At 43.6% G+C, this 71,523-nt stretch overlaps 1 protein-coding gene across 6 annotated transcripts; it reads left to right on the top strand.

Moving 5' to 3' along the window:
* Positions 1-7,209: 7,209 nt before the first annotated feature.
* On the top strand, positions 7,210-56,944 carry Gpatch2l (G-patch domain containing 2 like). Of its 6 annotated transcripts, none has more exons than XM_059279079.1 (10): positions 7,210-7,320; positions 9,210-9,881; positions 22,634-22,698; positions 26,177-26,353; positions 27,176-27,255; positions 30,802-30,869; positions 32,462-32,501; positions 34,592-34,677; positions 47,116-47,210; positions 54,895-56,944. In XM_059279079.1, exons 2-10 carry the CDS (start codon positions 9,220-9,222, stop codon positions 55,044-55,046), a joined length of 1,425 nt encoding a protein of 474 aa, XP_059135062.1. In that variant the 5' UTR covers positions 7,210-7,320; positions 9,210-9,219; the 3' UTR covers positions 55,047-56,944. The 6 variants fall into 6 exon arrangements, with proteins under 6 accessions (XP_059135062.1, XP_059135058.1, XP_059135064.1 ...); XM_059279075.1 differs by lacking the exon at positions 32,462-32,501 and adding an exon at positions 32,553-32,607; XM_059279078.1 differs by lacking the exon at positions 32,462-32,501 and adding an exon at positions 32,553-32,607 and having other exon boundaries at positions 7,244-7,298.
* The last annotated feature ends 14,579 nt before the right edge of the window (positions 56,945-71,523 follow it).

Consider the following 71,523-nt stretch of genomic DNA (forward strand, 5'->3'; position numbering starts at 1 on the left):
CCCTGTAGGGTGAAATAAAGTTCAGGTTCCCAAACTCTAGGGGAGCAGAACTTTCCAATGGCTGACCCCCCTTCTTCCTAAACCATAGAAATAGTCGTTATGCATCTTTAGTTCTTTAGAAACATTATGGCCGTCCCTAACAACAGAAGGAACAAATGAATCTGACTGGTCGGACTAAAAGGCTTGTATCGCATGTCAGTTGACAATGATGGAACACACAAGGGACGTTCCTAATCTTTGATTTCTGATTGGTTAAAATTGTAACTGTACCCTACCAACAAATGTTTGTGAATTTTGTGTTTATAAACCCCACTTCTGCCCCTGCTCAGGGCTGTCAGGAGAAACAAGGCTCCCGAGTCCTTGTCCTGCAGCCCTGATTGATCAGTGACCCGCTTATGTGGTGAATTTTTAAAATCTTTGGAACTCATACGTGTTGCCTCTCTCCTTCCTTGTGGCACATAACGGGCTAGGTGTGACAATGATAGTCCAGGATCTGAACTCTTCTTCAGAGCCTCTAGAGAGGAGCATAGTTTATCAGATGCCTTGAGTTTAGCCCAGTAGGGCCTGCATCCAATTTCATAAAGAACTATAAGGACATAAACTGGTGCTTTAAGCCACTCAATGCGTGGCGACTCATTACAGTGGCCACAGGAAATGGAAAGCCACTGATATCAAATGGTTATTGAGAGGTATGGTGTGAACAATTTTCTACTTGAGGAGATGTGAGCAAATGTCTATTTACTTCAGATAGGGCCCAGATGACAGACCAAAGACATGATTCCACCCAAGTCTAGCTTAGTGACCCAGTACATATTGTGGCTATTTATGGAAGTCCAGGCAAAGGGCTACTTACAGGAACATGGATGCCTCCAAGGCAGCTTCTTTGTCCAGAAAAGCCTACACCTGCATGGACAAATCTGTTTTCCTAAAGCTCGCTGAAGATCTTGCAGGCCGGTGGGAGAGTCTCCTCTCTCTAATGGTTACATCATTGCTTACACACTCTTCGGGAGGGGCCTTGTGACTCTTCTGACACGTGTACAGTTTGTGCCTTTCTTTGGCCTTCTGCGTTTCCTCTACTTCCTGAGTCTTAAGGAGCCCCCTTCCTTTTTCAGGGAGGGAATGTTTCAAGCAGCTCCACAACAAGAGGGCTGAAGAAAAGAATAACTTCGAAACCTTCACACGAGGCCTGCCTATTAGACGCCTTTAGTAAATACTGCCTATTGGACACCTTTAGTAAATACTGCTTGAACAAACCCACAAAACCCAACAGAGTTGAAGAGAGGCAGACAAAGTGAGTGATGTGGCATAGGAGGCCATGGAGAAGCTCTGGACCACAACACAGACCTCTCTTGACATGCTCTAAGGCAATTCTGTGTCTGTCACCACTGACACCAAGAACTGATCAACGGCCCCTGTTTCTGAGTCCCTGCCGCCAGGGAGGTTTCTTGAACAGAGAGGATACCAGAGTTCTGGGGGCAAGGGAGGAGGCTGCATGGCTGGGAGGAATCACCTGTTTTCCATCTCAACACTCACACTCTTGCCCTCTTTGGTTGCCGGTAACAAGAGTTAACGACAACAAACTTCTGGAAATGTTCCAGGGTGTCTGGGATTAGTTTAGAGAAGATCTGAGCTGGAAACGGGGGAAATGAAAAAGAATGGTAGAGAGGAGAGGATGAAGAATTCAGTCATCCAGTGTTTACTGAGCCAGCTGTGATTGTGACCCACTGGGAAAGCAGTGAGACAGTCTCTCCTCCCTTCTCTCGTCCCTTCCCCAGTCCTCTCTTCTCCCTACTTCTGTTCCTCCTTCTCTCCCCCCTCGGTCTCCCCTCTCTCTAGAGACAGCGTCTCCTGTATCCGAGGCTTGCCTCTGTGTGGCCAGGGATGACTGTGAACTTCCACTCCTCCTGTGTGCTAGGCGATAGCAAATGAGCTGCTCCTTAGCTCTTTTATCCTGACTCCCTGCTCATGGCTTCCATCTTTTCACAAAGATGGAGTTTTCATTAACAATTTATTTTAGGACGGTGGCAAGTCCTTCTAATTTTCTGGTCCAGCATTTAGTAAACAAGTACTTATTTGATTTTTGAATCTATCAAGCACCTGCCACGTGCACAGCTCTGAGCTACACCAGTATGATGAATGGGGCTGGGCCTCAGGGAGGTGGAGTAGGCTTTGTTTTGTTTACACAGCCACATCTCCAGGGCTTAGCCAGGGGCCAGGGAAGCTGAAGGTGCTCGGTAAATATTTGCTTGCGGAGTGATTTAGTTGGGGGAGGCTCACTTGCTCATCATTGCCTCTAATTCAAGGTTGAATGAAGAGAGTGCTCTAATAAAGATCCTGCTAAGTGCTGAGAGCCGGGGCAGAAGAGTGGACAAGCAAGGAGAACTCTTCATGGAGGTGACTTTGGCTTTGAGCCTTTAAATCACCCCCAAGTCCCCAGGGTGTTCTGGAAGCAGCAAGTGGTTGGCTGTGCTCAAGCGTGACCCGGGAGGCAGTAGACCGTGGATGAAGTGATGCGATCCAAATTGTGTTTTAGGAAGTTCACTGGGGTGCAAGCAAACGATGGCTTTTCTGGAGGGGTGACAAGTGCTAGCACCAGCAAGGTGGTTGTTGTGTCGCTCCGCTGAGTGAACCTGTCAATGGCAAAGAGCAAACAAACAAAAAGGATGGCTGGGATGTGAGGACCCGGTGAGGGTGGCAACCCGAGGCTGAGCTTTCACTGAGTAACAGGCTAGCTAGAACCGGAGAAGGAAGAAGCAAGAACTGGAAATACTTGGAAGCTTGGGGCCTTGGTGGCAGTGACATTTCTCCAAACGGGGACAGATTTGATAGGAACAATGGAAGAAATGAAGTTATAGTTTGACATCTTAAATTATAGGTGCTGGTAGAGGGTGTACACCGGTCCTCTATCAGAGAGCAGACCCTGAATTTAAGACATTGGGAGCTTTCAGTGTAGATGGAGGGAACTGACAGTACAGGAACAGATGAGACCCCTGGGAGACGACTTTCACTTGAGCAGAACAGAGGTCTGATGGCTGTGCATACCTGGTGAATATTTCCCTATCTTCTGCCCTGCGAGAGTCACAAATTCATCAAGTTCAAAACAGAATGAACCGTTTTCCTGCCGGTCCATTTCTCTTTTTGACTTCTCTTGCTAGCCCCGAGGTACTTGTAACTTGCTCTGAGAATACAGGAGCGACCACTACACTGGTTTTTGATGTGAAGACTGAGGGTCTGAACTCACACTTGTACAGCAAGCACCTTAACCACCCAGCCGTTTCTCCAGCTCCTGTTCTTCTTTACACAGTTTACCAGCAGATAATTCCAGAAATCCACAAAAAGAGGTTGGAGATACAGATATTTTTACAAAACTTTTTTTTTTTTTTGAGACAGGGTCTCACCATATAGCCTTGGCTAGCCTACATAGGAACACTCTATGTAGACCAGGTTGGCCTTAAACTCACAGAGATCAACCTGTCTCTGCCTAATGAATACTGGGATTAAAAGTGTGTGCATACCTGATATAATATCATATAGAAATATATACGATCATAAATCAGTAACTTTTTTTTTTTTTTTTTTGAGACTGGGTCTTTTTATGTAGTCCTGACAATCCTGGAACTCTCTATGTAGACCAGGCTGGCCTCAAATTCACAGAGATCCACCTGCCTCTGCCTCCCTAGTGCTGGGATTAAAGGCATAAATCACCATGCCCAGCTTAAATCAGTATCCTTTCAAGTCATCAAATAATCTACCGCAACATCAATTTTTATTTATATTGCTGGCATGGAACTCAGGACCTTGTCCATGCTAAGCACATGCTTTACCACTGAGGACAACCCATTGTCATGACTTCAATTCTGAGAGGCTGCAAGGAATTCTGTTTCATAGATATACCAGAATTTCCTTAACTAATCCCTGTCATATACTTTATTTCTAGCCAGTAGCATTGCCCTTCTTCTTCAATGAATACCGCAGAAATGAATTTACATATTTAGCATTTCTTAAAAGTCCACTTTAATTTTTCCTTAGAATAAGTCTTAGAAGAATTTCCGAGCCAAAATTCATGTACATTTTTTTTTAAAAAAACCCTTTTAATTTTGGAATAATTTTAGGTTTATGGAAAATTATGAAGATTCTACAGTTTCTATACAAACCACACACAACCTGTTTCCTTTGTTTACATCGCATATAATACATTTTTTACACAGGCCTTGCTATGCTGGCTGGAACTTGCTATGTAGTTCAGACTGGCCCCACATTGGCAATTCTTCCTTGGCCCTCCAAGTACTGGCATCATAGGTATGTTCCACCGTATCCAGTGTTTTAGGGTTTCTGTTGCTGTGAAGAAACACCATGACCAAAAGCAATGTCGGGAGGAAAGGGTTTATTTGGCTTACACTTCCACAGCACTGTTCATTACTAAGGGAAGCAGGACAGGAACTCAAACAGGGCAGGAACCTGGACACAGGATGCAGAAGCCATGGAGGGGGTGCTGCTGCTTACTGGCCTACTCATCAGGGCAGCCTGCTTTCTTATAGAACCCAGGGCCACCAGCCCAGGGATGGCCCCACCTACAGTGGGCTGGGCCCTTCCCCATCAATCACTAATTAAGAAAATAACCTACAGGCCTGCCCATAGCTCGGTCTTATAGAGGCATTTTCTTAATTGAGGTTCCCTCTTCTCAGATGACTTTAGCTTGTGTCAAGCTGACATAAAGGCATCCAGAACACCCAGGTAATTAACCAACTTTTACTACATTATTAGTATTAACTAAAATCTATCCTTTGTCCAGATTTACTTTTCATCTAGTTCTCCTTTTTTTCTATTCCAGTATCCCTCCAGTATATAACATGGCATTCAGTTGTCATGTTTCACTTTGGGCTCCTCTAAGCTTTGACAGTTCCTTAGACAGTTTTCCTTATCTTTGATTTCCTTAACAGTTTGGAGGTATACTGGTGAGGCATTCTGTAGACTAGTTTTCAACCATAGTTGGTCTGATTGAAAGGACTCCGGCCAACTGGGGCACGGCTACCATGGCCTTGTCGTTCTCTCCATTCCCTCTGCCTTGCTAAAAACCCTTACATGATATTCCTGAAGCTGGCCCCCAAGGTCTCTTCCCTTATTTGGCCACTTCCTCTTCCTGAGGCTGACTACCAAGGTCCAACTATCAAAGTATTGAAGTCCAGCAATCAAAAGCCCCCTTTGGCTCGCCTAATTAACACGCCCAATTAAAATTAAATACCTCTCTCTAACATGGGGTGTCCCATTTTACCTTTATAAACTAACATTTGCCTATGGGCCACATCTGTCTCCTCTCCATCCAGAGGCAGTCGTTTGTCCCTCCGGGACAAATATCCCTGCCCTCTCTCCCTCGTTCCCTTTCCCTTCTCTATTATCCTATAGCTCCTGTCTTAGTCTCTTATTCCCTGCCCTCTGTCCCTCTGGGGCAAAAAGATCTCCTTTGTGCTGAGAACTTGATCTTGGGGGTCCTGAGCCAATACTTTTCCTTTCACTGATTTTCTTCCTCCCTGCTTTCATCCCTCTCTCCCTCTCTCCCTCCCTCCCTTCCTTTCGTGAGATTAGACTGGGGTTATGGGTCATTCACATTATACATCAAGTTCACGTGTTATCACCATAATTGTTAATGTGTGAAGCAATACAGACCCCATCTAAGGGTAGGGTCAGCATCTTATACCACCTGCTGTACTCAGTTCCAGGAAAGACCTCAGGAATGTGCCATGACAACTCAAACAGATACATGTGGTGATATTGTGTTCCCCAAAATATTATGCACCCTAATAAACTTATCTGGGGTCAGAGAACAGAACAACCATAACATTAAACATAGAGGTTAGGCAGTGGTAGCACACGCCTTTAATCCTAGCATTCCAAAGGCAGAGATCCATCTGGATCTCTGTGAGTTCAAAGCCACACTGGAAACAGCCAGGCATGGTGACAAGAGCCTTAAATCCAAGGAAGTGATGGCAGAAAGCAGAAAAGTATATAAGGGGTGAAAACCAGGAACTAGAGCCTGGTTAAGCTTTTAGGCTTTTGATCAGCAGTTCAGCTGAGATCCATTCAGATGAGGACTCAGAGGCTTCCAGTCTGAGGAAACAGGATCAGCTGAGGAATTGGCGAGGTGAGGTTAGCTGTGGCTTGTTCTGCTTCTCTGACCTTCCAGCATTCACCCCAATAATTGGCTTCAGGTTTGTTTTTATTAATAAGACCTTTTAAGGTTCATGTTACAGATAAAGGGCAGTATGCTCTTGCAGACATTCTGTCTGCAGTTTATGGCCCTTGAAGATATCTAGATAATCCTGATGAAGAGTCCAGATAATCTTGTTCATTGGGTTGTGGTTCCCTGCCAAAAGTCTAACCCAATGCTTTTCAAATGTGGCTTCGTGCTGAAAGTCTAGACCAATAGTTTAAAAAAAAAAAAACTCCACCTTGCTCCATACCCCTTCTACCCAATCCCAAATTGCCAATTCCTGGCTTGTGGTTTTTCCCTATAAAAACTCTCTACACCTGGGTTCATGGCCACCGCCACATTTTCTTCCATCTGCTGTGCAGTGGCTCAGGTTGAACCTGAATAAAAGGACCCTTATGTGCTTGCATCGGAAACCAGCTCCTTGGTGGTCTCTGGGTGTTTCCAGAAACGGGTGTTTTCATTCACTTAGTATGGGATTATTAGTATTTCTTTTTCTTCCTTTCTTTCTTTTTTTTTTTTTTTTTTTGGTTTTTTGAGACAGGGTTTCTGTGTAGCTTTGCGTCTTTCCTGGATCTTGCTCTGTAGACCAGGCTGGCCTCGAACTCACAAAGATCCGCCTGGCTCTGCCTCCCGAGTGCTGGGATTAAAGGCGTGCGCCACCACCGGCCGGCTATTAGTATTTCTTTTATGCCTTGAGTTATAATGCAGTAGGACTTGCTTTTTGCTCAAGCCATGTACACTTTTATGTCTTGAGTAACTTAATGCGAAGGCAGGTGACCCACTTCTCCTTAACATCAGCATCCTAAGGGAGAGAGGTCTTGTCTCAGGTCTAACGGGCTTCTCGCCCCATACCATCCATCCCATTCTGTCCTTCTTTGCCTCCAGCCCCACTTCCTAGTTTCCCGGCGGCCCGCCCACCTCGGAGCGGAAGTGGGCGCACCGCAGGGCGGAAGCGCAGGGCGGGGCGTGTGCCCTCTCTTATAGCCCGCCCCTCCCTTACGGTTGCGGCCCCACCTCTCCGGCCCAGACCGGAAATGAGGTCAGAGAGGGAAACCCGGGCTAGGAGCTTCGGCCCCGAAGGCGGCGCCGGGTACGAGCGGCTGCGGCAGCCGGTGAGGGGAAGGGGGTTCGTGAGGCTGGGCCCGCGCCGGGCGGCCTCCGGGCTCCGGGTTGCGGCGGGGTGGCCCAGGGCACTGCGGGGCTGCGGCGAGTGACCGAGGGTGGCGGGGGGCCTTGTTGCCCTAGACGCGCCTCCCGAGCCTGGGCGCCGAGGGTCGGGCCGCCTCGGTGGCGACGGTGCCCTCGGCTCTCGCTGTCCCTTTGGTGGGCGACAGCGAGAGCTCGGGCTTGGCATCCCGAGCAGGGGTCTCCCTAGCCCTTGAGGAGGGGTGGGCCTGGTGGAGAGTCCTCGGAAACACGGCTGGCTTTTCTCACCTTTGTGGTGGTTGGTACCGTGACCCCCCTCCCTTCCCCATCGCAGAGGGGAACCCAGTCACTAGGACGAGATTGGAGACAGTCTCTGCCCTAGACAGCTGACCCCCGGTCGCGGGTGAATCCCAGTGAGAAGTTGCCTCTTGCCTCCCCTCCTCCCGTCACTGATTGGGAGGCTCGGTCGCTGCTTTGCGGCCCACCAGCGTCCTGTGGGTGACTCGGAGCCGGGTGTCTGGGGTCTGCTGAGAGTGAGCCTGGGGGTGCGGGTGTACCAGGGTTCCCTCTCTGTCCCCTTTGAGGACACTCTGTTTAGGACACTTGTCCCACGTTAAAGTTTGTGCAGTTCTGAGTTTCAAAGCCGTAGTTCTTTATTAGATCGCGGTTCCCTCGTGGGTATCTATCTGCTTTTGTAAGGCTTTTGACACTTGGAGGAAGTTTGTTTGGGTGGTAGTTTTGGAGCTAGGCGGCCCCATTGCTCTCACAGATGTTGACACGTACGCCAGAAGACTTTTTCTGCCTTTGAATTTGTTGACATTAGGGACCCCGTGAGAACAGTTTTTTTAGAAAGCCCTTTGCAAAATGTAAACTGCATGAAGGGAACTATGGTCTGAGCTTAGCTTTAAGCTCGAATTATGGCTGAGATGTACTTTGGGCTTAACAAGAGCTGGGGAAAAAGTGCTATTTTAGTATACAAAATTGAGGTGTTGTATGGATGGTATTAGACATTTCTTTTGAAAATGAAAATTTGAAAATTGCCTCTACTACTCATGCCTTGAAAGGGTTGATTCTGGTAGCCAGAAATCTTACTCTACCCTTTATACCCATTTTAGTTTCATTTATGTTCGGCTTTTGTGCAATTGGCACTAAAGCACATAATTAGGGTGACCAGGATGAGTAATCTCAAAGTCCTATACTAAAATAATCATAATAAATCATGATAAAGGGTCATATTCTACAGTATTCTATATCTAGTAACTTCCAGGTGGCAGTCAGTATGGTAGTAACCAGATGTGGGCTTTCTTTTTTTCCTCCTTGGGTAACCACAGATTCTCTGACTATGAACACTGCAAAGTCTTCCCAGTAGGTGCCACTCAGCCTTTTGTCTCCTCCCTACCGCAAGCCGTTTTAGGAGGTATCCCAGACCACAGCCTAGCCTTCCACTGTGACTGGATCCCGTCCAGTGCTCCCTTAGCTCTACCATAGTGTTGAAGTTGTGTGATTTGCTGTTCCTCTCTGGTGAGATACTTTCTCATGATCAAGCAACCAAGGGACACATTTACTTGGAGAAAAGAGGAAGCTCTGTTTGTTTTTGCTAATGTCCCAGTTGTCATCTGGTGAGCCATTGAATATGTTGATTTCAGGTATTTAACAAGGGCCAGACACCTTATATTTGTGGCTTAAGGGTGCGTGGATGTTAGAAACAGAGTGTTAAGTGTAGCTGGATTAAAAGAGTCTATTTTCTATATCCAGGCAGGGAGCCACACTGCCATTATAAAATTGCTCTATAAAATTACTGGAAAACAGCAGGTCTTTTCAAGCTTTTCGTCTTCTTTTTTTGTGTGTGTGTCAGATGTGGCCTCATGGATGAGCTGGTACACGACTTAGCCTCAGCCTTGGAGCAGACCTCTGAGCAGAGTAAGCTTGGTGAGCTATGGGAGGAGATGGCCCTGAGCCCCAGGCAGCAGAGGCGGCAGCTTCGGAAGCGCAGAGGCCGGAAGCGCAGGTCTGACTTTTCTCACCTGGCAGAGCATGCCTGCTGCTTCAGTGAAGCCTCAGAGTCAAGTCTGGATGAGGCCACCAAGGACTGTCGAGAAGTGGCCCCGCTCACCAATTTCAGTGACTCTGATGACACAGCGGTGGCCAAACGCCACCCAGCCCTCAGTGCCATCATTAGGAGTAAGCAGCATTCGTGGCACGAATCTGACTCCTTTACAGAAAATGCACCTTGCCGACCACTCAGGCGCCGGCGGAAGGTGAAGAGAGTGACGTCAGAGGTGGCTGCCAGTCTTCAGCAGAAGCTGAAAGTGTCAGATTGGAGCTATGAGAGAGGCTGCAGGTTCAAGTCTGCCAAGAAGCAGCGTCTGTCGCGCTGGAAGGAGAACACCCCCTGGACCTCGTCAGGCCACGGGCTGTGTGAATCGGCAGAAAGTAGGACTTTCCTAAGCAAAACAGGAAGGAAGGAAAGGATGGAGTGTGAGGCCGAGGAGCAGAAGCAGGGCTCCGATGAGAACATGTCAGAATGGTGAGCTCGCCCTTCCGAAAGCGGAAGGTGTCCCTGGTGAATTGGGCCGAAGTGCAAACCCCCAGTCTTGCCCTGAGTTCCGCTCTCCTCTAAGCTAGCCACGCTAGTGTTGTCTTGTGGCTTCCCATAGTCAGCTGGTGGTTGAGCTTTGGTTTACAAAGAGTCATTCATGAGTCTAGTTCGCTTTGTGTGTAACAAATAATTTCATCCTAAAAATAACTTCAAACATGGACTTTAAATGCATAACCAAGAATTTGTCTTAAAAAATAATTTGCTGTTTTCTATACCATTCAGTTCATACAAAGCTACTGTTGTTTAGAGCCAAGGTATCAGCAAGGGTTAGTGTTGACAGTGGTGACGGAGAAGGCGTGCAGGTGCCGGGTCTAGGCAGTTTGTAAATAAGGGGAAGCTACGTGTGCTCTTTAAGAATCATGGCTTAGCCGTGGTGCACACATCTTTAATCCCAGCACTCAGGAGGCAGAGGCAGGTGGATCTCTGTGAGTCCCAGGCCAGCCTGGTCTACAAAGCATGTCCCAGGACTGTTACACAGAGAAACCCTGTCTCAAAAAACAAAAAAACAAAACAAAGAATCATGACTTTATATACTGTGGGACTATAATTCTGTTTTCTTCTAGTTATAATTTGACTATAATTAAGCGCATTTCTTTGTGTCCGTGTCCGTGTCCGTGTCCGTGTGTGTGTGTGTGTGTGTCCAAACTCAGGTCGTCAGGCTTGGCGGCAGGTGCTTTCACCTACTCCCTGAGCCATCTTAATTTGTCCTTGGGTGTTTTCCAATGGCATACGTTTTAAGTTGTATGCATATATAGTGAGTTTTGAAAATGACAGTATGAGTCCCTTTAATCTTGTATCACATGTGATAAAGTACTCCGATGGATGCATGTTTAAAATGTCAGTGTAGTTTTGATAACTCACTTCTCTCCATGTCAGATCGCCCTGAAAACATGGATACTTGGCAGCTTGCTACTTTAGTATTATTACTAGAGTTAAGATGTGACCTCTCCGTGAGGATGCCTTTGGTGTTTGGGGAAGTTTTTGTGGCACACTGCAGGATGGTCTGCCATCTTCCCCTCTTCCTGTACCCCTTCAGATGCTGTCAGTGGTGGCCACGAGGTGGGTTGAGTGCTGCAGGTTTGCTAAGTACTCTGTGTGGTAGGCACTGTACTGCGTGCCTGCTGGGTATTCTTATTTATTCCTTACATTCTACTGTATGGTAGAACCTCATTATTTGTATTTTTAGAAGAGAAAACTAAGTTTAGAGTTTGAGTAATTTGCCAGGGTCACCCAGTGTCCAAACTGAGAATCAAACCTGATTTCCAAACTCACTTTTCGCCAGGTTCGGTGGCCTGTTATGTTTTACAGCTGTAGCACAAGTAACCTTCTTTTGGACCTTGTTCTTCTGAAGTTTCCACCCTCAAAGACATAAAGCTTAGGTCTACCAAGTAAGCCTGTTTTGGTAACAGGACAAGCTATGTAGGTCTGTATGCTTCCTCTTTTTCTGAATGGTTTTTCATTTAACTTTCCAACTTTTTCTTACTAACTGTATTTTGCCAGTGTGTTCAGCTTGTTGAGGTAGGCTCAAAATTTGACTCTTGAAATTTTCTTCTAAATTTGATTCTTTCTAAGGCCTATTTATCCAAATTATATATAGTTTTTGGATTATAAAGGCACTCTTCCCCCGACTCATACTATTTTTAATCAAACAAGAATTGCTTAGCCAACTTGAAGCGTTTTATGATTCTGAAACCTTCTGTTGAGGCATTCAGGTTAGCTGTAAGATCAAGCATTTACATCTGAGACACTTACAATTGAGAATGGAGAATAAAATAACCTTTTAGAATGTTGCTTATGTCTTTTTCTTCCCCAGAATTTCTTGTTAAACTGAAGGTATTGTGTGTGCTAGAGACTGTCAGCTGTCTTCTCTAAAAAAAAGAGAGACCCTTGTGCCCTCACTTCCAACTTTTAAGATTATTGAAACAATGGACCCAAAAGAATTAAAATTTTCTCAGGAGTCCCATGCTAGAGCAGGGAGAGGCTGAAATCCTAGTACTGACCAGAGGAGGCATTTGCCTTCTGGGAAGAGATTTCACACGGTCTGGAAAGCTTATCTCACAGTTAAGTTAATGTGTATATTTCCAGGGTTATTTCATCCAAGATGGTTAACACTGTTACATGGAGACCCCAGGAGTTTCTCTCCGTGATTTTGGCCAAACTGTAAATAATTCTATTTTTATTTTATCAGTTTCTGTTTCCCACTTTCTTTTAAAATACAGGGAAACTAGGTGGCGGGATTACAGTAATAGTAATGGACATGCACTGAGAAAGTCTTTGAAAAGTTCTAATTGAATTGCTGGGCATGGTGGCACTTTCTTGTAGTCCCAGCAGTTGGGAAGTAGAGGCAGGAAGAGCAAGAGTTCCAGTTACTTAGTAAGTTTGAAACCAGCCTGGGCTGTACGATACCCTGTTTTTAAAAATAAATAAGTAGAGTCAAATTTTTAAAGGAATGCGAAATCACTCCTTGACTTGACTCCATCTATCTGTAGTTACAAATAGAAATGCCCTTGTATTTTCCTCCTTAAATGCATTCTGTGAAGAGAAGGATGCTTCTTATTCTCTGGCATCAGAATCTGTTCAAACTTTCCTCAACAGTGAAGTGAAATAAAATCTTTCAGTTTTCAAGCTGCTCTTAATTATGACTTATTTTTATTTTTATTTTTACTCATTATTACTATATTATTATTTAGGATAGAGTCTTTGCCTCAGGATGACCTTCAACTTGAAATCCTCCTGCCTCAGCTTCCTAAATGTTGGAATTACAGGCTTGTGGTTTGTTATTTGTTTTGCTTTGGTGTTGGGAATTGAACTCAAAGCTTGGTGCATGGTGGGCAGGTACTCTGAAACTGAGCCTCATACCCATCCCTACCCTTGGGTATTAAGCATATTTTATAAACAGGGCTAACATTAGACTGCAAATAGAAAATAGTTATGATTTGTATATTACTCTCTGTTGGTGAGTTGATCTTGTTAAAATTTCCCTACACGTGTTTTAAAAGAAGTCCTTTCAAGAATCCCTGTGGCTGTTCTTAATGAAGCTGCTTGGCTGTGCCATATTTTAGTCACATAGAGATCAAAGTGTGGAATTTTATTTCCTGTCTGTCATGTTGAGGATTCTCCCCATCAGCCATGGAAATTTACTAACTTTGATCCACCTTGTAAAATTACTGAGATAAGAAGCTGATTATTAACCTTAGCCTAGTCTGTGGGTAGTGTTTTAAGAAACTATGTATTAAGTGTTTTGGGTTTGGTAATGTATATGTTAATTGGCTTTATTTCTAGTTTACTTAAATTCACTTACTGCTAATAACTTAAAATTGCTAACAGTTTTAATCCTTGGTGCTGTTTCTTTCTGCTTTTCTTTCTCTGTTCTTCAGTTGTGTTCCAGCCAAGAATTGTGAGGATGTAGAAATAGGTATGACATAATAGCTTTATTTATGCAGCATAAAGGTTAAGTTATTACTGTAATGTCTTCTGTGTATTTATGGGAGTGAATACAAGTCCTGTAAAATTCCTTCCTTCCAGTCTTCATTCATATTTTCTGACTATCACTTACTCATTAGGTGATGGAGCTTAGCCTGGTTTTCTCTGCTCTTCAGCAGCACATTGTTTGTTCCTCTTGAATGTAGTTTAGTTCTTTTATGAGCAAATTGCTTGGGCAATGGCCTAAAGTCCCATCAGGAGCCTTCTTCAGGTGATGGATTAGAGGCCGGTCTCACAGGAAAGAAAATAGTCCCTTGTCTTGGAAGGCAAATGACAGAGATGGAGTGCTAGACCTGTCCCCTCCTTCCCCAGCCCAAGCTGACCTTCTGCAGCCCCTTGGTGCCTCTTGTTTTCTTATTTTTATAGAAAATCAATATCCCTTCTGACACAAACAATAGCTCAGAAGCAAGAATAAATGGGAGAAAGCTGAGATCTCTGTCCATCACCTCTCACTTTAACTGCCCCAAACTCTTTAATTATGAGTGTGCTTTGCTCCAGGTGTTTGTGACAGTGAAATTGCTAAATGAGGACCATTTTAACCAAAGATTGGGTGATCAATAACCTTCTATAGCAGTAGCTTGTTGGATCAATAGCATTCATTATTTCATGGTTAAGGTAAGTAGTCTCCTTTGCAAGTGGAGGTCATTAATCAGGGGTTACTGGGGCAGTGGAAAGAATATATGTAGTGTTAGATGTTCTGCTTTTCCCTTCTGTAAACAGAGATGCTGACCAAGTACATGCTTACCTTTTCTGCAGTTGGCAACATTCACCAAAAGGTATCGGAAGACTAGCACAGACTGCTTATATAGGCTTAACATTCACCAAAAGATATCGGAAGACTAGCACAGACTGCTTGTATAGGCTTAGTCTAGTTCTCGTAGTGCATCCTTAGAAACAGCCAGAAGATTCTTTGGGAGGCACATGTGATATGACTGTATTTGAAGGTCTGTCTTTTAGAGTCTCCCTCCCAGAAAGAGCTTTGCTAGAAAGTACACAGCTAAATAGTAAATATATAATATTAAAGAGCAGAACTCTGAAAATGAAGTGGATTATTTCACTGAGTCCCAAGTTCTAGGTTACTGCAATGATTAGGAATTCCAGCATGGCCTGATGACCATTACCATCATCACAGAGCTGAAAGAAATAAGCTGCAACACTTCTAACGACCCCTGACACATGAGATCCTGTGCTTCTTAGTCTACCTGCTATTGTGACTTTTGTGAATTTGTATTTTAAAAGGCATCTAACAAACAGCTTCAACTACCTACTAAAATGCTTATGAAAAATTAGACATTTGGGCCAGCAAGATGCCTCTATGCATGAAGCTGCTTGCCATCAAGCCTGACAATGTGAGTTCAGTCTCCAGGAACCCTGTGGTGGAAGGAAGGAACCAGTGCCCTACAACTTGTCCTCTGACTTCCACGTGTACTGTGGCTCTTGTTTCCCCCTGTGGCACTCACCCTCCATCAGTCAATCAAACAAATGTAATAAAAGCTAAAAACAGCAGGGAAAAAATGAAACATTTGCATACCCACATTACCTGAAACCAAGACTCAGAGTTGGCCTATCAGCAAGGTTTCCTCTGCTGCAGGCTGGTATACTGTGGAATGTAATCTTGTCAGTCTGCCCTGGAAAGGCAAGGCCCTATGTACATTCTCACCAGGCAGCCCAGGGTTCAGAAATGCAAAGATGGCTAGAACTTCTTAGGTGGAATGTTGCTCTGTCCTTCACTTCCAACCTATAACTCTGAATTTTCTGTTTGGGGTATACTTGGATAGGGCAGTCTGGTTCTCTCCGTGTGTTTTGTGTTTGTGTCTAAGAGACAGTCATGGGAAGTTGAGCCTTCAAGCATACAGTTTAGTATTGTATGGCCAGAAAAGAAAAAAATCCCTCTTGGTAGTGCATTTTAGAGATTGTAGCATTTCTATGCCTCAGTTTGTTATAAATTCCTGGGGTGTGGTGGGGTGAGAGTCAGGTAGTGAGGGTAGGAGATGGTCCAGTGTCTGTTGAGACCTGTGTGAGCTGAAAACCCCAGTAGCCCTGGGATTATGTCAAGGCCTCCTCATGCCTATTGGTCAGGTGTGGGTCTGAGGCATATATGTATACTTTCTGTGGACAGATAGGAACCAGTGGCCTTTGGATAACTGGAAATAATCCCCAAATTTGACGAATAAGATTACATGAAATTAAAAAGCTCCTACACAGCTAAAGAAATAATTACCAGAATAGAGCCTTCAGGATGGGATGAAATCTGCCATCTATTCATCTGATTAATATCCAGAGTCCACAGAGAACTCAGAAAATTAAACACCAAAATAAATAATCCAGTCAGTAAATGGGCATATTATTTGAGTAGACAGTTCTCAAAAGAAGTACAAAATTCTAGTAAATATGTGAAAAATGTTCATTACCCTTAGCCATCAGGCAAATGCAAATCAAAACTACATTGACATTCATTCAGTTTTACCTCAGTCAGAATGGCTGTCACAAGAATCAAACAAGAGCAAGTGCTGGCAAGGATGGGGTTGGGGCACTTAGGCAGTTTGGAATGTGAATTAGTGTAGCCACAATGGAAATCAGCATGGAGGCTCCTAAGAAAATTAATGATCTAGCTGTGGCATTCCTGGTTATATACCTGAAAGAATTCATGCCAACACAAGACAGAGATACTTGTATGCCCATGTTTGTTGTGACACTGTTCACAATAGTCAAGTTACAGTCTCAGCCTAGCTGATAAAGAAAATACTGTTTACAGAAATAATGGAATATTGTTTAGCTGTTAAGAATAGTGAAGTCATATCATTTGCAGGAAAATGGCTGTTAACGGAGGTCATGCTAAATGAAGTCAGCCAGGCTCCGAAAGACAAACATCACATGTGGTCTCTCTTGTATGGAATCTAGACATTTTACAAAAAGCCTTGAAAGCAGTGAGGCAACCATTTGGGAAGAGGAAGAGGCAGGGGCCCAGGATGGGAGGAGAAGGCCATGGGAGGGGTGAATAGGAGCTAGGGATGTGGTATGCAGTTATGAAGATACCATAATGAAATATGCTGTTTTGCACAGTGATATATGACTAAAAACATACGAGAACATGAAGTCAGAGGAATTGAATTAAATTCTGTTGCGTTTCATTTATTTAAAAGAGAACTATTACAAATAATTTGGGACATGTTCACTAAAAGAAAAAAGAAAAGACAAAAGAGGCTTTTGGACACATTCTGTAGAGTAAGGGAAAGGGGACATTGTTCTTAAACTTCAGAGGCAGAACAGCCCTTTGAAGACTGCAGTGGGAATCAGAAGAATATTTTAGGAATATTCACCAGGATACAAAAAGGTAGACCCATTTTGAAATGGGAAACAGAACTGGAAGGTGACTGCTTAGACAACCAGTATTTGGGAGGAAAATGCACAAGGACATTTAAGGTGTAATTGTAATTACAAAATGAAGGACAGAAATTGAAGTGATGATATGGAAAACTTTGGAGTCTTCCCAGAATGCAGATGGCAGAAATACTGGTAAAAGAGGCCATGAGGTCTGGAGGACAAGAGACCAGAGGTCCAATCTGTGCATACATTCTCCCAGAGAAGAAACCAGGCTACTGGAAAAGAAGGGTTTAAGACATACAACTGATGGGGAAAATTCCTAAACTGAAGAAAAAGTTAAACCTAAGTTTAAAATGGCGAGCCAATGAAAACAGTTCTCTCCCATACATGTCCTGGCAATATTTTATGTTCTGCATTGGCAGTCTGGGTGGAAAAGGTACGAAGACAGATCCTGAAAGGGTTGACAATACCATGGCATTCATTCTCAGTGATAAATGTGAGGGGCTGTATTTGCTGGCAGAATTTTGAGGAGAAAAGCATTGTTTCCTTCTTGTATATAGAAAGGATAAATTTCATGTGGAAAGGCAACAGAAAGTCTCAGAAATAGGGTTAGGCAGAGGGCTCAGTGGTTAAAAGCACTGGCCACTCTTTCAGGGGACCTAGGTTTGATTCCCAGCACCTACATGGTAGTTCACAACCACCTGTAACTCCAATGCCAGGGTGACCCACTAGTGACCTCTGCAGGTACCGGCATGTACATAGTACACATCATACATACAGGCAAAACACTCATACACATAAAAAATAAGATGTTTTTTCTAAAAGAAAGTTTCAGAAATGTAGGCCTCTTAAAAATGGGCCCTTATCCTCCTAAAGATGAATTGCTATTAATCCTGCAAATAGGTAGACAGTGCATTAAGAAGATGGGTGGGCTTCTCTGAGCTCAGCCACAAGCCTAGTGGACCCAGCAAACTACGCAGTTGTCCTAGTCCCTTTCTGGTCACATGAACTGGGCAGGCTGCTGGCCTCATTCTTGGTGCCATCTAGATGAAACTGAACACAGACTCACTACCCGGGAGAGCTGTCTCTGAGTGACCTTGTGTTCCAGTGTATGGGTCCAGGTTCATGATGACACGCAGTTGTAGAGCTTCCATCTCTACCCAGAAGTGGGGCAAAAAATAGATGAGGAGAGCCGGGCTGTCTCTGGTCAACGCACGTAGAAAGTGACACTTTTCTTTCTTCTCTTGGATTCTAAAATATGTTTAAGTTTGTGTTAACTACATTATTACTTAGTTTGAAAAATTAACCTAAAAGCTTTTTCTATATTATTATTATTTTTATAATAATCCCAAGAGCCATAAAATTCTGTTTAGTTAGTTTTAAATATATAAAAATTATATGTAAGAGATAATTTCTTAAGCTTCTTGGCTAATAAATGGGAGCAACAAACCTGCATGGTAACTTTGTAGTTCAGCTTTGTGTGTGTGTGTGTGTGTGTGTGTGTGTGTGTGTGTGTGTGTGTGTGTGTGTGTATTGTATGAATGCGCACACTCAGATATGCACACTTGGTGTGGAGGCCAGAGGAGGACATTGGTGTCTATCACTGTCCCCCGTAGTCCTTTGGTCTCTCACTGACACTGGTTTTCAGTTCGGCTGTCTGGATAGCAAGCCCCAGTGTACTCCTGTCTCTCTGTTCACCCTGTGTGCCATAGTTATGAAAATGCTGCCAAGGACTGTGGTGGTGTATGTACACTCAGTGGTGAGGCCCAGGCTTCTACCCCAGTGCAAGAGGGAGAAGATTGGAGGCGTTGCTAAATGACCCTGAGAGGGATGCAAATTGCCTCTAGTTGAGAATGACTGCTGAAGATGTTCTCTCCTGAGATTGGGTTTTCACTTCATTGGCTCAGCTTTCTATAATAAGCATGAATTTCAAATCGAGAGAACGAATAAAACCAAACAATCAATTTTTCCTATAGAAGAAAGATACCATAGTTTTAAAACTGAGACCTTGTGTTCGTTTGAAATTAAAACCTTTAATCTCCTAAAAGTACATACAATTCATTTTCAGAATTTGGAAAGAATGTTTTAGAGACAAAAGCAGTTGAGTCACTACTGAGGGTTATAATGCTGGGCCGTTAAGTGATTGACTGAGATGGTTGCTGTAGACGAGGTATGAGGGGCAGTTTATGGGGCTCATTCCTGTGATCCATGCTTATGTGGATATGAATGCTGTGCCTAATCATCTGCTCCACTGAGAGAGCCTCTAATTACAAAGAAGCTCTGGTGGGAAGGTTAGATGTGTGGGTTGGATGGATGTGTGATAAAGCAAAATACTACTTGCAGAGCAGAGTGTAAGTGATGTGTGTGTGTGCCGAGCACTTTCTTTGACTTCTAATAGAATGTTGGTGGGAGGATCAGTCTTTTAGAGGTGCCGGCTAAGGTGGCTTTCTTTACACTCTGTTACTTCGTTTGGATGTACTTCAGTTGCTTTTCCAATAATGCTGTAGTAATTAGATAATATACTTGGTGGTCCAAAATCCAGGCTCTAATTTTGTGTCTCATTTAAAAATGGTGATCCTGCTGCTCAGTGAAATATGGAAACATTTTTTAAGTGGAAAGCATTGTAAAGAAATATGAGGTCAGTTAGATGGTTCAGTAGGTGAAGGTGCTTGCTGCTAAGCCTGGTGATTAGAGTTTGATTTCTGGATCACACATTGTGAAAGGAGAAAACCCATAGGGCCAGTGAGATGGTTCAGTGGGCAGGGGTGCTTCCTGCCAAGCCTGATAACCTGAGTTGAATCTCTGGGGCCCACATGGTGGAGGACAAGAACCAACTCCTCTTGACCACCACATGAGTGTACACACACATACCCAAATAAATAAGTGAATCAGAGAACTCACCTTCTCCAAGTTGTTCTCAGACTTCTACTAAATTTCTTTTTCCCTCCTGTGAATCTTTTTGACATTTTCCAGCTGTTAAAAGGGGATGATTTTCCTAGTGTTGTAAGGTTAAACTCCAGACCTGTACTATCCCTTATTAATTGAACAATATTTGTCTTTGGAAAGCCCTCTCCTAATTCTTCATCTTCCTCTCCCATTATCGCCACCTGAGGATTTATCAAGTGCATCATTTAATTGCTGTTGAGATGATTCTTGCTAGTCTTAGTGTGGGTCCCAGCAGTGTCTGTTAAAACTCTGTGAAGCTCTGGGCTAATGGGGAGAGGGTTGTTTTCTCTTCACTTTTCTGTTAGAAACGTTTTTATTCTCCCACTTTAGGATTGGATTGGGGGGGGTTATGTGCAAAGTAATGTAGTTCTCCATTATTTTAGAGCTAGTCTAGGAGGAGTTTGTATGTGCACCATTGGTAGGTTTGGATCTCCTAAGTCCATGAGAATGGGGAGGACGGGACAATTCCAGAGCCAAAAGCAGGAGCCACAGAGGCCACTCGAGCTGCTGTCACTTTAAGAGGTTGGCACTGCATTGTCTGCCCTTTGCAGATACACCCAGCGCTGGGGAGACAGAGGCAGGGGGATCTCTTGAGTTTCAGGACAGCCAGGGCTGTGGAGAGACCCTGTCTCAACAAAACAAAACCAAAGCTGGCTACCTGTGCCTTCCCTCCCTCACCTCTTGTTTCTAATTGTTTTTGGTCTGTTTCAGACCAGGTATCTTGTATGCAGGCTGGCTGTTAAGAGGATGACTGAATTTCTGACCCTCCTACCTGTACTTCCAAGTGCTGAGACTCTGAGTGTCCATCCCTGCACCTGGTCTCTGCAGGGCTGGGGATTGAACCCAGGGTTCATGTATGCTAGGCAAGCCTTCTCCCCATTGAGCTATGTCTCTTAGGAGTTAGTTTCCAATATTTAACATTTTATAGTTGATTAAATTATTCAGGAGTCTTATAGGTCTGATTTGTTACAAATCATTATCCCAGGGCTGGAGAGATGGCTCAACAGTTAAGAGCACTTTATTTCTCTTGCAAGAGGACCAGGGTTTGGATCCCAGCACCCATACAGTGACTCACAACCATCCATGACTGCACTTCAGAGTCTCTGACACCCTCTTCTGGTCTCGGAGGATGCCAGGCACATTCATGCAGGCAAAACACTCATACACATAAAATAAAATAAATCTAATTTTTAAAAATCTCTGAGCAAGAAGTGAGTGAGAGGAGGACTGGAGGACTGGACACCCTTGGCCTAGTTCAGAAAGGGACATAGTTACCTTTCTAGCAAGGACTTTAGTCTGGCAACTTGCTTCTTAGTTCCTGTGTGCAAGCATGCTGTGCAGCTCCCACTTTTTTTCCTTCTTAGCAAATTGTACTAACTATTCTCTTTTCTTTTCTATTTGGTTTTTCGAGACAGTTTCTCTGTGTAGCCTGGCTGGCCTTGAATTCACTGACATCCGCCTGCCTCTGCCTCCTGAGTGATGGGATTAAAGACACACACACCACTGCCTCTGCCTCCTGAGTGATGGGATTAAAGACACACACACCACTGCCTCTGCCTCCTGAGTGATGGGATTAAAGACACACACACCACTGCCCAGCTCACAGTTTTTTTTTGACATGTATTTACAGCTTCACAATGCAAATTACTCTGAGGGAATACACAGAGTTAGAAAATGCCATCAGATAATACACTCATTTCCAGTAGAATAAGGATACTTTAATGGAATAAGTGTTCTGTAGACATAATGTTTTAAATCAAGAATATAAGCCGGGCGGTGGTGGCGCACACCTTTAATCCCAGCACTCGGGAGGCAGAGGCAGGAGGATTTCTCTCTGTGAGTTCGAGGCCAGCCTGTTCTCCAAAGTGAGTTCCAGGAAAGGCACAAAGCTACACAGAGAAACACTGTCTCGAAAAACCAAAAAAAAAACCCCAAAAAACAAAAAAAAGAATGTACATACCTCCCTTGGTCATAATCTTAGAGAGTCCTGATGATGGTTTCATGACATCATTGTCATTACAAACTCTTCTAGGAAACTCTTAAGATAAGTTCAGTCCAAGTTCTTTCAAGAATTTTCTCTTGAAATGCTGTTGACACAGTAGGAGAAAATGTCTATCTTTTTTTTTTTTTTTTTTTTTGATCAACAGATATTTTTTGAGCCTGCCATTTTAATTTAGAATATAAGGAGAGAATAGATTACAAATAAAAATAATCATAGAGGCATCGTGTGTTGTAGTGTTGCTGGTGACTTGAAATTAATGGAAAGAGACTTGATAGACTTTATGATAAAATACCTCTTTTAATCTTTTAACATTAAAACAATGGTAACATAGTCATCTTAGAGTAGAACTTATAATATAGAGATCCACATACTTTGTCTGTAATGAGCCACACAGCCAGTATCTGAGGACTTTGTAGGCTGTCTATTTTCTGTTGCAGCTGCTTACCTTTGCAGATAGTAAGCCCCGGGTACATATCTGCATTCCAAAAGACTTGATTGTGTACACTGAAATTTGAATTTTATGTAATGTCTACATTTTTGGAGTTTTTCTTCCAACCACTTAAAACTGTAGAAACCATTTGAAGGCCTCTGCACTCATCTGCAGAGGTAAGCTGTTGCAGCAGAGAATGGATGGTCCACAAAGTCCTCAGAGGTCATACCAAAAGAAGAGAGAAGTCGGAGAATGAGAAGTTGGTTGCTGATTCCTATGGCCTTTCATCACAGTGACTTTAAGTATGTTGAAACTAGTCTAATGTGTAAGAGTTTTAACATTCTTCTCCTATCGTTTGAGGGGAGGAGAACAAACTTCACCTGTGTCTCCCGTGTGACATTTACATATCAGATTGGAAGTTAGACGATCGGGATGCTTCCATTTGAAAATGGTTTTTGACTGGAATTGCTGAGTTCTCTTTTATTTTTTTTCCAGTGAAACTAGCAGTGTATGCAGCAGCAGCGACACAGGGCTCTTCACCAATGACGAAGGACGGCAAGGTAATCATCTTCTTCTTCTTTTTTTTTCTGGTTTCTCTGTGTAGCTTTGGTGCCTGTCCTAGATCTTGCTCTGTAGACCAGGCTCGCCTCAAACTCATAGAGATCCACCTGGCTCTGCCTCCTGAGTACTGGGATTAAAGGCGTGCGCCACCACTGCCCAGCTGGTAATCTTTTTAAAAACCTAGAAGTTTTTTTTTTTTTTTGACTCTTTATTTTTTAATTTTTAAATTATGTGTATACATGTGTGTCTGAGTGTGGGTATGTGCATGTGAGTGCAGTTACCCATGGAGCCCAGAAGAGGACACCAGATCCCCTTGGAGCTGGAGTTACAGGTTGTGAGCCATCTGATATGGGTGCTGGAAACCAAACTCTGGTCCTTTGGAAGAGCAGTACACACTCTTAACTGCTGGCCTTTTTCTCCAGCTCCCTGGCAGAGTAATCTTAATTCCAGCTTTGGGACTTTGTCTCAGTGGTTGATTCCAGTGACTGTGGAGTGACTTATTGAAGGCATATGAGAGCCACCTGGGGAATTGTGAAAATTTCAGATTTTCTGAACTGCCACAAATCAAATAGATTTGGAGTTGGTCCCTGGAATCTGTAGTTTTTACAAGCCCCTGAAGTGGTTCTTATATAGTAGCTTATAGCTTGAGAATCTTTGGTCCATGGGGTCAGAGTGTCAAGGCTGGCTTGTGAAAATTTCTTTTAATTATAACCAATAATATTCTCATACATAATTCTTTTGGGGAAGGTCGATATGTTATTATACTAAGGAATAACTTTTACCTTATTTAAGTTTAAATGCCTGAAGAGTATGACAGAGTCATGTTAATAAACCCTGTAGTGTCCTTGGTGAATATTTAATAAGTGTCTTAAAAAGTCACCAAGTATCCCACTTAAATGTGCATTTTTTTTCCTGAAGGAAACCTTACCTCTGTGTGTGTGTGTGTGTGCGTGCGCGTGTGCATGCGCTCGTGCGCACACCTGTTGCCTTTTGATTTTGTTCTTTGTACCTGTTGCCTTTTGATTGTGTTTGTTATTCGATGCTTTTAAATTTTGGTGTATGAGTGTTTTGCCTGCATGTATGTAATGTGTCCCACGTGTATGCCTGGTACCCTCATAGGTCAGAAGAAGGCATTGGATCTCTGGAACTGGAGTTATGGATGCTCATGAGTCCCTACGTGGGTGCTGGCAACTGACCCCAGGTCTCTGCCAGAGCAACAAGTCCTCCTAACTACTAAGCCATCTATCTCTCCAACCTCTGCTTTTTAAAGATCACCTATTGTGTTATGTGCTTTCCATTGAAACATTCCGCAGCTGGGGATTATTATTTTTATTTTTTAATTTTTTGTGTATGTGTGTGCACCATGAGGGTGCATAACCCTGAAGAGGTCAGAGAAGGCATCAGATCCCCTGGAACTAGGATTATAGATGGTTGTGAGCTGCCATGTAGGTGCTTGGAACCGAACCCAGGTACTGTGCAAGAACAGTAAGTGATCCTAACGCCGAGCCATCTCTCCAGCCCTTAGAATCATTTGTAACCATGGCCCCTTACACATTGCTTGGAATGCAAGAGCCCCTATTAAGTTGATAAACCCAGATAAGTGTAAGCAAGGGTGCAGTGAAGCCCCCAAACTAGACCTACTGTGTGTAGAAAAAAGGGGTTATTGGGGGTCAAACTGCCAAGGCTGTCTCTAGGAGAGGTGGCAGAGAGAGGCAAAATGGCAGGATTTTATCTGACAGTCTCACAAAAGTCTCTTACTATTTTGTTTTTTGAGACAGGGTCTCTCTGCATAGTCCTGGCTCCTGAAACTCGCTCTGTAAACCAGGCTGTCCTCACACTCACAGAGATCTGCCTGCCTCTGCCTCCTGAGTGCTGGGATTAAAGGAGTGTGGCACCATGCCCAGCTCCAAGTCCTTTTTAAAAACTTTTATTATTGGATCATGAGTGAATTGTAAGAACTATAATTCCCATTCTGCATTAATTCATTGTCAGAAAACATGATCTAAGGAGTTTACCTGTTGTAGTGCATGTCCTGAGAAATGCTTCTGCCTGAGAATGGAATAAGCATGTCATAGTGCATAGAAACTAGTCTACCCGTGTCACTGGCTGGTGAGGCCCCTGTAGAGTAGTGCTCTCAGATTGTGCTCCCCATGTAGAGTAGTGCTCTCAGATTGTGCTCCCCAGGCCTGCTCAGCTTCATGAAGAGACTTGCTAGTGTCTGTGTGTCCCCCTGATGTATCTTCTTTCCCATCTGTCATCATCTCCTCACTTCCCCACATCCTGGTTTTGACAAGCCCTTCTTGTGCTTCGGATGCTTGCTGAAGTTTGAGAACCCCTGTTCCCAAGACAGCTGTTTGCAGTGATTGTTTATAGCCAGACACCAATATTTACCAAAGAGCATCCTCTTTGGTGCTTGGTGGTAATAGCTATTATTTGCAGAGTGCAGGCTTCATTGCCCCCTTGGAGATTTCCACATTAATTTTGAGAGTCATTATTATCCTGCATGTTAGTGGCTTCATGTGTTTGGCAGGTGGGACCTAGTATATGCTGGGGGGTGGAGGACTTGTGAGCTTTAAATGCTGTTGTCATAGTTTATTCTTGCAGTTGGGAAGGGGATGAGTAGCAGACATGAAGATGCCTTTTCTTACCTGTCTTGTTGGCAGGAATACACTCTAGTAGAAACTGAACTGTTGTTAGGGTAGCTAATTGGAAGTTCAAACCAAGAGGTTGGACGAATGGGTTCATTGGGACCTTACCATTAATGAACAATGTGGCCTTGGGCAAATGTCATAGTTTCTTGAAAGAGTTATATTGCTTGTTTCTGTGGGTTTTTTTGTTTTTGTTTTGTTTTTTTTTTTTTCTTGATAGCTTGGATTTCTAGTTCAAAATGATTTTCTGTCCCATCAATGAGATACCAGCCAAAACAAAGTGTGGGCATAAATTCTTTACTGACCTATTAAGATAAAATGTAAATATGTAAAAATCCCCCAGCAATAAAAGCTAATTTTTGAATTGAGGAACTCTTACGGCTTTGAACTCTGTTTGTCTACATGGTGGATAATGGTAAGGAAGTCAGTTTGTTTTTTATGGAAAACACTTGGGCTTTGTCAGGTTCTGGGTTCAAATTCTGACTTCATTTACTTGCTTAACCCTGACTTCTGGGCATTAGTTGCTTCACTATAAGTTAGAGCTGTTGTGTGTTTTGGAAGAGATAACATATTTTCAGGTTTTTCCACATGAATTCAGGAGGGCCGTAAGGCTAGATCTTAGCTTTTACTATTTAAGTGGTGAAAACCAGTCCAACATTCACGTGGAACTAGGTCGATGCCTCAGGTTTCATCTTACTGTGACCCAAGAGGAACTGGACATGTTCTTTTGTACTTTGGTTTATTTGTAGTATCATAACTGTAGCATTAAAAACCCTCCTGGCATTTGGATTTTAACATGACAGCTCAGGACATGATCTCTTTACTCTAGGGGATGATGAGCAAAGTGATTGGTTTTATGAAGGAGAGTGCGTCCCTGGATTCACTGTCCATAACCTTCTGCCCAAGTGGACTCCTGATCACTGCACTGAAGTAGAAAGAATGGACTCCGGACTGGATAAACTCTCAGATCCCACATTCCTTTTACCTTCCCGGCCAGCTCAAAGAGGTGAGTTTGGAGAAGATGAAAAAGTCAAGGTCGTGGCTTTATGGTTCTCTTTGGGAAGACTCAACGGTTGCCCTGCTCAATCACTTGCATGCCTCCGGCCGTGCATTGCTCTCTGAACTGTGGAGTTAGCTCAGGGTCCTCCCACTCCTAATCAGTCCACATAGGCTCTTGGGACAAATCCCAGTTTGTGTCACGTTTAGGCAGCCTGGCATCAGTCACATCCCAGCAACACATCCCTTTGTGAAGTCGATGTGATTCCTCCCAAATGCTCCTTGGAGGCTTGAAAGATCGGCTCTTACAGGGAACATTCACATACAAGAAATGTGGCATTTTTAAGTGGATGGTTTTAAAATACTTCTTTAAATGTATTTGTTTTAATGATCTTATTATTGTGTACTTCGACACAAACGCATATCTGCTCCTTTGCTTTACTTGAGTTCTAAAGGGGTATAGTGGGGTGGAAAGGGCCCATAACAGGACACTTCTCTTTTAGTTAGCTCCATGTTGTGACCAAGTCATTTCACTTTTTGGAATGTCTGGGCCATTGCCCAAGATGTATGACAATGAACAGGACTGTTTCATAGTTTCTTTAGCCCTGCAAATGTAGGGCTCTCAGGGAAGTAGCTCTCAACCATTTAGCCAGTCATCTGGTACTTGTTGATGTTTGGTGCTCAGAGTGGCACATCTGTGATCATACTGCTCAGGACAAAGATATGGGCACAGTCTGGCTGATAGTTTTGTGAAGACGCTGGGGTAAGGGCTCCAGTGTGCTAGAACATCTGTGCTTAAGGGTCTTGTAACTGAGGCCTCTTCTTTCTGCAGGATACCATGCTCGTCTGAATCGATTGCCAGGAGCTACAGCTCGGTGCCTCAGGAAGGGGCGGAGAAGGCTGGCTGGGAAGGTGACAGATCTCATGGTTTCTCCGGTGCTGTGGGAAGGTGGTAGTCCCCATGGGATTTGCGTGCCCTACTGACAGTTGAAGGCATCACAGGACTCTCTGGAGTGAATGAAACCAACTGAAATGTTCTGGGAGTTAAGAAGGGTGAATGAATGTTGTGTGGGATTTGAATGGATACAAACTGAAAGAAACACTTTATCCACACAGAAGTTCTGACCAAGCATTTAATCAGCCTCTGTTGTGTGTAGGCAGCTGGTTTGGTCTCTCTCTTCTGCACTTGTGACTACCCTTATATTGTTGTATAAGTTAAAAATCTCTTTTGGCTTCTTTATAACTCCTGAATTCAGGATGTGTTTTTATCCTAACTGGACTTTTTATCCTAGTACTGATTTAAAAGGAGAAAGCTACATAACAACAAACTGAACCAAATGAGCAATGCCTTCTCTCACACGTAAAATAACACTAAGCCTGCTTCACCGTCCTCCAGGAGCTTTGCCCTGGCCCCCAGGGACAGCTACTGCTCTGCAATTCTGTCCTTGCCAGGGCCTGTGCTGGGCCCTGGGCCAGTGATTCCTCCCAGCTGTTGCCTTAGCCCACAAGGAGAACTTAGATTCAAAGAAGTAAGAAGTGTGTGGCATTCCCCGCATCCAAGTAGCAGAATAGAGACTTGAACCTATGGGAACTGTTTTTTGTTTTGTTTTTTTTTTTAACTAAATTTATTTTTATTTTTTACCTTTTGGAGATAGGGTCTCTATGAAGTCCAGACTGGCCTGGTACTTGCTTTGTGTCCCAGACTGGCCTTCAACTTGAAATTGTTCTGTCTAATTTCCTGAATCCTAGGATTATAGGCATGCACCTAGCTCTTGATTTAAATTATTCCAGCTTTGAGACTGAGAACTCGGCTAAGGAAAAGGTTCCCTAGCCAGGCAGGGAAGATGGTTTTGAGGAAGAGTTTGTCAAGCATTTAGAGTGCCTGCTACAGTGTTTGCCAAGCATGTGATGGTTGTCAGTCATGATCATCTGGCTCCTGCTTTGTATTGTAGTCTACCCAGAGAGCTATTTTCTGAAGTTTGGAGCTCGGGTTGGGGGTTGAGGGGGAGAAACAAACAAGAGATGAGGCTAATTAATGTGTGTGTGTTTCCCGCAGAAGACAGTTTGCAGGAGTCACTTCTTCAGTCTTGTGGAACCTGGGTATTAAACTCAGGTCATCAGACAGGGCAGCAAGTGCCTCACCTACTGAGCTCTCTCTCTAGCCAGAGTCTTACTTCTTACCTTTAAGTCCCATTCCAGTCTCTAACTAGAGAGGCATTTGACCATCGCAAGAATCACGCTCCATGTTCCTTTTGGCTTACTCCATCTGTAGACCCTGGACCAACACCCTTGTTGGTTTTGGAGCTAACTCTTGACAGGGAAAGCTTCTGTGTGGATAAGTTAAGGAAGGCAGAAGCTGGAGAGTGGTGGACAGTGAGGTTTTCCTTCCCCTTCTGTTGATTGTGTAGAGAATAGTCTCTCCACTGTCTGCTGCCTTCTTTAAGCTCAACAAAGAGCTTTCTGCTTCCATGGATGGGAGTTAGTTCTAGAGGAATCTAGGGTTTATTGGATGTGCAGCTAATGATCTCAAGTGAATAGGGAGAGATGTACTTTTTGAATTCGTCTTCATCACCTTAAAGGGAGATGTGTCATTTCTAGCAGAGGTCACTGCTCTGCTCCCCCTGCTCCTCTCCCCAGTCCCTCTCTTCTCTTTCTAAACTGTAATCATAAATAATGAGTTTCATTCACCGCTCCCTGCCAGCGAGCTGCTAATTACGCAAAGTACTGCTTGTAATTTACACAGTAATAAACTGTAAATTTAAATATTACGGCATTTTAAGTTAATAATTTTTCTGCTGTAACAAATAGCTCATTATTCACCCATCTTTTTCCTTGGCCTCTCTATGTTCTGTATGTCTGATCTGGAGGCATAGCCAGAGGGATGAAAAATATGAAGAATGCAATATGTGAACCTTCCACTTAGCTCCACCCCTGTTTAGAATCTGACCTCAAATTAATTTTTCTAAAGCTGGTGGTTCTGTTAAAGTGTGTTTCCTATCTTCAGGCCAGCTCGTACACATAGTTGAGTACAAATGCCAAGATACCGATGTGTTTGAGTAGCATTGACACTCAGGCCCGTGACTGTCCTCTCACCTTGGCACTTCCTCTTGGGTGTGACTCTTGTTTCTGTGCAGGTTTCTGTGGTCAACAGCATTGTCGATGTGCTCATTGGGGAGGGAGTGCCTTCTGCCACTCTCCGGTGGAGATAACTGGTTTGCCTCATGGCTGTGCTTTCCCACTGCAGTCCTGAGAGCCCTGAATTTAAGAAGCAGTTTAGTGCTTTTACCGAAATGATATTCAAGGGACATTACACAGGGATCATTTTTTTGGTTTTTGTTTGTTGTGGTGCTTTGTGGTGCTCAGGGCCTTGTGCATGCTAGGCAAGCACTCTAACACTGAACAGTATGTATCTAGCCAGACTGCTTATTTTTCTAAGTAGCACAAATTCTTTAACACATAGACGTGTATTCAGAAGGTACTCGGTGAGGGTTCAGTCACTGTTTGTCTGTGGTACTTGTTGAACCTCAGTCAAATAGTTCATGGAGCTTAGTGTACTCTGCTGCTAAAAACTGGCTCCTGTTGCTGAGTGTGGTGACATACGCCTCCAATCTCAACACTCCAGAAGCTGGAGCAGGAGTTTGAAGCTAGCTTTAGCTACACAGTGAAACCATGTCTCAATAAAAAAAAAGTGTTGAATCTTCTGAAAAAGTTTTTCTGCTTCTTTATACTCTAGTATTCTAGTATTATTTCATTATTCTATTAGTACTCCAGGAAGGATGACTGTATTAAAATTACACAAACATCTAAACAGTAGACAGTGTATACACATGTCGAAACACTCCTTGGGATTAGTTTTACATTTCACTTACGTGTTAGTTAGAAACTAAACAGGGCTGGAGGGGAAGCCCAGCTGGTGAAGTGCTTGTGGAGGACTTGAGTTTGCTCCCCAGAACCACGTAGGAGGAAACCTCAGGCTCGAGGGCACGCCTGTAATTTCAGCACTGGGGAGGAGGCGGCTCACTGACAGACAGCCTAGCCTACTTGGTAAGCTCAGGCCGGGAGATACGCTGTCTCAAAAAATATAGACAGTGCCTGAAGAATGACATCTGAGGTGGCCTCTGGCTTCCATTCGTGCACACACTTAGGCCTGCCCACACATGTGTACCTGTATGCACACTTACATAAAACTAAATTTAAAATAGAAAAAATCCCAAGTCCAAAAACCAGTATTTATAATGGCTTTTTAAAAGTTTTTTGGGTCAGCAGAGAATAGATGGGCAGTAGATGATACTTCTAAGATGGACTCATCTTAAAAAAAAATAGCTGTTGGATTTTAAGGGTGACACAACCTTGAGATTGCTTGGCTGGCATAGTTAGAGAAGAATTGAGCTTGGTGACAGTTTGCATTGTATATAATTGCTTCTGTGGTTTGATGACACTCTTGTTCTTACCTTTCAGGAGACCAGCATAAGCAGTCTAGGAACCGAGAGGATCAACCATGTCATCAGTGACTCCCTGCAGAAAGAGTAAGTGCCTGAGTGCCTGCTGGTGCCCTGGCCTGCTCCTTGGAGAAGGAGGGAGAGAAAGAAGGCTTTTCTAAAGGAACCTTTCTGTTAGACCCCAGAGCTGAAAGAGGACGTCTTAAAGAGTGGTGCTTCCTGGCAGTTAAGGTGGCTGAAGTCAGCCGGGCGTTGGTGGCGCACGCCTTTAATCCCAGCACTCGGGAGGCAGAGCCAGGCGGATTTCTGTGAGTTCGAGGCCAGCCTGGGCTACCAAGTGAGTTCCAGGAGAGGCGCAAAGCTACACAGAGAAACCTTGTCTCAAAAAACCAAAAAAAAAAAAAAAAGATGGCTGAAGTCAGGCCGGCAAGATGGCTCATGGCTGAAAGTGTTGGCCGCCTGTTGTGTGTGTGATGACCAGAGTTCAATCCCCAGAACCTACGCACAGGTGGAAAGAAAGAACCAGCTCCACAGAGTTGGCCTCTCACCTCCCAAGGGTGCTATGGCACACACAGAAATTAAAAAGAAAATTTTAAGATGGCTAAAGTCTTAGATCATGACAGTGATTTTTTTTTCCTTTCTAGAGTAATTTTTATTTTGTTGCCTGTTTGTAATTCTTCATGTTATATTACTATCCACCACCAAGATACTATATTTTAAATGCATTTTTCCCAGTTTTTTTTTTTTTTAAATCATCATTCCAAGTGGCTGATTGCCTCTGTTCTCCTTCAGCCCTCTTTAAGGAGAAATCTTTTTGTCCCTGTTACCATGGTGAATGCAGTAGGAAGCATGAATGTAGCTACACAGGGATCATCTGCCTTTCTCCTAACAGCTTCATCTCCTGAACGCTTGGCTTTGCCGTGTGCTTTGCCTTCCTACGGGTCTTCCAGGGCAAACATTTGAATATCTGCTGAATAAATACATACATGTTGGGGCTGGAGAGACGGCTCAGTGGATCAAGCATGAGGACCAGAGTCTGGATCCCCAACACCCACATAAGAGAGCAGGCAGCTGTGGCAAGCCTGCCTATAATATCTGCCCGTGAGAAGTAGATCCCAGGGTAAGCTGGCCAGCAGGGAGCTCTAGGTTCAGTGAGAGACCTTGCCTCAATAAAGGAGAGTGAGCCAGGAAGACATCAGACATTAACCTCTGGCCTGCACACACATATGTACCCATGAATTACACTCCTGCATTCACACATACACATATGCACACATATCATACAGAACTACAGATGTAAAAAAAAAGCCCCGCATTTGTGTATGCTAAAGAACCTGTATGACTCATTTCTTAATCACCATGGTCAGTGCCCAGGGGCACTCCTATACATACGTAACTCGTCTGACTTTGGAGTTGGAGTCCTTTTCTCACTGCACAGCTGAGATAAAGCTGTAGTCTTCGTTTGCTCTCCCTTGTCCAGTTTTTACTTTGCGTTGTCTGCCTTCTCCATTGAAGAGCTGCTTCATGAGACTGTTGTTCACACTTAGCTGGCGTCCTCCTTCAGCTGCGTCTCTCCCAGGTCCTTGTTTGTCTTCAGTAGCCTACCCTTTTTCTTCTTCCCTCATACTTTTCCTGTCACCTCTTTTATTGGTTTCTTTCCTATTATTCTCTCTCTTTAGTTTCTGGTTACCATCAGCTGGGAAAAGAGAGCGAAAGCAGGTAAGATAATTTTTTGGGTCATCTTTTATCATTTAATTTCCTTTTCTTTAGAAAGAATAAAGCATTGGCTTCTGATTTTCCCTACATTTCTGCTTGTGCACATGAGGTGAGTAAGATCAATCACTCTTGACTTTTGAGAGCTGTGTTCCAAGACTGCCCTGTGCTCATCTGTAAGAATGGTAGCCAGTTCCCCTCTTAGGTTCAGCTGCAGTTGTGAGCTTCTTCTTAGTAACACATTGCAAGGAAAGCCTGCTTTTATTTTCATTCCCCACCCCCCAGGATTTATTTTTTACTAATGTGTGCATGTTTATATATGTGCATGTGACCCAGGGGCCTGCAGAGGCCAGAAGGCATCAGATCTGCTGGAGCTGAAGTTATGGGCCGTTGGGAACTGCTTGACATGGGTGCTAATGAGACCCGAACTTGGGTCTTCTGGAAGAGCAGTATTTGCTCTTAACCAGTGAGCCCCTTGTTTTAGTTTTGAACTTTGATTGAAAATGTAAAGTGAGTCTCATCGCCTCTGGTTTAGCTTGCCAATCTGAACACAGGAAGCAAAAGGCCTCAGCCTTTGGGGAAGTGATCAAGGCCTTGGAGCTTTCTGCTCTTAGTCTTTTCCCTGGCTCCCCCCTAGGGGGACCTGGATATAGTCAGGCCTTGAGTGGGATCCATGATTTGAAAGTGACTCGTGGTTGTTATGTTTATAGATGTTTGAAACTTTTTCAGTTTAGAGATGAGGGTTACTTAACCTTAGTTCTGAGCTTGATGGAGACTGATGGGCAAAACTTTTCTTGCTCCTTGGTTGGCTGGTTGATTATTTTGGGGGACTACTTAGCATTTTATTATGTTACACAGCTTACATTTGCAGACTTCACTGGGAAGTTGTGTTCCACAATTAACTAGAACAGTGGAAGATAAAACCAGTGTATGTTTATGAGATGACTTTAGTTGATGTATTTTAAGTTATATATTATAACGTACATTAGGAAAATGTAATTACTATGTCAGACTGACTTTGTGGAAACAGGACAAAGCTAAGTGTAAGTAATTGGTGTAAAGAAAATTCTAGATAAACAGTAGTGCAGGTGGTGGGCAGCTAAAGAAAGGGTCATGAAGGTGGCATGCAAGAGATTTGGGGACTGTTAAGCTAGAGTGTGGATTGTATTTGCTTCAGAGCATGCAGAGGCAGGACTTCTGGCCATCATTTGCTCCACATCTGTTATGTACAAGTGGGTTCAACTAGTTTCCTAAAGTTGCAGAGCTGTGTGTACTAGCTAAGTTCCTGTTCTTTTTAAGTATGCTTGAAGTTACCGCTCAAGTTCTTTCCGTCTTAAGTCATCAAGTTACCCATTTTTCAAAGGACTGTTTTTTGAGGGAAATTTCAGAGAAGGCTAGCAAACAAAGTGAGGTGCTTTGTACCCAGCTCCCTGTTTGGTTTTATAATCTCGGTGCTAAGGATGGCGTGCTGACATGTGCGCTGCACTCTCCCCTCGCAGTCACCTTTTAGGGTCAATAGGTGAGACACGGAAATGACTTTATGACCTGAAGAGCAGTACTGGAGGTAGCCCTGCAGTAACCCTGTCATAACACAGGTGAGGTGGCCAGTGATGCACCCTGGAGAGAAGGCTGGCAGAGTTCAGAGGTGACATGACTTAAACAGAAGATGCTCACTCAGTGGTGCATTCGGTTAGGCACGTTAACTCCAGGCGCCCTCCGCTTACACTGTACTTATACTGTGTACTGGGATGGGTGTGCAGTTGTCCTTGAGAAGGTAATTTCATGCTAGTCCTCTTGGGAAAAGGATACATAGTGGATAATCACTAGGTGTAAGTTCCTGGACTACCCATTAAGAAGTACTGTGTTTGGCTATTTAAGTGATTATTGCATAAAAGTTTTGTTTGACAAGGAATAGTTTTGCTTTCTTTGTGCTGGGACATTATGGACATAAGGTTAGATATGCACAACATTATTGAATGATACCAGTGTTTATGGCAGAAGGGTTGGACATAGTCAAAGAGAGCCTGTAGGCTGCTCTTTGGAATGAGGTCTCTTTCATTTAAGCCCTACTAAAACCATCTGATTTATCCCCACAGTTTAATCCTCTCTCTCCCCTTTACTCCCTGGATGTCCTTGCTGATGCTTCTCATCGAAGGTGTTCCCCTGCACACTGCTCTGCCAGGTAATTGACTCCCGGTGGCGATTATTTTCTTTTGGAAAGTGCTGTGTTCCTTTTCATAATACTTGAGATTGTATGGTATATGTGCACAGGATCCGATTTGATCCTTACAACAACTTTCAGAGGTAAGTCGATGTTTCACAGATGTGGAAACAGGCTGAGGGTGGAGGAATTTTTCCTGTGATCACATGGCTATGTCTTCTGGCTCATATTTCACATTATTTCTGTTGCTAAAAGCCCATCTTCAAAGAACATTATTAATGTCCCTTGCCATGACCTGCAAAGCCCTGCATAATCTGATTTCTGCCAACATGGCCAGCTTCTTTTCATACAGTCCTGTCCCTTCTTTGAGCAGGAAGATCTAGCAGTACTAGGGAGCTCCATTTTCTTCTTTAAAAATGGCAGCCTTTCCTGCCTTGGGCCTTTGCTCTCATTCCCCTTGTCTGGAAACCTCTTTGAGCTCCTGGATAACTAAGAGGTCATCTGCAGTACCATCTGGTTATTCTATTTGTTTCCTCCGTAGTGCTTACCATTGTCTATACTGAACATGTGTACTGTTTATTTAAAATTCCACCAGGATGTAGAGACCTGTCTAGTCCCCTGGTAAATCCCAGCATGTGCACCTGGCACTTACTCGGCATTCTGTGTGTGTATGTCACATTTCTCATTATGGAGTCTCCTATTCAGGTGACATGGAACTGGGTATGGTGTGATGACAGCATTTCTTAGCAGTGTTATTGTGCATAGAACAGCTCACAGTCTGGACCAAAGAACTCCTGTTAGTTATGGTAGGATGAGGAATTTCTTTTCCAAGGTTCTGATGAGTTTTGTTTTGTTTTGTTTTTGGTTGGTTTTGGTTTTTCTGAGACAGGGTCTCACTCTCATTATGTAGCTCTGACTGTCCTGGAACTATGTAGACCAGATTGGCCCCGAACTCACAGATCTGCCTGCCTCTGCCTCACAAGTGCTCAGATTAAAGGGTTGTGCCAATACACCCAGCTTCTGGTGCTTTTTTATTAGTCAGCTCTTAAGTAAATGTGGTGCTCGTAGACTTGTGTTGTAGCTACACAAAGAAGTAGCTGTTCTTTGGAAATAGTTACAAAGAGTTAGGATAATGAGCCCTGTTGCATAACCTGCTGCTAGATACTTCTGCTGAGAAAGTAGTATTTTGAGAAGGAGAGTCTTTTGAGAAGAGAGGCCATTGTAAATAGTGTTGCTAAGAATGTGGAATTGGGGGTGATAGAACTTCCACTGTCGGCCTTTACTCCAATATCATGCTGTTTATCATGCATTCAATCAGCATTTGTTCACTTCCTACTATGTGCGAGGCTCTTCCTTTAGAACTGAAGCTCTCATGAGAAAATCAGATATGGAAACTGGCAGCGATGATAAAGGCTTGCACCTGAAAGCTGTAAGACAGAGGCGGGGCTTCTGATGCAGACCCATGGGGGTTTTCTAGATTTCAGTCCTTAGAAGAACACGTCTCTGTTTGGCTTTTTTCTTGATGCTAAAGTAGTAGCTGTGTATGCTCTTTGGGAAGACCAGATGAGCAGCACCACATAAATTCAGCACAGAGTGGATTGATTACTCTGCTCTCCTTCCTCCATGGCTGCTCCCTGGGGCTGTATTTGGGCAGCATCAGCACCTCTCTCGTCTCCCATCCTCCTGTGGCCAGTACCCAGAGATAGATCCATGATACTTTGTGCGTCCTGTTACTCTGGCATTACTGCTCTCTTGACTGGCAGCTTGTGTAGCCGGCCTCGGAAACATTAAGAAGTCTCAGCCAAGCTTCTAGTGCACGCGGCTTGGGAGCGCTGCTATTGCTTTGAGCGCTTGCTGGAAGCAAAGGAGAGAGCCCGGAGATGATTACCAGTTGTCTTTGTCTTGTCTTTAGGTAGCAGTCCCAGATTAGAAGGCTAGATGCAAGTTCTGTGAAGTTGGGGGGAAAATGTTTGAGTTAACATTCATTATCTTATCCTTAAGTTGTTCTTTGTTTTAAATTATATGTCTCTGTTTGGCCTAGTACCACATGCATGCACACACACACACTGTGTGTGTGTGTGTGTGTGTGTGTGTGTGTGTGTGTGTGTGTGTGTGGTATGTATAGATCTTATCTCCTGCTCCCTCTCAGTTTTCACTTATTGAAGGACACAGGAAGGTTTGGAAGGTGCTCTGTGGAATGACCAGAGAAGGTGCCCTCAGTGCAGGTTTCAGAAAATATGAGTGACACTGAGTTCTTGGGGATAGCTCTCAACCCTTTAGAGTGATGGGGTCCCCATGCAGCAAGGTGTCATTGGAGCAGGACCTATCTAACTCCAGTTAGGGGATTTGTACGATGGGGTTTGGAACCATGCAGGGAGTTGTAAGAAGAGTGGACCATTTAGCGGAAACCTTGCACCAAGCAGAGGGTGTAAAGGAGCAGAGTGCTAGAGACAGGCAGCTGAATGACTGCATTAAACAGTGTTTCGAATGGAGATTTTATCTTTTTCTTGTCCCATTTTATTTGTAGTAAGAAGAAATTTCTTTCAAAGCATCTGGGCAGCACTGGGAATTTTACACCCATCATTAGAACGATTTGTGCGCGTGTGTGGTGACTGTGTTATCATTAGTGGTATAATTTTATTTTGCAAAGAGAGAAGTGTTTCCTGTTTTATCACAGCTTTCCCTGAGGAGGGCTGCTGTATTAATTTGCTGTATTGCCTCCTGGCTGTTCCCAGGCTGTTTTTCCTCTTCATCATGGAATTTTTAATGGCCCTCATGCCTCTTGGGAAGCATGTGAGGGAGAGTTCCTCGGGGAGTGCTTCCCTTTTTTCACATGCCTATAATTACTCTCCTTTAAGAGCACAAAGAGTCTGATAATCACGCCTGGGCTCTGAAGGTTCCCTCCTGTCAGGAATCTGAGCTGAGCTACTTCCTTGCTGGACACTACCGGCTGCACTCTGCTCAACATCCGAACATGGCCACCTCAAAAACCACATACAGCTTGGGATTTCAGAATAAGCTGAGGCCACTGGGGTATGGTGAGTGACCTCAAGTATGTAGTTTAGCATTTCACTATAAGCCAATAAATAATGAGACCTAATTTAAGGTAACACTGTATGAATGTGTCATTTAGCAGGTGGAGGGGGCAGGAGGGAGACTTTTGTGGTCATTGTACCATTCAATAAATTTGTAGGTTCTCTATAGAAATACTTCAGTTTAGTGGTAGTTTTCAACCCTGACTCTGCTTGCGAGTTATCTGAGAAGCCTTAAAAAATGCATCATAGGCATAGGGAGAGGGCCTCATTGATAATGTGCTTGCTGTACGAGCTCTGGGACCAGAGTTGGATCCCTAGCACCCATTCTTTTCTTTTCCTTTCCTTTTTGTATGTCTAGAATCTCAGCATTGAAGAGGCAGAGACAAGAGGATCCTGGGGTTTGCTGGCCAGACACTCTAGCCAAATCAGGGAGCACCAGAATCGGTCTCAAAAGTTGGAAAACAATTGAGGAAGACAAATAATACCAACCTCCAGTCTCCATGCTCATATATGTGTACCTGCATGCAAATGTACACACAAAAGCAAATCTGTGAACACACACATGCACACGAAAACAATAGTAATGACCATCCAAGCTGAGTCTGACCTCCATGGATCAGTTGTTGGTGTGGGGAAAGGCCCAGGCATTGATGTGATCTTAGAGCTTCTGAGGTGACTAGTAGGCAGCCAGAGTTAAGAGCTATTTCCCTGAGTCCTGGTGGTTCCATGACTGGCCCTTAGCAGGGCACCTATTTATTGTGTAATAGGGGCAGGCTCCATGCTTTGCTATTGTGAGCATCATTCTGCGTGGAGGCAGACCACTGAGATTCCTTAGCTCCAGAGGAACTCTTCCAGGTGAGAAAGTCGTTATCTAGCATGGCGGGCAGCACATAGTTGAAGAGCGAGGGCAGGCACAGTGTGGAGGGCTGCATAAACATTTGCCTGGGAGTCTGGGTGAAATCCATACAGCTGTTTCAGTTTAGCATTGGCATTTGCCGTTGAAGTAGTAATGTGCAGTACTCAGAACTGCTGCTACTCAGACAGCAGATGGGTGCTTGATGTTCTGCTAGAGGCGGTGGTATTGTAGGCAAATTCACAGTGAGGCCAGAGCTGCAGGCAGCTTTCCCCAAAATGAGACTGACTGCGAGGAAAAAAACCTCACCATTGTCATCTACGGAAACCAAGTATGGACTACCAGTTGCTGCGGCTCTCTTGTCTATGTTACTGGCTGACATCGTTAAGTGCTTTATGTCAGTCCTCAGTTTTCTCTAATTCCTCTGTCCTCCCCGTTTGGGGTGGTGATTTAGAAATGCCTCCATTTCCAGTTATTCTTCAAGTTCTGACATAGGAAAACACTGTTCTAATATCCCCCACCCCCAGTTGGCCAGTTTCCTTGTAAATAAGCTTTTTAGTTGGTGAAATCTTATTTTCGGCTAAGTAAGGTTGGCAGGTTCCCGAGCATGTATTCATATAAAAACCACGGATTTTAACGAGAGCACAAAAGTCTCAGCGTCTCCTGTTGTCAGTGAGATGGTGGGCGTGGGAATTAATAATGCACGGGAGACTCCAGCCAGAATCTTGGGTTTGCCTGGACAAACACTTAACCTCCTTGTTCCTCAGTGTCTACTTGTTTAAGTGGAAAACTTTTCTTACTGGATTAGCAGGGATCGAAGTGAAAGGATGTATGTAAATATTCAGCAGTCTGGCAACCAGCATTATTTTTGGGTTACTTCCCTATCCTATCCTTAGGATGATTTCAATTTTAAGACCTTTGAGCTGGCTCCAGACTTACTTACTAATGAGATGCTGTACAGATTCTTGAGGGCCTTAAATGGCCTCAAATTGACTCTAAGAAGAGGCATTTGGACAGTGCCTGGGTAGAAAGAGAGAGACCTTTCTGCCCATTAGAGAGTTGGACTATGATGGGCTTAGCTCATTGTAATTCATTTTATCCGTTCACAAGCATTATGATCTGCATATCAGAGTTGTGTGCCCAGCTGGCTGTGCCACTTGACAAGGAGTTTCAAAGAGCAAGAAGAAGACTCAATTCATGCTATTCATTTTGACCTTTGGAGCCATAATAAACAGCCTCAGGTTTTACCCCAGGGCTTGGGGGAAGGAACCTTTTATTAGTCCTCTGTCTGTCTGGGCTGCTGTGACACACAGCAGCCCCCACTCAACTCTTTAGTGCCTTGGTTTCAGCCGTGTACAAGGAAGGGTTTTGCTGTAATGGTGTCCATATATATCCATAGGCTGTCCATGCCTGTTGGAACCTCTTGTTGTACAGCACACATTTCTTGAATCTTCTACTTCTCTTGAAGGGGCTTGTTTACAGGGGCTCTTGGATGGCTGCTGTCTTACTGCCTGTGTGGAGTATGAAAGCACCTTCTGTCTGTCCTTCCATTAATAATATACGTCTTCCCAGTGGATGCCAAGCAGTTCTGCTCCTGTGGGTGACATCCTGCCTTGACTTCACCAAGGGAAGAATTTAAAGGCAGCTTTAAAGCTGTGAGCCCTTCGCCCCAGGCTGCTAAGGGTTAGGTTTTAGGAGGAGGCCATCAGGGAGTGGTCAGGGTCTCTTCTTGCTAGTTGAGTGCTTGTCCCTTGTGTGATTGTGAAGTGCCTTTCTCCCCCTAGTGTTACGGACCTGTGCAGGTCGGTGTGGAAGGTCTTTCCCTTACTGGGTGATTAATAAATGCCAGGACCCTGAAGATACGATCCCAGGTATGGCAGGGTTCTTTCCTCTTCTCAACATGTAATCCTCCTGTCCCTCATTTGACCCAGTGCGTGACTCATTCCTTGATTACAGTGCATTGTCTCAAAAGTATTCACTCTGTTTATGAATCGGGCTTCCCGCCATGCTGTGAGCTGCTAGGAACAGACTCATGGCACAGTCACCGTGGCTCTGCTCTATGCGCCTCAAGCATAAGGTTTTATACAGGACAAGCCTTCATGAGTTTTTGTTGAAAAAAATTGAGGTGAATGGATTTGTAATTAAGGAGAATAATTAGGATATATGCTATGTATGACCTTTGGTCCTTACTAACATCCATTTTTCTCTGGGGTATTACATAAGGAGAAAATATAGCAAATAAATACCTTTTTGTTGTTGTTTCTTTCATAGCTTTTAAAAACAAGCTGTTTTGAAGGTGAACTATTCCTTAGACTAGCTTGCCATTGGCAGACAAAGACTGCTTTTGCTCCCTCTCAGTGACTTTCAGTATCTTTGTTCTAAACCAGAAGCAGCCACTTGAGTTATTTTTTTGCCAGCACTGGTTCTATTAAACATGCATGTATTTCTCTCAAAGTATTTTTTCCCCTAAAAGTACATTCCTGCCCCTGGGACATAGTAATCTGCCCAGTTTCCTAAGTAACACCGCAGTTTGGGCAGCTCACCTGATCTTCATTCTCTGCAGTAAAAATAAAGTAGAAATGTGTTTACAGGAGGATATAAAAGAGTTCTCTTTTCATTAATTGTTAATCTTCACCCATTCACCTTCACGGAGGAGAATTCAGTGGCTGCTTATGAAGGAATATATTTTTAAAGTGTATTATTATTAATAATTGTTCCCCTTCCCTACTCCTTCCCTTATTTAAGTGTGTGTGTGTGTGTGTGTGTGTGTGTCTGTCTGTCTGTCTGTCTGTCTGTCTACTTGCTTGAACATTAAAGCCAGAAATCACAGTTGGTGTCTTCTGCAGCTGCTCTCCACCTTATTTTATTATTATTATTATTATTATTATTATTATTATTATTATTATTTGCACTTACTTGTCTGGGGTGGGAGTGGTGGGAAGCACCTGTGCCACAGTACTCATTTTAAGGTCAGAGGGCAGTTTGTGGGAGTTGGTTTTTTCTTTTCACCACGTGGGTCCTAGGGCTCAAATCCAGGTCCTCAGGCTTGGCAGCACACACCTTTCCCACTGAGCCGTCTCGCCGACCCTCCAGTGAACTCTAGGAATTCGCTTGTCTCTCCCTCCCTAGTGCTGGTATTGCAAGTGCATGCTCTTGTGCTTGGTCTTTATGTGAGTGTTGGGGATCCAGACTCAGGTCTTCATTAATATGCAGCCTGCATGTGGCCAGCTGAACCATTTCCCCAGCCCCTAACCCCCAGTCTTTGGCAAATACCATCACAATTCGCAGTAGACTATGCCACCAGCAGGAGAAATACAGATTCCAGCCTTCATACTGTGAAAGAACTGCCTGCCCCAAGTACTCACTGGCCTGTGGGTAGATAGTCCTGAGACCCAGCCAGAAGAAATGAAGCAAGAGCAGAGTCAGTCTCTCTCTTTGGGTTCTTAGCTTATATACTGGGAACGATATTTTTATTATTTAAACTTATATTTATTTAACTAGCATTTAGCCTAAGTTGTTTAGACCTAGCATTTAGACCTCTGTTATTGACTAGGTTATCACAGTAATCAGGTGCTATCAGAATTATCTAACAGCACATTTCAAAATAAAATTTTTACCGATTCTGTATACTAAATACAGATCTTAGCCAGATGTGTGTTTTTAATAGAAACTTATATAATTCCAGTAACCATTTGTCATACAGTCAAGAGTGATGTTTTAACCTGGTAGACACACAGGCCTAGCTTCTGAAGAGTAGCTGGGATGATCCTTTCCCCAGTGCAGGCTATCTGTAGCCCAGGACCAATGCACATTATTCTAGTGAAAGAACATTCATATCTCTGGCTAGGTCTTGTAAGTCTTCTCCCTTACTAGGGGAGGGCCCTGCAGACTGATGACTTGACTTCTACCTCTCCTCTCTGAATGGTTTTGTTGTGTTGTTGTTGTGAGTGACTGGGATCGTCACAGTGAAATAACACACACTGATAAGCAACACATTAAAGAAAAGCTAGGAATCAGATCCCCATAAGTGAATGTGGGTGGGAGCTCAGTCTCTCTTTTTTTATTTCATCCCTTAAAATATTTTTATATCCACTCTTGAATTATTTTGGGATACACACACACAAATCAGAACTGCTTGGGAGGGAAACAGAAGTTGTCTGTCCACTTGTCAGCAGTCTCTGGAGTAACCCAAGCACCCCACAAATGCGCACAGCTGTGTCTGCTTCCCTTTCTGCTTCCCTGTCTGGTCTCCTGTGTTTAGGGTACTCAGCTCCTTTTCCTCAGACTTCTTCTGGGTCATTGTCCTTCTTTGTTCTTGTCAGGTTCTTCCCAAGCACTGGAACCAAGTGCCAGTGTGCCCCTAACACCAGAGAGGGAGAAATGTGTCATGCTGTCCCTCTTGTCATAATTTGACCCTTTCTTGTTTCCTCAACTCCTGACAAGGAAGGGTTATAGAACAAAATCTCTCTCATGTTTTCAGCCTACCTCCTGTGAAACAGGTCTCCAGTTTGGAGCTGGGCTTCAGTGTTGTAAGTGGGCGAGCATGTTTACACTGAGATTTAAGACTGCACATGTTCTTGTTCTCAACACTCCAGTCTCTGTTAACTCACTTTCTGATCCCAGAAAAGCCGCAGATCAGACTTGGTTGGAAGACTCGTAAAAGTAGAGGTGGTCTGCTGTATTCTTAATGTTCAGTACTGTGTGTGGCACATAGTAGGTGCTCAGTAAGAATTTAGCATATGTTGGAAGACGCAAAACAACTGCTGAGTTAAAAGGAAGTAATTCACAGAGAAATAACAAACTTGTAATCAAGTAAAATGATCAGCTGACACACTTTTTGCTTGGTTTGCTTAGGAATCCTTCAGTTTTTTCCTCAGCTGTAACTAGAGAGTTCCGAAAGTTGAAGGAGTTAGAATGTTCCAGGCAGCAGTTGAAAGTGGGAATAGGGTCGTAGAAACAGGGCTGTCACACAAAGAAACCCTGTCTGGAAAAACAAACAAAAAAATGATGGGTTTAGATGTTGGGGATCATGTAGTGCAGGAGCAGTTAACCTCAAGTCTTCAGTGTTGTTTGGCAGGTGTGGAGGAGGAGAGTGTAGGTCCCTCTGACATCTGCAGTCAGTCCCCAGTAGCCCTCTGTGGACATATAATGCACATGATAATATGTACTGTAATATGTGGTACTTAATTCCATTGCTAAAAAAGTATTTTTATAACTGCTATATTTTCACTTAAAGTAGTTAGAATTTAAACATTTTGGTACATTAACAAGTTCATACTTTTACTTAAAGCATATTCCTTGAAAAGTGTGAGTACATACATAAAGAAGTTGAGAATCTGGGCCTTTTACCATATTTACAGATATAAATCAAACATGCAGAGCTTGGAAAGTGATAGATACAATACATTTCTTTAAGTGTTTCTCGACCATTTAAGATTCCTGTTGAGAATTCACTGTTTAGATCTGTACCCTGTTTTTGAAATACTGGATTTGGGCTATTGGAATTGAGTTATTTGGTTTGTTGATGTCTAGTTTCTTGAGTTCTTTATATATTTTGGAAATCAATCTTCTGTGAGATGTGGGGTTGGTGAAGATCTTTTCTCATTCTGTAGGCTGCCATTTTGTCCTTTTGATGGTGTCCTTTGCCTAACAGAAGCTTTTCAGTTTCATGAGGTCCCATTTATTAATTGTACATCTTAGTGCCTGCGCTGTTGGTGTTCTGTTCAGGAAGTTTTCTCCCGTGCCAGTGATTTTAAGGCTATTCCCCACTTTCTCTTCTATCAGGTTCAGTGTGTCTGGATTTATGTTGAGGTCTTTGATCCACTTGGACTTGAGTTTTGTACAGGGTGATAGGTATGGATCTATTTGCATTCTTCTACATGCTGACCTCCAGTTATACCAGCACCATTTGTTGAAGATGCTTTCTTTTTTAAAACCATTATATATTTCTGGCTTCTTTATCAAAAATCAAGTGTCCATAGGTATGAGGATTTATGTCTGGATCTTCAATTCAGTTCCATTGATCAACCTGTCTCTTTTTTTTTTTTTTTTTTTTTTTGGTTTTTCGAGACAGGGTTTCCCTGTGTAGCTTTGCGCCTTTCCTGGAACTCACTTGGTAGCCCAGGCTGGCCTCGAACTCACAGAGATCCACCTGGCTCTGCCTCCCGAGTGCTGGGATTAAAGGCGTGCGCCACCACTGCCCGGCAACCTGTCTCTTTTTATGCCAATACTATGTGAATTTTACTACTATTGCTCAGTAGTACAGCTTGAAGTCAGAGATGATGGTGATAGCTCCAGAAGTTCTTTTATTTTACAGGGTTGTTTTGGCTATCCTGGGTGCTTTGTTTTTCCATATGAAGTTGAGTATTGCTCTTTCAAATTCTGTAAAGAATTGTGTTAGAATTTTGATGGGAATTTTGTTGAATCTTTAGATTGCTTTTGGTAAGATGGCCATTTTTACTATGTTAATCCTACCAATTCATGAACATGGGAGATCTTTCCATCTTCTAATATTTTTTCAATTTCTTTCTTCAAAGACTTGAAGTTTTTGCCAAATAGATCTTTAATTTGCTTGGTTAGAGTTACACCAAGGTATTTTATATTATTTGTGGCTATTGGGAAGGGTGTTGTTTCTTTAATTTTTTTCTCAGCCCATTTATTGTTGGTATATAGGAAGGCTTGTGTTTTGTTTTTTTTTTTTTTTGAGTTTACTTTGAATCCAGCCACTTCACTGAAGGTGTTTATCAGCTGGAGAAGTTCCCTTGTAGAAATTTTGGGGTCACTTATGTACACTATCATGTTTGTTTCTTACTAAGCTCACAGTGAAGAGAAAAGATGGCTAATACACACCTGCAGTCCCCACGGCGGACAGAGCATGACGGAGTAGGTGAAAGCATGTGCTTAGGGCCCTTGCTTGTGGAAAGGCGGAACAGATCTGTACATGTCTCTGGATCAGGAATGCAACACTATCATGTCATTTTCTTTCTTGCCTAAGTCTTGGCATTAAAGTGTTTGTCCATCCAGACAGAAGTCCAGTGTATCTTTGGTGGTCTGTCACACCAGGTGTGTGTGCAGGCGCATGTACGCTTATACATGTGGGCACCTATGAAGGTCTGAAGAGGGCACTGGATCCCCCGGAAATGGAAGTATAGGCAGGTATAAGCCATCTGATGTAGGTGCTGGGAACAGAACTTTTGATTCTTTGCAAGAACAGATGCTCTTAACTCCTGAACTCCCTCTCCAGCTCCACATACTAGATTTCTTTTCTTTTTTTTTTTTTTAAAAAAATGGGTTTTAGCTATTTATTTTTTTAATTGTGACAAAATATAAATAACATAAAATTTATTATGTTTAGCTATTTTTCAGGGTTCATTCATTCTACCATTTGATTTTTTAAATTCTTATTCCTATAAGTTCTGGCTACCATATACTTAATGAGGATCATCTCTTGCCCTGTGCTGAGGCTGGTAGATCATTGGATAATTATGAAAGAAGTGTAAATATGGCCCCTGCTCTCAGGACCACTGATCTTAATCTCAAGGAGATTAAGCCTCATTAGGGAAGCATGATGTATGTTCACCAGTCAGATAATGATTCGTGGCACATAAGCCCTGCAGTGTTCAAGGAAAGCTTTGTGTAAAAGTGACACCCAGCTTTATCAGGGGCAGTCTGTCCAGACTGCAGAAAAGGAGGAAGTCAGGGATTGGGGAACTAAGATACTCTGTCAGCTGTGCAGTGTTAAGTCTGTCATTTTCCAGAGAATCTTGTTCTTCTAGGTTAGAGCATTTAGGTGTATTATTTGTGAAATAAGCTGAATATCCTAACAATGGAACATGTTATTGACACGTAATTTATATTTTTGAAAGTCACAGAAACAAAATATTTAACTTGTGATATAAACACATATTAAAAATCCAGATCCGGGTTGGAGAGTTGCCTCAATGATTAAGAACACTTGGTGTTCTTGAAGAGGACCCAGCTTCAGTCCCCACTACCCACAGAATGGCTCGAAACTGTCTGTAACTCCAGTTCTGGGGGATCCAAATCCCTTCTCCAGCATCTACAGACATCAGCACACACAGGATGTACATACATACTTAGAGACAAAACACTTATACATATAAAATAAAAATTTTTTAAATCTATATTATCCAGTGGCAGCAGGGTTAAACTTACTATAATTCTATGTAAATGTCCCTATTCACAGGGCATTAACCCTTTGATGCATTATCATGTGAGAATAGGTATTTCATTAGTGAATTTAGCTCAGTTGCAATTAGAGTTTTCATGTAAAAGCATTGTATAAAAATCACGTAATGAAACACATATTTATTGAAACTTGAATGTCTGCTTCTCTGAAATCTGGTAACAAGTTGAGAGTGCCATGTATTGTATGCATAATTCTGAGTATGTGTAGAGGCTGCAATGATCAGTGGCAAAAGATGATGCCTGTTTTGTTACCATGTATCTATAATGGGTCAAAGATTTCATCTGGACGATACAGTGCCTTCCAACAAGTACCACAAAGTAAACATCATCTTCTTCTTCTTCTTTCTCCTCTCATTTCTGCAGGCAGGCAAAGGTACACTGGGGACCACCATGTTCACGTGACATTAAGAGGAAGCGGAAACCTGTGGCCTCAGCATCTTTATCTAGCTCTAGTACAGGTATATACAGTTATCATTCATGGAGCACCTGTTGTGTACTAAACACTAAAGACGTGTTTTATATACCATCCCATGGAATCTTTGTGATAAGGGATCTTCATTCCTATTTTACATGAGAAAATTGAGATGCTGAGAAGTAATTTTCCTTGTTCTCTCTGACAGTGGAGTCTGCTTTTTCATCCTGTCACTTGGCTTTTTATATCCTCTGTCAGCTGTTCTCAGTCATTTGGACCTTTGTTGTAGTCCAGACAGGAGGTGAAGTCCATGCTGATGAACATCCAGCTGGATAGCAGCTAATCATTGCAGTGGTTACCTGGGTCCATTTACTTTCTCCTTTAAAAAATAATTTGTATGGACTAGAGGTGGTGGCACACGCCTTCAATCCCGACACACGGGAAGCAGAGGCGGGTGGCTCTCTTTGAGTTCAAGGTCAATCTGGTCTACAGAGTGAGTTCCAGGACAGCCAGAGCTACACAGAAATCCTGTCTCAAAAAACAAAACAAAAGGTAAATAAATAAAAATAGAATAATAATTTTTATTTTATTTTACATATATGAGTGTTTGCCTACATGTATATCTGTATACCATGTGTGTGCCTGGTGCCCATGGAGGCCAGAAAAAGGTATTGATTTTCTAGGACTATAGTTATTAACAATTATAAGCCATCATGTGGGTTGCTGGAAATAGAACCTGGGTCCTCTGGAAGAGCACTGACTCATCTCTCCACCCCATTTACTCCTCCTTCCCTCTTTCTCTCCCTCTCTCCCTTTCTCCCTCCCTCCTTCCCTCCTGCCCTGGTTATTTTGAGATAAGGTCTCATTATATAGCTCTGGCTGTCCTGAAACTCACTATGTAGACAGATTACAGACCAGACTGGGCTTCAACACGCAGAGATCCATCCACCTCCGCCTACTAAGTGCTGGGATTAAAGGCATGCGTCACTACACCTGGCTCTGTTTACTTTCTTAGTTGATTTATACAACACAGTGTATTCTCAGTAGTTATATAAAATAGCGTGTCCACTTTTACTCATCATGAAATGTCTAATTAAAAACATTTTCAGGTTAAACTTTTCTAGTTTCTATATAAAATTTATGCCAGTTGGTAGAAGCTTAAATAATGGCTATCTTTGGTAGGAGAGTGACCAAGAGAAGATGAAAAAAATCTGGGGCATTGGAAATGTTCTATGTTACAAGCCAGGCAGGGATGACATGAGTGTTTATCTATGTAAAAGGTTTTAAGCTGTACACTTAAGATACAAGTATTTTATTACACATGCTATCAGAGATACTATATATCAAGGCTATTGTAAATTACTTTCCTTAGATAAACTATAGATTGACCATCTCTAATTAAAAATCTAAAATCAGAAGCAATTCAAATGTGAAACTTTTGAACACTGACATGCACGTGGAAGTAGAATTCTCTACCTGACTCTGTATGACAAGTTGCAGTCAGAAGCAAGCACAGTGTAATAGCACATGGCTGGCCTTTCAGCTGGGAGTGTAAGATATTGTGAAACAAACAGATCTAAACCCAAAGCATTTCTGGACCCAAACATCCTGGCTAAAGCTTACTTACTCTGTGCTACATATTACATATTTCAGGTTAGCTGTTAGCCGAGTGAAGATAGAGAACAGACAAGTATGGATCCCACCCCTTACCTTCCCTGAGTGGCTTTTCAAATACTCTGAAATGGACCTCTTTGAACTTCTGTCTGAGGTGACTGCTAATTGGTGGCTCATCCTGAATAATCTTAATCACAGACCTAATGATTATTGTGAATTGTTATAGTGGTTTCCATCTGCACAGGCCCTGAGTGAGGTACTTTGCATACAGTTGTTCGTTTAACCTTGGCCCCAGCTCTTCAGGATAGATACAGTTCTTATTCCCACTGATACATGAGCAAACTGAGGTGTAAGTCACCTTCTGAGGTCAAGTGTTAGTTACAGGGTCAGGTCAGATGTTTCCCTGATGCTCTGGATCTGCCCTTTGAACTCCCAGGTGTCCTTTGTATGTACGGTAGGATTGATTATTCCAGACTGTGAAACTCAGCTCCTCAGCCAGTCTGTGCCACTGAAAGAATTAAACTGAAACCTTTTCTCTCAGCGTTTGTTCTTTTCCCTCTCCTTGGTTCTATTTTGTGCTTTTAATTTTTTTTTCCAGATCTAGGGATCAAACCTAGCCCTCGTGTCTGTAGGCAAATGGTCTGCTGCTGAGCTACTATCCCAGCCCCGCTTTAATGCTTTATGAGGACAGAACCATGGGAAGAGTTGATTGCACATTCAAAGCAGGAAGTGTATTTAGTGTATCGAAGAAGACATTAGCTGTAAGTGGTTCCCACGGGAGCCCACTCCTCTCCTCACTTGTTGACTAAGCCCTGCTTCACTGAGCACTTTCTTTTTTTTTCTACTCACAACCTGAGTGCCCCGTGGAGGTGAAGGACACAGCCTGAGCCTGCGCCATCAGTCAGGAGAACAAATGGGCTTGCTCTGCCTACCATCGGGCCATCTCCGATTCCACCTCTTTTATAGAAATGAGTGATGAAGAGAGGTGCGGCCCGCTTTGCTGCTGTATTAATACACATCAGGGGCCAGCTCCTGGCACTAAATCACACAACTGCATACATCTGTTATCAGCTCTTCACCAGTGTGATGAACAAGACTGCAGATAGAGGCTTCCTTGTGTCATTCTTTATAGGATTTTCCTAAAAGAATAAATAGCTCAGATCTCTGCCAACACTCTCCCCTGTCACTGTGATGAATTCAGCTTCTTTCTTAAGCATGCAGCTACAAATCTCTGCCCTTCCCCCACCGCTAGAAAGTTTGGAGTTGAAATTGACTGAGTTTAAAGATCTTGGTAAGGCTAGAGGGGCGAAGAAAGGAAGAGATGCAGGTCTTCCTTGTTTTGTTTGTTTGTTTGTTTGTTTGTTTGAACAGTACAAAGGGCTGGGGAAAGGTCATTAAGTAGAACCTTCTTGAACTGTAGCCCTGTTATTTTCTTGTTTTTGTCTCTGTTCCCTTCCCTCCCTGGCTTTATAGCATGTGGAGGTTTAGTGCACAGTGCTGTTCCCTGGATCCAAGGGAGCAAGTGTGCAGACCTTTTCGAAGACAGGAGTTTGCCAGCAAGCCTATACCACATACTGAAGCGAACTAGCTGTATTAGGATCTTAAAGAATGTTACTGTGTTTGTGTGTGTGTGTGTGTGTGTGTGTGTGTGTGTGTGTGTGTGTGTGTGTGTGTGTCTGCTTTCTTCAAGACTTGGGACTAAGTGGCTATAAGAAATGTAAGGCACTCAGGCTTACTTTGAACCAGTGTCCTTGAAGTGATTTTCTTCCTCAGAGCCTTGACATTCCACCCCTCCTTCTGAAGGTAAACCTGGTTAGATTAGGGGCACTGGAGCCTCTGAAGAGTCTGTTCAGAGCCTGCATAGTTGGGCTGTTCCTAAAGCATTTCCCCAGCCTGGGGTTCCTTCCGACCGGCATTCAGAAGCTGTGTTGTAACACATACTTTCTGAGCACCGAGCCAGCCATGTGTCCAGAAGGGTCCGAGTTTTTTGGTTTTTTTTTGTTTTTTTTTTTAAGATTTATTTATTTATTATGTATACAGCATGTATCCCTGCAGGCCAGAAGAGGGCACCAGATCTCATTACAGGTGGTTGTGAGCCACCATGTGGTTGCTGGGAATTGAACTCAGGACCTCTGGAAGAACAGCCAGTGCTCTTAACTTCTGAGCCATCTCGCCAGTCCCGGGTCCGAGTTTTTAATCTGTTGTTCACTGCGGTCTCCCAGCATCTAAACAGACACCCAACACTAGAGCAGACACACTTCTGTTTTTGTTTTCATTAGCGTTTATGAGACTAATGGTTGTCACTATGACACCCCGTACACGTAGATATATATATATTTTTATATATATATATATATATATACTCTGATCATCCTCAATCTCCTATTATCATATACTGCTCTCCTCTCCCACTGTTGCCCTCCTTTACCTCTAAGCACTCCCTTGACTTTTACAGGTTGTTTCCTTAGTCATTGCTGTAGCATGTATAAAATACCTGTAAGTGTGTATAACCTATTGAGTCCATTTAGAGTTGCTCAGCTGTACCAGCTTTAGGACTGATCGCTTGGTATTGGATAACCACTTAAGGGTCTCGTCCCTGGGGGAGGCTGACTGGCCCTCTCTCAGCAGTCATTCATTTTCTGTAGCTCCTCATCTAGGCTTGGGGCCTTTGTCTGACTTCCTCTGCCCATGTTGGCATGCCAGTTGGTGTTGTCATTGTTCCGGTCTTGTTTAGGCAGCCATGTTGTTGATATTTATGGGTGCAGCTTCCTTCTCTTCTACAGAAGATGTAATCTCACAGCAGATGTCCTGCTCCTCTAGCCCGTGCTGTCCTCCTCACTTCTGATAGTCTTCTTGATAGTCTTGAAGCCTTCGATGTAGGGTTATGTTGTACACAGTGACCACTACAAGGTATCGCCCGCCAGCAATGCAGTAATGGTGCTTCTATCCTGGGAATAACCAACAGCTGTCTGATTGGTCTCAAGGCCTGGCCAATAGGAAGGAATCCATGCCTGGTCCTCTAAACCTAGACAACTACATGGATGGTGAGACCACAGAACCTAGAACAAACCTCCTGCCGCCACTTCCTTAAACCGGTAGCATCTCTAACTGCATCTTAATACTTAGGCTTCTAGCCACAGAGAAGTGTGGCTCCCACCCGTTAGCAATGAGGCTGTGTTTTTCAGTAGATGGAGACCAGTACAGTTTGTCAAAACTAACTGATGAGAATGTGAGAGAGCTGACCGTGGGGTGCCTAGCTCCAATAGATTAAATTAATATTACCTTAAAGTCGAAACTGTTCTCCATATTATTCTAACCCCTTGGAAAATACCTAATTGCTACAAAAGAATATTGATAGTAGAGACATTTGGTGTAAAGAAAAACAATGCAGCTAGCAAGAAATCTTCCCACTCTGCTCAGCAGTAACAGTTTTCCTACTTTTTTGTTTTGTTTTAATCATCACTTTTTTTTAAAGTAGGTTTAATAGATAGATGTATCTCTAAAGAATACGTTGTCTATGTTTTAGTGTTTCTGAACCTTACACAAAAGAATACATACTTTACAGGTTTCACCCAGTTCTGTTCCTGAGATTCGTGGATGTTTTGTTGTGCAAAATCCCTTTGTTTCTGACGGCCACACATGATATCCCATTGTATGAGGAGGCCTGGCCACAGCTCAGTGATCGGGATTGGATTGGATTGCATCCTGTTTATACCATTGTGAAAAGCACTGTATTCTGGGCGAGGATGGTGCAGCATTCTTCTGGGTTACTTCACACTCACTTGATGGTGGTCTCAGAGACCAGGCCTTGGCAAAGACATGATTGGAACCCTTGAACATTTCTGGTGAAATGTAAAATTGTACATCCTTTAGAATACCATGGCAGTTTCTCAAGCCAACCATTATAAAAAGGCCATGATATCTGCCAACTCTGCTCCTGGTTATATCACCTAAAGAATTAAAAGCAGAAATTTGAAAAAATTTAAAATTATTATGATTTTATGTGCATAGCTGTTTTGCTTGCATGTATGTCTATGTGCCATGCGCATGCAGTGCCCCCAGGAGCCAGAAGGTGTTGGATAACTCTGGAACTGGAGTTAATTAAGGTTGTACACTTCCACATGGGGGCTGGGGATTGAACCCAAGCTCTCTGCAAAAGCAGCCAGTTCTCTTAACTGCTGAGCCATCTCTCCCGCCCCTAATGCAGAGATTTTCCTATACTGATGTGCACAGCAGCAGTGGTCACAGTAGAACAGCCCGGATGTCCATGGCCAGGCGAGTGAGCAACAAAATATGGTTCTCTCCCACATGGAGTGTCACTCAGCTGAACGTTGTTCGGCACTCAGAATCTTGCTGTCTCAGATGAAGACACAGTGAGCAAGGCCAGCCAGCCACAGGAGAACAAACTGGATGATTCCATTTTACTGAGCTCCCTGGAATAGTAAAGTAATGAAAACAGAAGGCAGAGAGGTCCTCCCAAGGTTGGGAGGAGAAGGGGTGGAGTTAGTACACAGAGCTTCCCCTGGAGACAGCACAGCCTTCCACCTTGCCACTGTGCCTCGTGCTCTTGAACAGTGCACTTGCAAAGGCGTGGACATTGAGCATCCTAGAAAACCACAGCAAACAGTTTCTCAAGGATAGACTCGCCACTGAGGTTTTCTGACTGTAGTAAAGATAGGTATAGTTCTGTGAAGTCCTTTCAGTTCAACTTGAAGGAGGACATGTGTGGGAGTGTGCGCAGGTCTTGTCAGATATGTGTCGTGCTGCTGTGGTTGAGACGCCAAAACATTTGAAAGCTACTGTTTTAAGGAACTTAGATAGAAGCTGTGGTAGAGTCATGTTTTTCAAGGCTTTTTTTAATGTTAATTTACAGTACTTGAGTATATTTGTGGATACAAGGTAAGATAGGATAAGAGTGCCTTTTTGTTTCCTGTGAGGTAGTTTTTGTTTGTTTAATACTGAGCAAAAGCAGTACTGGTTATGGCCTGCTAAATTTGTGTTTGTGACCCAGTCACTATTAGAAAAATACTAAGGCTGTATTATTGTGTAGAATTGCTGGATGCAAAAGAACAATCTATAATGTGCTGTATTTCACTGTATCCCCGTCGATTTTTATCCTTGGCAGAGGAAATGGTGGAGAGGGTGGTTTGTCCTGATCCACTCGGGAATTTGGAGAGGTGAAGAAAGTGTTTGATGGCACCATGGTGGGATGCTGTTGGCATTCCGTGGACAGGGTTCAGGATGCTGAGTGTTCTGAGTACCCAACACAGCTCTGCACCGTCATTGATTATCCAGTCCAGAGTGTCTTAAGAAACTTCATTAAAATACCATGCCTGATGCTGTTTATCTTCTATCATTTTCCTTGTTGTATTTACTTATAACACCAGCATGTTGAAGGTCAAGTGTAGCCCAGTATTTGAGCTTGAATTGCTACTTTCGATCTCTGTAGTTTAGTTTCCTGATCCATAAAATGGGGATGACAGTGCCTACTTCTAAGGGTTGTTGTTAAGAAATGTAATCATGTAGGTATAAGGGCACAGCGCTCGGGGGCTAAGGCAAGAAGACCATGAGTTCGAAGCCAGCTTGATCTATATTGTAAGACCTTATTTTTAAAAGGAAAACACACACGTATATGGGGAAGGTATAGAAAAGGGAAAGGAAAGAGTCGGGTAGGGAGTCCTGAGTATGCCATGCTTAGCAGCACAGGGCCTAGCCCATGTGTGTTCCATGAGTGAAGTGTTTCAGTTTTTCCTAGATCTCTTCCATTGAATATTCCTAGAAAAATGATTCGTAAATTTCATTTCTTGTTTGTGTTTTGTTTTTTGAGACAGAGTTTCTATGTAGCTTTGGAGCCTGTCCTGTCAGTCTGTAGATCAGGCTGTCCTCGAACTCACAGAGATCTGCTTATTTCTGCCTCCTGAGTGCTGGGATTAAAGGCGTGCCCCCCCCATCGCCTTTTTTTTTTTTTTTTTAATGAAGAAAATAGTAAACCTTATGAAACCGCTGTGGTGAATAGGGCATGAAATATAAAGATTAAGAAATGTATTTCTAGTGCCTCTTATCCTAACTTCTTACACTAACTCATCTCCCCTTCTTTCTTCTTTTGTGAAACACAGTGCTCCCAGATGTGCTGGAGCCAGCCACCCCAGGCCCGAAGCCTCCCCACTCCGAGTGGTTGGACAGGACCTGTGCAGCAGAGAAAGCCACTGCTCCAGCTCCAGCCACGTTTTTCAAAATGCCACATGAAAAGAGTTCTGGATGCAGCTAGAGCCCAATCGCTGATGGGTGTTGAAACTTTGTATTGTACAGTCTGGGTGTCCTAACTGGCATCCCTGGTCCTTGCACCACCAGGACCGACTCCTCTTCTTTTTTGTAAAGTGTCCGGGCAGCAGTTCTCTTTCAAGGGGTGGGGCGTCTTCTCTGTACTCCTTGTTCCGTTGTTAGCCCGCTGCTCCCTCCAGCTGCCTTCCTAGAGCTGGTACCCCTTGGCAGCTCTTCTCTGTTCCTGGAAAACTAGTAACAGCTTTTGCATACCTTCTGTGTAGAGCTTTTAATATCACCGATGAAGTCCCAAATTCAGAGCCAGTTCCAAACACATTCCTGGACGGAGTTGTGTCTATGCAGTGAGGCCTGCTTGCCATCGAGCCTTTATTCACTCTGTGCCATTAAGATCCACCAACCCAGAAGAGACCTCAGCAGTATGGGTTGGGAACTTCTTGCACTTGGCCTGCATGTGGACTGAGGGGATCACCAGCAGCTGCACTGTACTTGACGTCATCTTCATGGTCTGTGTTCTGCTGACCGAGGGCACATCTAAGTACCGAGGTGGTATGCTCAAATGGGGATGGTGGTTAGGTGCGCAGCAGAATAGTCAGTGGATAGTGTTTGCTCTAGCATTTCTGATCCTGGTCTAAGGCTTTATATCCTAAGTGAGACTTCACTGTTAGTGTGCTGTAGATCAGTAGCCAGTGATGAGCAAAGATGCAGGCTGTTATCTGGTACGATCATGGCTGCTTGGGGCCATACTTTGGGAAGGAAAAATGTCTTTTTGACATGCCTCTGTGTGGCGTGTTTATGACTGCTCAGCTGCATGTAGAGTTGTATATACGGTTGTGCCTGAAGTGGGATGCTACTTTGTCAAAGTGAGGAATATGGGACTGCCTGGAGCTGCTGGGGAAAGGCCACGCTTCCTTCAAGTATTCTTAAGAGCACCTGTCATTCAGAGCCTGCTTCTTTTGTATCCATGAGTGCTTTTACTCTGAAGTACACAGGAGCTCTTTGCTCCGTGCTCACTGCTATGGTCACATGGGACAGAACACCTCTCCTTAGACAGGTGCCAGGCGGTCCAGTGCCTCCCTTTCCCAATGTAATTGTCCCTCCCACACAGTGTAATTAATGTGAGGGGGGCAGGTGGGCGGAGCGTGAGTCTCTTTGGAAAGGGGGACCTGGAGCTCAGTTCTTACAGACTCTGTGGAAGGCTGACACTAAAGCCTCCAGTCCCCCAGAGTCACCCTGTGGGTGTCACAGCTGCGTCCACAGAAGATAGGGGATGTGGCACTGTGTCATGGCGCGGTGATGAAGTGGTCTGTGTCGTACAATCTCCCCTGGTTCCCGCAGCGGCCTGTGGAACACATTTCTAACATTCTGGCTTGGGTGAAGGGAGAGCTCTACTGATGACATTTTGAAAATGTTTCCAAACTGCTGCCTGCAGACACTGATCTGATGACGGCTTGTGAGACCCTCACAGTTGGGTGCAAAGGTATTTCCGGAGCTCTCCTTCGTGGGCATTGCCAGGTCCGTCTGCTTTTCTACCTGGGCTTAAAGTAGTTTATATATCCGTCTTTATTTACACTTTGAATATCTCTCTGAAGCCATGCCAACTTTCAGAGCTGAAGGCAGACTTGCATATGTACTCAGGCACATGGGTAAGCCAAACAAATGATAGATTTTCATGCTATTCTGCCCTGGGTTATATAATCTGTGTTTCTCATTGGTATCCCTAGTCAGTCTTGAGGCCCACATCTATGAAGTTTTTCATGAGTGTTTACCATCTTTCTTGGTCATGCATTTCTACACATTTCTGAATACTTTTGACAGGGATCACCCAAGATTGTAGTATTTACCTATAATGAATGAGAATAAAGTTATTTACCTGAGAAAATAGAATATTAAGCGCAGAAATACTTTCTAATACAGGGTTGTAAATTATGCTCATTTTAAGGTGTAAATGCATGCTTAGGGAAGCCATTTATTCTGCTTATTTCTCTGTCAACCAGCTTCAGGGGCTAACTTTAGTATCAGCTGTATTTTAAACCTTACATTTAAAATTTTTTATGACACAGTGGATAATGTCATAAATTAAGGTCTGCTTCTCAAGGACGATGTGGTTTTGTTGTCAGTATTGAAGATCACCAGACAGACTTAAAGATGACCATTGATTGAGCTCATGCATTGGATATCAGAAGTTAATGAAGCCATGTGCCACAGTTCTGAATTCTAGGTCCTGATATATCCTTATGGACTACACAGATGTTTCTCTAAATTTTACTGTTGTATTTTTTCTATAACGGACAAAAGTCATATTTTCTACTTGCATGAAGTCCATTCACAAGTTGTTAGCTTTGCCGAGGAATTTGAGGGTATTTGAGATTATTTTTACATGCAGCATTTAAAGGAAGAACTTCATTTGTATGAAAATCCCTGCATAGCTCTTTGGTCAGAGCTGCTGAGAAGAGGAATTAGTGCTGTTTGTGTTGTGCTGCGTTTGGAGGGGCAGAATATAGTTTTTCCGAGGGGCATGTGGTTGGGCCTTGAGTTCTTCAGAAATCAGTTGCAATAAGAGATTAGGGATGACATCGGCTCCTAAACAAGAGCAGCAGATGACCTGAGGTGAATAAAGCATCTCAATCTGTGGTGCTTATGAATGAGATGCTTTTTAAGTAAAATTCATTGTGAATAAAGAGTAATTATCAGTCCTCAAAAGATTAAGCTTTGCATTTGGGGATGAGAGACACTAAGCATATCCATCCATCTATATCTGTCTACCTATCCACCTATCATCTGTCTATCTATCATTCATCTATTAATCTATCATCTATCTATATCTACCTATCTAGCCATCTATCTAAAATTTCCTTCCATGGTCTAGGAAGTTCTGTGTTAATCTGAGCCACTGAGAACTGAGAGTTAATAGGTACTAGGAGGAGCTGCCAGGCCGCCATCATCATGGCTGATGCAGTTGGTTCTTGGGCTCTAGATAAAGGGTTATGGGGATGCGTGGCTTATTTAAGGTCTTTATTCTAGTTTAGCATCATTGCTGTGGTTCTGGGCTATGTGCTTTTATCTCTCCCCTTCCTGGGCAAAATGCCTTGGGTATACCTCAGCAGCAGAAGCTGTATTTTAAATCAGTTTCAAGGAAAAGCCTTACACACTTTTTAGCATAATGATGTACATTTTAATATATAGTTGAGAAAAAAATGAAAAACTTAAAAGAACAAATACCTTAAGTACGTCGCAGGCATGTAATAAACATCTATGGAGGTTGGTAATCTCAGTACCTGAGTCCAGCCACATCCTCATGTCTGCTTTACACCCAGCTAACTGGCTGTGAAGGCTTGGGATCAACAGTTACATCCCACTGGCATTTCAGAATATGGTAAGCTCATTTGAAGCTTTCAAAAGAAAGGGACATTGTTAAAGATGATTTTATTCAGAGTAATTAAGATGGGTCCTGACTTACTGCCAAAGCCCACAAACCCAAGTTCTTCCTTGCAGAGATGTTCTGAGAACTGTCTAACACTGTTTCCCTAGACTCTGTATGTGTGGTTGGCTTAGCTCTCGGCTGTTTCAAACTTTTAAAACATTACACAACTTCTCTTTCCTTTTTTTGGTTTTTCGAGATAGGGTTTCTCTGTGTAGCTTTGGAGCCTGTCCTGGAACTCACTCTGTAGACCAGGCTGGCATTGATCTCACAGAGATCCGCCTGCCTCTGCTAGGATTAAAGTCATGCGCCACCACCACCCAGCCTTTTTCCTATCTTAAAGACCAATTAAAACCACTTGTTGCCAAACAAGCCAGCATTTCTAAATAACTAGCAAAAGTATCCTGATAGTGTTGGGCTGCGTGGCACACACCTTTAATCCCAGTATTAGAGAGGCAGAAGCAAGTGGATCAGGGCCAGCCTGATCAATGTAGTGAATTCTAAGACAGCCAGGGCTACACAGAGAAACCCTTTCTCCAAAAAAAAAAAGTCTTCATGGTGGCTCATGCCAGTGATCCCAGACTCTCCAGGCAGAGGCAGGAGGATTCTAGGCTGACCTGAACTACATCAAGATTTTATCTTTAACAAACAATTTGAAAAGCTTCCTATGGTTCCAATAATGCAAATGTTTTCTTTCTCTGAAAGGTAGTTCTGATCCTTGTAGAATCTTCAAATGTTTAAAATTGAAGAATGAAAGAAGATAATCTTAAAATAGCTTCTGGGTAGTTTTGTTCACTACAAACTGATGCCACCCTGATGTAGTAACAATTTATACTACCAGGTATCTCTGCCAGTGCCCCCTTCTGTTAGCAGTTTTTGCAAAGCTGCCATTCCAAATCCTGTTAACCTCAGCCTCTCAGCAACTAATCATGCTCTCCCACCCATGACCTACTCAGCAGAGCATCCTCCCTCCCAACCACACTTCCTCTTACAAATACCTGTCTTGCCCAGGTCTGTTGCCCTCAGCCCTTGTGATTCATACTCTGCTCGGGCTAGCTATATATAGCCTTTTATCATAGACATTTTTGCATTTTAATATGCTCAGAAACTTTTCCCATTCAAACAAAATACCGTTGCTTGACTCTGGACCCCTGCCGACCACTGAAGGTTGCCTCCCACTCTATCTTTGACTTCTGTTTTTCATTGAAGCGGGGGTTTTTAACCCTGGACGTACATGTGGACTAACTGGAAGTTTTAAAAGAGATGATGGTGCAGCAGGTAAAAGGCATTTGTCACCAAGCCTGATGTCTTGAGTTCTGTCCTGGGGACTCAAAGAGAATCAGCCCTCACAATGTTGTCTGTCCTCTGTCCTAATCAGATTGCCATGGCACATATGTGCACAATAAATATGATTTTCTTTTCATTAAAGGCAAAACAGTTCTCAAATGAATTTTAGGGCAAATCCATCCTGTATTTACTATCTCATATCTATGCATAATTGGGTGTACATATGATTAAAACCAGATGCATTATAGGAAAGGACATATGCAGTAAATGATTATGTGACGAGCTAATCTATCAATCAAAGCACTGTTGCCAGTAATATGTTTTCTCTGCCATTGTATCTTCTAACTAGTAACTCTATATATGAAAGGTATCGATTTTGTATGCTAATTCTATTTCCTGCTACTGACTTGTTCTGCTTGTGAGAGTTCATTTTACCATGAATCCACTGGAGTAAAAAGAATCTTCTAAATGCACAGGGGTGGGGGGATGGAGTTGAATAGAAAGCAGAGTCCACAGCGGTTAAAGTTGTGTGCGTGTGTGTGTGTGAGAGAGAGAGAGAGAGGAGAGAGAGAGTGAGAGAGTGAGTGAGTGAGAGTGTGTTTCTTCCATGAGAGGCAAATAAGATAATGCCATCTTTCACCCTAAAAGTATTCGCCACGCCCCAGTGAGCTTCTGGCATGAAGACTGAGGTGAGCACTTGAGGTCAGCCACGGGATGCTCAAGGAACAAGGGTCTCAGCTGAGATCTCACAAAGCCAGCTCCCTCCAAGCATGATGTCTGCTAGTGTGGGGTAAGTACTAAATAAACCACTGAACTAAACACAAGTTTGCCTTTCTGCATCTTGACCCTGGTGGAGGAAATGTCATTTTTCACTTAAAAATGTTGAACAAGTTGTCCTTGGCATAGGTTTCTGTTCTATGTATACTGTTCGTGTGGTCTATCATTTTCAGTGGTCCTTAATTTGTCATAATTCCAGATGACTAGCAGACATGACCTCAAAACTCTGCAAGAGTAAACTTCCATCCAGGTGTCGAAGTACTCCCACAGGTGAGGTGATATAGAGACTGAGCTCGCAGCTAAAGCCATAAACCCAAGTAGGAAGTGAGTGATGCAGCCCAGATAGGAAAGTTAGTAAGGTAATGCTGTGAACATCCTTAACCAGTAAAATTGAAAACCTCCCCAAATAATTTACCCAAACCCTGCAATCAGGGGAAATGGAAAGATGAGTTAGTTCTCTGACCTGATTGGGGTTTCAAATCTGGGACTGTCCTCTTAGTACAAAGGTCTGTGGTCCACCCCTGCTCCACACACCATCGGTTCTTTGCTTGGAGCGAGGTCTGTTCATGATAAGATTGACTTGGAAGAACAAAGGAAGACAGACAGCCTGAGGAAACCGAAGAAGCACTTGGAAGAGAGACTCTGTCCTCCTCCGTATCAACAGGAAGTCTAACTGAAAGTGGTGTACAGCACATGGATAGGCAGTGGGCGGGTAGATCATCAGAAATGGGCTCAACTGCTAAAGAAAGTTCAGGCTACAGTAAAGTCGGTGTCAGTCATGGTGATGGGGTGGGTTGTGGAGTGGAGTGGGTGGAGATAAGCTAGAAGACTGAATGATGCTGGGACAACTGCATAGAAATCCATAAATGGCTATACAGGAAAAGGGAAATTGGACCTGTTCCTTGTACTATATGCCAGGATAATTTCCAGATTGGCCAGGGATTTGATTATACAACGCTAACTGTGGTGGTATTTTGTTCCCCAAAATATTGTGCACCCTAATAAACTTATCTGGGGTCAGAGAACAGAACAGCCACAGAACTGATACAGAGGCCAGAAAATGGTGGCACGCACGCCTTTAATCCTTTCACTTGGGAGGCAGAGATCCATTCGGATCTCTCTTGAGTTTAAAGCTCACGCCTTTAATCCCAAGAAGTGAGCCTTTAATCCCAGGAAGTGAGGGCAGGAAGCAGAAAGGTATATAAAGCATGAAAACCAGGAACTAGGCTGGTTAAGCTTTTAGGCTTCTAGCAGCAGTTCAGCTGAGATCCATTCTGGATGAAGACACAGAGGCTTCCAGTCTGAAGAAACAGGATCAGCTGAGGAATTGGCAAGATGAGGTAGCTGTGGCTTGTTCTGCTTCTCTGATCTTCCAGCATTCACTCCAATACCCAGCTCCAGGTTTGATCTTATTAATAAGAACTTTTATGATTCATGCTACAGCTAACTATACAGTCACTGGGGAAAATAACAGGAGTCAGCAAGGTATGGCTGATGGTCTACACTTTGCCCAATGTTCATCTCAAGGCTGCTAGGAGCTGCAATGTTTGTTTTGGGTTGTTTTTTCCCACAATTTAAGAATTCAGTAAGAAAGGAAAGAGCATGAGATAGAGGTGTTCTGTGGTTGCAAGTCCAAAATACTAAGACTCTTTTCATAAGGAAGTTGGCCCTGTCTGTGACCTGGAAGGGTGCAAGCTTCCCAGGGATGCTGATCAGCTGCCAGGTTATGATGGGGTGGTCAGCTGGGTCAGCCCAGCTCTTTGTTCCTCACTCTCCTTGGACCAGCAGGAAAACATCAACCACCTTTGTTGGAGAGGATTCTAAGTTCATATGGCAAAGGGTGGGGATGCAGGGAGAGCGAGGAATTAGAGACATGAATCCTCCTCCCTGCCTCTTGAAATCCGTAGAAAACAACTAAAGCTTTTGCATGCACTTAGGCCATAAGCAAACAAAAATGCAATAACTGGGATGCACGTTTGTAATTTACATCGCTGATTATGGCTAAACTCAATGTATAAGGAACTTTTAAAAAGATATTCCACAGAAGAATGGGGAATAAATATGAACAGCCTGCTCAGTTGTTTTTTTAAGTGAAAATAGCTTTTAAACATTTGAAGAGATGCTCAGATTTCCATACAGCCAGTTGATAATGAGCAAGTCCCCCCACCACCACCACCCGTTTTAAAAGGCAAGGGAACCGAGTCCTGAGGAGGTAGAGTATTCTGCTGGATACCAGTAGTGAGCAGTGGAGCTAGGCTGAGTCCAGCCAGATGGCTGTAGATAAGAGTAATTCACCATGACTAAGTGACGCTTATTTCAGGAATACAAGGATCATTTAATACTAGGAATAGCTGGGTGTCTCCTTCATATGATAAAATATATTTATCTCAATCTGAAGCCAGCGTCGTGCTTAATTGAGAATACCAGAAGCAATTTCATTAAAGCCAGGAACAAGACAAAGATGTCTACTAATCATCACTATTATTTAAAATTGTTCCGCAGGACGTAGACAAAACAATTGGACAAGAGAAGGAAATTAAAGACAGAAATTAGAAGGGAAGAGAAGATAAAGTTCTAAATCTCAAATGAAATGATTGGATTGTTTACCTAGAAACAAAAGAGGACTAACCAAAGACAAACAAAATGATTTATAAAATTAATTTTCAGAAAACAATCATCTTTATATACATGGTACTCAATTTCATGCCCTAAGAGAAAATAATTTTTACAATTGCAACAGAAAACAAAAAATAAAATATTAGGTATAAACTTATTTACAGAAAGAATTTAAATACCAGTGAGGGACCAAACAGGATCCAATGAAAATAAGATGATGATGTTCTTTTATAGGAATGATCAACATCATGAAGCTATCACTTCCCCATGTTTAATCTGTCAATTCAGTGTGATATTCAGGGTTGGAGAGATGGCCCAGCACTTAGGAGCACTTGCTGTTCTTCCAGAGGATCCAAGTTCAGTTCCTAGCACTGCATTATGCAGCTCATGACCACCTGTAAGCTCAGCTCACAGGGATCCAGCGCCTGCTTCTGGCCTCTGTAGGCATCCACATGTGTGTGTACCTACACACATAAATACAAAATAAGAATAAATCTTAATATGATATCCATGAAGCATACTAGTTAGGCTTTTTAAAAATAAGATTTACATAAGCTAGTTTTAAAATTCACAGGGAGCCGGACTGTGGTGGTACACACCTTTAATTCCAGCACTCAGGAGGCCAGCCTGGTCTACAGAGCAAGTTCCAGCACAGCCGGGGCTACACAGAGAAACCCTGTCTGGAAAAACAAGTGGTGACGAGAGAGACTCCACATTAACATTTGCATGTGTACAGTAGTTAGTGTGCGGTAATTTATCATTGAGACAGACCAGCACACGGGGCTGAGGCTGTGAGGAAGGAGGCTTGCAAGTCAGTGGGGTGGGACTACTCCATAGTGTTCCGGAAGAAAAGAGCAGAGCAGTCTTCTCTTCTCACACCAGGACACTGCACACAGTCCAGTGTGAAGAAGAGTGGTTATGTGGGTCTGTGTGTGTGGAGGCCAGGGGTCAGCCTCAGGTGCCTTATTTTCTCAGACCGCTGCTCATTGGCCTGGAGAGTGCTAGGTATTTTTACATGGGTGCTGAGGACTGAACTGAGGTCCTCATGCTTGTGCGGTAAGCGCATTACCAACTTAGCTAAAGATTCCTTTATAACTCGAGTGGGAAGGCCTTTCTAAGTATGAAGCAGAGCACAGAAGCTAGAAGAGATTACTAGGTTCGGTTTTATAGATGTAAAATTTTCTTGGACTAGAGAGACAGTCCAACAGTTAAGAGCACTTGTTCTTCCAGAGGACCTGGGTTCAATTCCTAGCACCCACATGGCAATTTACAACTGTCTACAGTTCCAGTTTCAGGGAATCCAACACCACCTACTCTCCCTGGATACTAGGCATGTGCATAGTGTACAAACACACATATAGGCAAAACACCTGTACACATAAAGTAATAAAATAAAACATAGCATATTCTACATTATCTCTGTTATTTTCTGTTCTTTGGTTATTGATAGCATTCCAGTGGGCTTTAGTGTATTTTAAGTGTATTTATCTATCTAGTTCAGTTCAACATTATAATTACAGTGGTTTGAATTCTCTCTGAGGGGTAGTGGTGACTGAGTCCTCAATGAGTAGACTGCTCACTAAGAACATTGCCAAATAAAACTGAATGAGATTGCACAGGTACAGATACACAAACCATGCAGAACACAAAAAAGCAAGGCAAGATGATGCCTCCAAAAGACACGAACTCCTTAGTTACCAAATCCAAAAATACCAGAATGGTTGACTTGGTAGACAAATAATTCAAAAGTCTGCTTGTAAAAATGATGAGTGACTTCAAAGAGGAAATGAAGTAGATCAATGAAGCAAGGAGGAAGAAAATAGGCAAAACAAAAGAGAAAATAACATGGATGAAAAATTGAGCAAGGAAGTTTCGATTTGGACAAAAAGACCAAACATTAGAAATGAGAAGCTTGTTGAACCGAACACACACAGTGGAGAGAATCCCCAGATTAGAGTAGGTTAATCTGACTCTAATTGCTGTGTCGGGCCTATGGCAGCATATCATGGCAGGCAGCAGATGGCAAAGTCACTTACCTTATGGTATCAAAGAAGCAGAGAGGAGGGAGACTGGGCCCCCGATATTGTCTACCTTTCTTCCTTCCGTCATAAGGTGAATAGGCTCTTCCTCCATGTACACTAGATTAAGCCAAAGAAATAGCAGGGGTGGACGATTAGGACAACGAAATACTATGTTCAGACAAAATGTTTGAAAAATTAACAAGAAGTACTTTCAAAAAAGTCTGTGATACCTGAGAAGTCAGAGTAGACAAAGGAGCTAATTGGATTAAAACAAGATCCAACTATTTGTTGTCTGCAGGAAATGCAGTTTTCAACAAAGAAAGCCAGAGATGAGAACGTAGTGTCTAATTCTTTTTTTAAAAAATTTATTATGTATAGTGTTCTGTCTGCATGTATTCCTGCATGCCAGAAGAGGGCGCCATATCTCCTTATAGATGGTTGTGAGCCACCATGTGGTTGCTGGGATTGAACTCAGGACTTCTGGAAGAGCAGCCAGTGCTCTTTAACCTCTGAGCTACCTCTCCAGCCCCCTTAGTGTCTAATTCTACGTATATGCAATAAATACCAAGTGTCATGGTTTAGATTTTAAATGTCCACCCAAAATCCAGTACATGAAAGGCTTGGTTGCCAGCCATGGCATTTATTGGAAGAGATGTGGTAGGACCTTTGTGGGCAGGGCTTATGTTAGCTTTCCATTGCTATAACAAAATGCCGGAGGCAATCAGCTCATAAGTAAGAAAGATTTGTTTAGGCTTAGTTTGAGAGGTACTAGACTCTGATCAGTTGGCACTGTTGTGTCAAGCCTGTAGCAGCATAACATGGCAGGCAGCAGATGATAAAGTCGCTTACCTTATGGTAGCAAAGGAGCAGAGAAGAGAGACTGGGCTCCTAATACTCTCTACCTTTCTGCCCTCCTTCATAAGGTAAATAGGCCCCTTCTTCCATATTGTGCTCTGCTATGATGCACTGAGCTGCCTCAGGCAATGTGACTAGACCAAGTGACTACGGGCTGGAACCTCTGAACCTGTACACCACAAGGGCAGTTTTTCCTTATTCTTTGTTCCTCTTGGGCGTTTTGTCACAGGTATGGGAAGCTGACTGGCACAACAGGAAAACAGAACTTCGTTGTTGCAAAGCAGGCTTCTGGCCGGGCGGTGGTGGCGCATGCCTTTAATCCCAGCACTCGGGAGGCAGAGCCAGGCGGATCTCTGTGAGTTCGAGGCCAGCCTGGGCTACAGAGTGAGTTCCAGGACAGGCGCAAAGCTACACAGAGAAACCCTGTCTCGAAAAAAACAAAAACAAAAACAAAAACAAAACAAAAAAAAAAAACAAAAAACAAAAAAAAAAAAAAAAAAAGCAAAGCAGGCTTCTGCCTGCCTAGGGAAGTGTGACGTAACTGAGGGGAGGCGAAAGGTCCCTGGAAGTCAAGGTGCTATCAGTTCTACGCCTTTGTGTGGAGGATGTGTTGTCACTGTGGCCTGAACATGCCCATTAAGTCCGTGTGTTGGGCACTTAATCCTTAGTGTAACAGGGTGAAGACGGGGCCTGATGGAGTTCTTTAGGCCGTGGGACTTCACCTTCCTGAACTAATAATACCATTATAAAAAGGGATTGTAGGGTGAGCTCATCACCCTTCCCTTCTACCATGTTCCCTCACCAGATGCCAGCACCATGACCTCGGACTTTCCAGCTTTCAGAACTGTGAGGAAATAAATGTTTGTTCTTTATTATCCATCGAGTTGTTCTCTTAACAGCAGCCCATATGGACAGCATTATCCTATGCAGCTACACTTGGAAGTGTGCATTGTTCTGGAAGTATGTTATTTTCTATAAAAATAACAAGGCAAGACAAAACACGCATAGAAACAGAATGTGTGTGAGCACGAGTCGGTGGTTTTTGAGTGTAAGGGGATGTTTGAGAGCCCGGAGATGCATGTACAGCACAGGCCAAGCCCTGGGCAGGAAGCACTGCACAGAGGCCTTCCCTCCTGGACTCGGGGATCCCCCACACCATGGTTAGGGGATCCTGGAGGTACCCTGACATTCCCTTTCATGATAGGCCGTGAAACCATATATGATGTTAGGTCGTGTGTGAAAAGGGCAGAGGGCATGCTGGGATTCTGACTTTGTCATCACGCCGCCATCTCCCTTGATTGGGATAACCCCCTTCCCACAAAGTGGGGGATCAGCTGCTGTCCCCTGCCACTTTGAGCACCGTTTCCCTAATCTCCAGAGTCCAAGCACCTGCCTGATCATGTGGAGTAGAGGAAGGAGTTTGACAGAAGGGGGGTGAAGCCAAAAGAGCCGCAGAGCAGAGGGGACAGACGGGCAGAAGTGACCTTGCCAGCGGATGGGGTAGAAGCCTATGCATGAGGCTGATTCTCTGACGATGAATTCAGGAGCATGCAGGGACATTCTCAAGGCCACACAGGATGTTCACATTCTGTAGCTCATGGCAGCATCCTCATAGGTCATTTGTGGATTGAATCATGTTCTTGCTAAGACACAGGCTTTTAAGATATTAAAAAGTAGCACTCGTTCATAACACAGATATCATCCTGTACATTTAGGAATGCATTGGAGGAAGTATTACCTGTAAGAACTCTAGTAGAATTGATACCATGGTGGGTAGTGGTTTTGGTCAGCTTTCATTACTATAATGAAATACCCAAGATGGGCTAACTTTACAAAGAAAGGCTGTTTGTTTCAGCTCACTGTTCTGGAGGTACAAGGTCTCACATTTAATGAGGACTTCCTTGAAGGGAAAGTTCTGACTAGTGTGGGTCATCAATGTCAAATCAGGGAGTGTGTCTATGTGTTTCTGGTTTTGTTTCCTCTTATATAACCACCAGGCTTCAACTTCGGGGAATCCTACCTAATGAATTTATCTAACCCTAATCACCTCTTAAGGCCTTCCCTCTAAACACCATAGTGAGATTCAGCTTTCTCCCTCTCCTGATACTTTAAATGGGAATTAAGGAACACATTGAAACCATATCCTAACTGTAGCCACACCCTAGCAGGTAGGTAGGTGTGTAAATACAAGTTAATTCCCCTTCCGGGCAGTAGACAGACTAGTAGATTCAGGCATTCTGGTCTGCAACTCTGGAGGCCTATATGGCTTGACAGTCAAACACATATACCAGTGGTTCTCAACCTGTAGGTTGCGACCCCTTTGGGGTCAACCCTTTCACAGGGGTCACCTAAGACCATCTGCATATCACATATTTATGATTCATAACAGTGGCAAAATTACAGTTATGAAGTAGCAATAGAAGTAATTTTATGATTGGGAGTCACCACAGCATGAGGAGCTGTATTAAGGGGTTGCAGCATTAGGAAGGTTGAGAACCCCTGCTCTACAGGAAGTCAATCACCTGCTCCAGCCTTTCCCAGGCAGAGGCTCACTTCATGATTCCCAGGCTCTGGGAGAAAGGAAAGCTACCTACCTACTTCTCCTGGAGCAATACCCTGCAACACACACACACACACACACACACACACACACACACACGCACACACGCACACATGCACACACGCTATCTGGTAGTGGGCAACCCTGGAACTTTTCAAAAACAATGTGACTAGCACAGAAACAGTTTAAGTGCTCACAGGAAGCCTGCTCAGACCACCAACCTATTGCTCTAGGCATCCAGAGTTGGCTGGTTTTCCTTCCCAAGTAAGAGGTTCACTTCCTCTTCACCCCAAAACCCCCAAAGGAGCAGAACTTCTCCTTTGTCTCATCCAAGATTCTCAAGGGTCTTGTTTTGAATGTTGTTGCCCTTTGGAGGGACAGAGGAACTTCTGGTTCCTTTTGGTGGTGGTGCGCGCATATGTGTACAGAGAAAGAGGTCGCTTCCTCCTGTCGCTTCCCTGCATTACAAGTCTTCTCTCTGCTCTGAACTTTGCAGCTGTCAACTTCTGCCAGGGGGCACGACGTTTCTAGTCTGTCGATTTCCCAAGGTCATCCTTTGAGGCTGGCGGACTGCTGTGTGTATCTGCAGTAAGCATTGGCTTGTTCAGCTCGCTCAGGGGGGAAACTGGGTCCCTCAGACCCGGAAGCTGCAGAGCAAGGCAGGGTGTGGCCTGTAGATGGTCTGATTGTGATGAATTCCTAGGAGAGGGTGAAAGCAGTCATTGCTCCTGGTGCCCATTTCATCCCTCCTCCCTGCCCTTTGGTAAGTGTGGAGGGGTGTGACAATGCCTGGTGGAGTTGGTAGAGGGAGAAGCAGCGGCCTGTGGGTTGGAACTTGGAGAGAGGGGTTATCCTGGGATGAAATATCAAACCATATCACATTGATTTTCCCTCTGGGGGGGCCGGATATCACATCCTTCCATTTCCCTCTACTGCCTGCCCGCCATCGATGGGGAAGCATTAACGGGGAATAATCAATGATGCTCTGTCCTGAAAATAAAAGGCTTGTCATGTCTCTCCATTTGGTGGAATGGATGTGAGACCAGGGGTCATGTGGCCACTTGCATCTGTCTCCTGACAGAGGCACTGACTCAGACACGCTTCCCACCCAGAGGCCTGCAGCCCACAGTGAGGGCACCACAGGCTCTCCCTGGGTATCAGGAAAATCAAGACTTCAGTTTCTTTGAACTCTCTGTCAGCAGCTCAGCTAACTCACAAACTTGGTAGCCTAGGAGAGGCATTCATGGGTGTTAACTTGGGAGTTTCATCATGGGCTGGTGTTCCCTCATGCGCTGGGTGCTGGGCTGGCCATCAGTACAAGGCCATGGGGCATTGCTTCCTCCCACCTCTCTGATCCAGTTCCTACTCGGCTCCCCACTCCTAACTCTCCCACTTACAAGCCTATGAAGTCCTTTTAGATTGAGTTCTCATGTCTCTGTTCGTCAAAACCTCTGGCTTGGAAGCATGCCAGGGCTCTTCTGTCAACCCCTGGGATAGCTTCTCTGCTCTGTCTAGTCCTCAACCCTTCAGCCCAGAAGAAGGTGGGAAACAGTCCTTCCATTTTCCATGTCTGTGTTCACATGGCTGAAGGCTTTAGATGATATTCTTTGAACTCGTTTGAAGGTAGTTCTAGTTTAAAGTCCCTTTGCTTTTTGTTGGGTGCCTACTTCCTCCTGGAGGGAAGAGAGTGTCTTGTACGGAAACCTGTGAGGGTCAAGAAGCTCAGAAAGCTCCAACATCCACAAGCCCCCTCCCCAGAGTGTGAAAGTAGTAAATAACTATGGAGAGGAGACTGCTGGAGCTGCCTTCAGGTCAGGCAGGAGCTCCAGGGATGCACTGGGAGGCACCACCTATGCTGGGGTGCACTTTCTGAGATCTTTTCTACCCTCCTGTAGGCATCCCCAGTAAACTCTATTTCACTCAGCTACACTTGGGTGGAATCCTTTGGTCTGCTGCTGGTGCCCTAGCTGGGATGAACAGACATTTATTCACATCTCTAAGGGGGAAGTCATATATTTATTATTTTCCAGGGAGAGGGGAAGTGCAGTATGGGAAATGGACCTAGGCTGTTGGGCATTCTAGGGTAAATACCACTGAGGCACATCCCAAACTCTTCTTGTTTTTCTCCCTTTTTAAGCCAGAATCTAATGTAGCCGAGGTTGGCCTCCAACTTGAGATGTAGCTGAGGATGGCCTTGAGTAGTTCTCCTGCCTCTACCTCCTTAGTGCTGGGATTACATATGTGTGCTACCATACCCAGCGTTATGCAGTTCCAGGCATGGAACTCAGATGGTAGATAAGCATTCTACCATCTGAGCTACATCCTCCCCCATCCCTGCTCTTTGTAATTTTTTTAGACAAGGTCTGGCTAGCCTTGTACTCTCCATGTAGCCTAGGCTGGCCTTGTGGCAACCCTCCTGTCTGGGCCTCCTGTCTCTGTATTTTTGACGCATGCTGTATCTGAGGCAACACTTTCCCATTGCACCTGTATAGTTGGCTTCTTTTAGATCTACACAGAGAACCATGCATCTGCTGCCATCACATTTCATATTGGTTGGGTAGCTTTGCTGTGTCACCTGGAGCCCTGTCTAAATCAGGTCCCACTATTGAAAGCATTCGCTTCCATTCACAGCTCCGGTTAATCTGGGAATTTCGTGAGCGAGTCATTTTTCTCCCGGCCAACATGAAAGGGTGGGGCTCGGCAGACCCGGATGTCGGCTCCGTCACCGACTAGAGTGCGGAACTTCGGAGGACTCAGACAGGCAGATGAGCTGCACTTCCCTCCCGGGTGAGGGGACAGAGAGTGAGAGTCCAGAGGAGGCCGTTGGAGGGAGCAGAGCAGCTCATCCTGCAAGTTCACAAGTCCTTCCTCCTCCATCTTTGGTAGTAGGTATGGAAGTATCATGAGTCTTCCATTTTCCAACCCCCAC

This window comes from Peromyscus eremicus, chromosome 14 (assembly GCF_949786415.1).
Source record: "Peromyscus eremicus chromosome 14, PerEre_H2_v1, whole genome shotgun sequence".
NCBI lineage: Eukaryota > Metazoa > Chordata > Mammalia > Rodentia > Cricetidae > Peromyscus > Peromyscus eremicus.

What these genes read in the sequence shown, in the direction of transcription:
- Gpatch2l (XM_059279075.1), top strand. Translation starts at nt 9,220, where the DNA reads ATGGATGAGCTGGTACACGACTTAGCCTCAGCCTTGGAGCAGACCTCT. An exon ending in CAATGACGAAGGACGGCAAG is followed by an intron (nt 22,699 to 26,176) that starts GTAATCATCTTC and finishes TCTTTACTCTAG; the next exon opens with GGGATGATGAGCAAAGTGAT. An exon ending in AGTGACTCCCTGCAGAAAGA is followed by an intron (nt 30,870 to 32,552) that starts GTAAGTGCCTGA and finishes CCTTTTCTTTAG; the next exon opens with AAAGAATAAAGCATTGGCTT.